The 72089-nt window shown below is 39.5% G+C and overlaps 1 protein-coding gene across 1 annotated transcript; it reads left to right on the forward strand.

Moving 5' to 3' along the window:
- The first annotated feature begins 46896 nt into the window (after nucleotides 1–46896).
- DNAJC22 (DnaJ heat shock protein family (Hsp40) member C22) lies at nucleotides 46897–58398 on the forward strand. Its single transcript, XM_053704961.1, has 2 exons — nucleotides 46897–47853; nucleotides 57147–58398. Exons 1-2 carry the CDS (start codon nucleotides 47011–47013, stop codon nucleotides 57324–57326), a joined length of 1023 nt encoding a protein of 340 aa, XP_053560936.1. The 5' UTR covers nucleotides 46897–47010; the 3' UTR covers nucleotides 57327–58398.
- The last annotated feature ends 13691 nt before the right edge of the window (nucleotides 58399–72089 follow it).

The following is a 72089-nucleotide window of genomic DNA, read 5'->3' on the forward strand; positions in this document are numbered from 1 at the left end:
GCATAGTGGAAAAGGTAGTGATTACTAATGTTTTTATTTTTTTATGGATTGTTAAGGGTGTACTAATCTAATTGTAATTTTATCTTGATGTAATTTATTAACTGTCCACTAGATGGTAATGTTTAGCTATGAACATGTTTGCTCATATTATAAAGGGCCTTCAGGTTTGACACATTTTTCTAGTGTCTTAAAGCGACATTAAACACTTTGAGATGATATTATAAAATGATAAATTGTATGTGTGTGTGTGTGTGTGTATATATATATATATATATATATTATATATATATATATATATATATATATATATATATATATATATATATATATATATATATATATATATATATATATATATATATATATATATATATATATGCATAGATATATATAAATCTTTGCAATGTACTTTTCAGTATTTATTTTGTCACCTTTTCCCGTAATTTCATTCTGAAAATTGTGAGCTCGCAGATTATTACAGAGCTAGCTGCACCCAAAGAACAATCTACCGCACCTGCCTCAAAATATATTAGTTGGACAGTAGAGGAGGACCTGCTCTCGGAGAATCCTCGGGAGGATGCGGCCGGCCCCCGAGTGGATTGTCTGGACGGCCCCCGTGACGGGCTCTCTCATGCTCTTCTTGATTACCGGAGTCTACAGAGAATCCCTTAGCAGAGGCCCAACTAGATCTGGTGACATGATTGTAACCCTCAACAGTCACGGACACGAGCCACAGCTGACAGTGTCGTTGCAGAAGCCCGTAGTTACTTACCATGAAGTTGGAACCTCAGTCTCTCCACCTAGGCTTTTTAGGGACATTGCCATACCTTCTGAAGGGACAGGACACTCTTCTTACCTTCCATCCCACACTACGCAAGTCTATTGCGGGGTAACGGTACCCACTCAACAGAACGGTCTTGGTAGAAGTGGTATGGGCTAGTGAGAAAGTCCCTCAAGACCCCAAGGAGGACTGCCTACTATTTTTCTCCTAAGGGTATTGTCTTTTAGACTCTAAGTATTATACTCTCCTATGCTAGAAAGCTATGTCTGTGCTGTTTTCTTTTTCTTTATTTTTGGTTGCTGCTGTTCACATTACGATTAACTGAATAGGTTTATGTATTATACACTGTTTGTATCCTGGGCTTGCTCGCTGGAGAGGTTTTGGCCCATAATACGGGGAATAAAGTCAGCAGAAATACACCGCTTAAGCTACACATGTTCCCAAACTGGACCTAACATTCCTCATATCAATTTAGGTATTCTCACAGGTTGCTCTTACAAATAAAAACTTGAACCCACTCAAAGGCTCAGATTCTCCCAAACTAGCAATAAGGTCCTTCACTAGTAAACTCACTCTGCAGTTAACTTTCAAGACAAAGTTCCAAATAGATTAGACCTGCCATATACCACTATACTTATGACTTTCCATTATAAGCGGAATCTATTTACTCTAACAATGAGCTCTAGCTACTATCTACACCATATCTGTTGTTGCTACTTTAGTTGCGGTAGTTGTTACCTCTTATATCGGGCTAACCTATTTAACTGTCCCTCTCTCCCTCAATCCAGAAACATACGGCTAGATTACGAGTTTTGCGTTATGAGGGGTGCGGTGCTAACTTGCACGTTATTCTCACCGCTCACTTCCCTACAGCGCTGGTTTTACAGGTTTTTATAAACCCGGCGTTAAAAGGCAAGAAGTGAGCGTAGAGCAAAATTGAGCTCCATACCGAACTCCAATATCAGCGCTGCTTAAGGCAGCGGTGAGCTGGTTTTACGTGCTCGTGCATGATTTCCCCATAGACATCAATGGGGAGAGCCGGCTGAAAAAAAACCTAACACCTGCAATAAAGCAGCATAAAGCTACGTAACGCAGCCCCATTGATTCCTATGGGGAAACTAAATTTATGTTTACACCTAACACCCTAACATGAACCCGAGTCTAAACACCCCTAATCTTACACTTATTAACCCCATAATCTGCCGTCCCCGACATCGCCGACACCTACATTATATTTATTAACCCCTAATCTGCCACTCCCGACATCGCCGCCACGTACATTATACTTATTAACCCCTAATCTGCTGCCCCCAACATCGCCAACACCTACATTATACTTATTAACCCCTAATCTCCCGCACCCAATGTCGCCGCAATCTACCTACACTTATTAAGCCCTAATCTGCCGCTCCGGACATCGCAGCCACTATAATAAACATATTAACCCCTAAAGCGCCGCACTCCCACATCGCAAACACTAGTTAAATATTATTAACCCCTAATCTGCCGCCCCTAACATCGCTGCCACCTACCTACATTTATTAACCCCTAATTTGCCGTCCCCAATGTCGCCACCACTATACTAAAATTATAACCCCCTAAACCTAAGTCTAACCCTAACCCTAACACCCCCTAACTTAAATATAATTAAAAGATATCTAAATAAAACTTATTATCATTACGACGGGCGGAGCCTAGCTACGCTGGAAGATGGCTGCAACTCCTTAGAGCTCTGAGAGCCCATGTGCTAATTAAGCCAGCTATGTGCAACTAACACAACCCTTTTAGTTTGTAAACAGTGCCTAAATATACCCCAAAGCAGACTGTAAGTGCCCTAAATAATAGAATTGCAATCCTACGCTGCAACCCGCTGACCGGGACTGAAAAGATCAACTCACCCGCTTCTGATCGCAAGGGGACAGTACCGGAGGGTGAGGAAAAATCTACTGCACTCCTGCCCTTCACCCGGTTTTGCTCCTCTGCAGGGAGCGTGGCGGAGCTGTGGGGGACAGGAAGAGAAAAAGGAGACTGCAACACTTCGCCGATCCCCAGCCGGGGCCCCGACACACCGACATGCTAAATTTGACTGCAAGGTCCCGCCACGCCTGACTACCAGCCTGACATCACCCAGCTACTTGCCTGCATTCCAGTCCAAGAACAACAAGGTCAACTACACAGGCCAGAGGCGGCAGAGAGACCGTGAAGATGAGAGCAGGCAGAGTTGTGGACCCACAGAGTGCATCCGGAATCCGCACATCACAGTGAGGTAGACTCACGGCCTCTGATAACAGAAAAGGGAGCTCCGATGCTGACCAAATAAATCGTGGCACTGTTGGGTCCCCTGGGTAGTGGGAAATAAGATTCAAAGTGTCAGTGACGCAACGGCAGTACAGGATCCCTTGAAGCGTGCCAAAGCAAAGGCTCATACCTCAGAGACAACGGGTCACTGCACATCTTCTAAACCCATGAGGCGACTCGAGTGAACAATCAGGTTCCGGAACTCACTAAACATTTTTGGAAACAGAGAACAAGCTGATAACATATATATATAATAAGGCTGAAGTAAATTTGGTACATTAACCAGGGGGAGGTCTTTTGGGACCCGCACACACAGAGCCCACACTGTCATCACAGTAGCTACCAGACACAAGGCCAGTACCACCCAAGTTGCCCACATAGCTTAAACATATCCCTAGGCCTGAAACAAGCAAGGTATTACGCACGTCGCATAGGCCTCCTCATTAAGATATAAATACCTCTCATCTAGGTATCCAAACCATACCTATATCACAATAGAGGCATACCTCCAGAAGCAAGCCCCCTAGCCACTACCATACAGGCCCTGCCACAGCCTGGCTACAAAGCTGTTAACCTACATTTGCTTGCCTGAGACTCCATAAATCAGGGAGGGAACCCTAGCAATATAACCGCATACCCTGGTATGCCAAACAAAAGAACATCAAAGCTGGCAAAGGGCTCACAATCTTCAAAGATGGAGAGCTACCTGCTTCCTCCTGAAGTAACACCGCATACTACTAAAGATCAACAAGAAGGGAGGAGACAGACAGCATCGGCACAAATCCACAACATAGATCCATCACAATCCAACTTTGTCACTAAAGAGAACATTAAGCACCTCTCCTCTAAAGAGGACATTAAAGAGGCAATGTCAGATGTCAAAAGTATGTTTGCTGAGCTAAGAAAAGATATAAGAGCTGTAGACCAGAGAGTTACCCAAATTGAAGAAAAACAGGTGAATATAAACTCAGACCTCCAACACCAAGCTAGTTTCCTGCAATCACAGGAAGTAGCAGTACAAAAAGTAGGAGGAACAACCGGAGACTGCAGGGAATACCAGAAACTGTGAACCCCTCCACCCTTCATAAATATATCCAAGATCTCTTCAGATACATAGAGAGCGCCCCAACAGCCATAGATGTCCAGATTGAACGGGCACACAGGGCGCTACGCCCAAAACCACCTAACCGGGCACCACCTAGGGACGTGATAATAAAGCTACTATCCTTAAAGGACAAAGAGGAAATCCTTAAGCACTCAAGAATGAGGCATCCACTAGTCTATGAAGGCGCAGACATCCAAGTTTTCACCGACCTTTGTCCGGCAACTCTGCAGAAGAGGAGAGAGCTGAGGTACATTACCACGGTCCTTAAAGAACAGCAAATCTCCTATAGATGGGGGTTCCCAACGAGCATCATTGCCAACAAAGATAATAACAAGGCAGTCTTCAGGAACATTATGGACCTACCCAACTTTAACCAGACCCTGGGCATAGAGATCAGGCACCCCAGGGTGATGCAGGGTGAAGGAGGTGACCAACCAGGAGCAGCCCCACCGGCGGATGCAAACTTGCCTGGCTGATAGAAACATAGGCAAAAATAACCTATGTCTTAGTCGCCTGAATGAGCCGGGCTCAAGGACTTTTGCTTGGTCAATATAAACTACATTCTGTGGAGGGCGGAGGCCTTTTCAGATAAGTTTAAAGTTACATGCTCTATACAAGTTTGTTCTGTTTGCACTATAACTATTGTTCTTTCTCTTTATTTCACTTTTCTTGTAGATACATCCAACCTCTAGGTTTTAACACATTTTGCAGGGACTAAATTGTTATCGTCTGAGAAGCTAGCCTAGGGTTTAAAGTTCAAAATAGTTATTAGAAGTAGACACCTCACTTGTCGTAGTTCCGAGGCCCCTTACCCGGGGGTCAAGCAGTTACATACGCTGACCACGGCATGGACAAAATACTCACTTTTGAATGATACGAGAAAGTTGCATCACATAGAGGGAGCAGGCCTCTCCAGAAAAGTTAAACCTAAATGCTCCACACATGTACATTCCGTTTATACTGATCACACTACACAGTCAGCTTCTAGGTTATATAATATACGGCAAAGCAAATAACTAAGTAGAAGCCTACAACAGAACTGAGCCTAGATATTAGTCACAAGAAATACATATTTTATGTAATGCGGCCCTGATGCCTCTTTCTCGAGGGGTAAGCAGACCTAAACTTTAAACTCAGGATGGCTAACACACACATTCGCTAGAAGTCATAAAGGCACTTTCCTTTTATTTAATTATTTTTTATTTTTTGTTTTCTTCTGTTTTGTTACCGCCTTAAGTTGCACAAACTCACAAATGTATATTTGATGTTTAAATATATATAAATATTAGCACAGGGTTTACTACCCCTACTTGTTTGTATTTGCATTGTTGTATTGTAAATTGCTGTATTGCAATAGAGAATTGATTATCCTGATTTTCTGAGACTATTCCTCGTCTCTCCCCCTCCTCTTAATATCTCAGAAGCAGAGTTTCTAACCTAGCCTATTTTTCCTCATTGTCTCAGGGCAGCAGAGACGCACTTACCGGTCTACACCTGCTCACCTTTCGAGACTAACTACCTTTCCCTATTAATCCCTTTCCCGCACCTTTTTCCTCCCCTTCTATCTTCTCTCTCTCTCACCCCTCCTCTTTTTTTTTTTATCTCCAACAACTCCTACACAGCCACAATGACCATGGCATCGAAGCAAAGCCGTATTAAAAACCTTACAGTAGACATCATCACCATAAACACTAAAGGGCTTAACAGCCCTGGAAAACGTGCTTTAGTTACAAAAGACTTAAACAGAATGTGGGGTGATATCATATTTCTGCAACAGACGCACTTTGCGAAACAACACGAGCCCAAATGGTCTAATCAATATTTTCCCACTGCCTATTTTGCCTCAGGCCCGACTAAAAAGAATGGAGTGGGGATTCTGAATAATGCAAAAATGCCCTTTCAATTAACACAGGTAGAACGAGATCCTGATGGCAGATTCCTAATACTTATGGGCACTCTGCACGGAAGGCCGATAAAACTGGCAAATGTATATACCCCCAACCACTCCCAATCCGACTTTTTCAAGAAAATAACCAATAGGCTGCTCGAATCTTGAACGGACATAACATTTTTAGGGGGGGACTTCAACACCCCTATGAACTCTGCCGTTGACACCTCGGGCGGCGTCTCCAGCACTCCCCTGAGGGTGATAAAGACTCTGAATAATGTGGTTAAGGACCTAGCCTTGCACAACATATGGCGTACTTTCCATCCTACAGCTAGAAAATACACATTCTATTCGCACCCACACAGGAAGTACTCCAGAATAGACTATCTTTTTACAGACACAATAGGACTTACAACTACCACCAGCTGTGCCATTGGGCCAATAACTTAGTCATGGCCCAGTAAGCTGTTCAATCCAGTGGCCTAATTCTCCAGTCACATCGTACATCTGGAAACTGGATGATACATTGCTTGATGACCCCCTTATTAAACCTGAGATACTCAAAACACTAACAGAGTACTTTGCACTAAACGTGACGGGCATTACGCCGGACTCCACCTTATGGGAGGCACATAAATGTGTCATGAGGGGTGAACTAATAAAACATAAAGCCAGAATAGTTAAACAGCATAGGGAGCACTACCAGGCGCTATTAACACAAGTCTCGGAGAGGGAAGAGGCCCACAAGCAGCACCCCAGCGATATACTATTACAAAAAGACCTACAACAGGCTAGGACTGATCTCTTGCACTTCGTACAAGAGGAGCAACAGAGACAGGCCCTAATCTTATGGTAAAGGTTTTTAGAACAGGGAGATAAGGCAGGGAAACTGCTCGCATGGGCAATAGCTTTGAAAAAGAACAGGTCAGGACTCCAGAGATTTGAAAAAACATTTTACAAGACTCACACCTAACATCAGATTTGCAAAGCCTAACATCAGACTCCAGAGATTTGAAAAAACATTTTACAAGACTCACACCTAATATCAGATTTGCAAAGCCTAACATCAGACTCCAGAGATTTGAAAAACATTTTACAAGGTAAGTCACCTGACTGGTCTCTCTCCAATAAAGACACTGAGTGCAACTATTTCTTATTTCTGTTGGGCTATCATGGAATTATTTTTAATTATCATTGTAATATTCCAATCTTTTAGTCTCCAAACTTTGTTTCCAAACATTTTTCACCCACCCTGCTGTTCTTCAAACCACTCCTCCCCCCCCTAAACATTCTCACCAGGCATGTCTACCCTCTTTCTCTTTCACAGACTCACAACTAACATCAGATTTGCAACGCCTAACATCAGACTCCAGAGATTTGCAAGCACTAGCCCTACAGTCCCTTCCCACCACCAACCCACCCTAGTGTTTACCTTAATATGTACACACACCTTCTAACAGTAATTATGTGCAGCTGTCACTAATAATCCAGGATAAAGGAACCACTTCAGACTCACAGCCTTTGTACTGACATTTTACCACATTATTTTACACTTTTCAAAATCTCCTTTACTATGTCACCATACACTTTTTTCCCTATATCATCACTCACTCTCAGTTTACCCTGCCTTATATCAGACTTATTTCCCTTCTCCCTCACCTTCTGTGTCCATTCCCTCTCCTTTAGATTGTAAGCTTGAGAGCCCCTCTACCTGTAGGCCACTTTATATTTAAAGTAGACTACTAATGATTGTGCTCAAGGGCAGGGCATTCCTCTCCTTTTGTATAACTCAAGTATTGCACCTACAACTGTTATTTACCCCTACTGTACTTGTTTGCGTATTACTGTATCCCTGTAATGTTTTTATTCTTTGTATAGCTCTGCGTAATCTGCTGGCGCTTTATAAATAAATGATAATAATAACTGATAATAATAATACGTGCACACACTAATAGATAATCAGGGACTAACTAAGGCAGATAGATAGTAAGACAATCACTAACACATTTAGGGAGTATTATAGCACTCTCTATATCCTACAGACCCCAGGGAATACTCCTGCGGACCCCCTGCTTGGTGCCAAACATGAACTAGCGATCCATCAGTATATCGCAGAAACTAACACTCAGACACTTTCCAGTGAGGAGTCTGAGTCTCTCGAGACTCCCATAACAAGAGAGGAGGTCTTGAAAGCAATTAAAGATTTGCCCAGATGGCTTCGGCCTGAAATATTATAAAACTTTCTCACATGAATTAACACCACGGTTATTAGATCTATTTCATCAGCTACCCGAATTGTGGGCTCTTCCCGAATCCATGTTAGCAGCGCACATCGTGGTCATACAAAAACCCGGCAAAACACCCGACAGACCGGAAAACTATCAACCCATATCCCTCCTTAATTCGGATGTCAAAATCTTAGCCAAGGTGCTTGCGAACCGGATAAATAAATTCTTACCCCAGTTAATATCCACTGATCAAGTAGGGTTTATCCCAGCCCCGGAGGCCCGAGACAACACGCTCAAAATCCTGCAATTGATCTCACACGCCAATGTTAATGCTATCCCTTTATCACTAGTCTCAACCAATGCAGAGAAAGCATTTGACCGGGTGAACTGGTCATTCATGCGCCAAACCTTACATAAATATGGATTTGGAACCAGATTTATTAATACCATATTCTCTCTATACTCCACGCCCACTGCCAGAGTTAGAGTAAATGGCACATTATCAGACAACTTTTCAATAAACGGCACATTATCAGACGCCTTTTCAATAAATAACGGGACGAGACAGGGATGTCCCTTATCTCCGCTCCTATTTGCTCTCACCATAGAGTTGTTGGCTTGTAGAATCCGGGATAATCCATCTATAAAAGGTATCACAGTAGGTATGACGGAGCACAAAATCGCGATGTATGCAGATGGCATCCTATTAACAATTTCCAATACTATCCCGTTACTTGCAGCAGCCCTTGAAGAGTTTACAGCTTACAGAGAGGTTTCAAGTTTTCTACTAAACCCTTCCAAAACAGAGATTTTAAACATATCAGAGCCCAAAACCACATTTGAAAGACTCAGGCAACATTGCCCAATTAAAATCGCATCTACCTCCCTTACATATCTAGGAATCACCCTTACACCACAAGTTAGGAAACTAGTAGATATTAATTACAAGACAATAAGGGACAATATAATAAGAGACCTCACGAGTTGGAGAAATAAAAGTATATCTTGGCTAGGCCGCATTAGCATGACTAAGATGAACGTCCTGTCCAGGGTCCTATATATCCTCCAGACAATCCTGATATCTACATTCCATCACTTGCTCCACCAAATACAGACGGCCATAGAAACATACATTTGGAATGGAATCAAACCCAGAATTCAGCGGAAGACATTATATCTTTCTAGGGAGGGGGGGGGAGGAGTGGGAGTCCCCCATCTGGAGACTTATCGCAAAGCCATAAACTTACAAAGGTTAATCGAGTAGTGCCACAACACTGAAAACAAAGCATGGACACAGATGGATTGTGAGATCCTGAATAGAGGCAACGTCGGGTCACTGGCGTGGGTGACTACAGCCCGTCGCCCTAGACTGATAGAGAACTACTTGCTCCTATGGGAGGTCTTCTACACATGGGATAAGTTGATACGAGATGAGACTTTAATCTCTTCGCAAAACTCGCCTCTGACCCCGATTAGGGAGAACCCAGACATAGGGCTTAATGCTGGAGTCAGGGTCCAAGACCAAACTTACCCCCTAGCAGACAACAACATAGCGCATTAGTTACAAATGTAGTCTATACCCACAGGAGGATAGAGACTGAAAGAATGCACTTGAGTAGCTGGGATGGGTATCTGTTAATACCCTGTTTAGTTCTGTCAGGTTAGGAAATGTCCAGAAGAAGACCCAAATGCTAGGGCGAACTTAAACAACACCCTTGCACTCTGAGTTTAATCGAGGACGTGACCCTACGACAACCTCCAAAAAACAAAGTACTCACGATATGGAGCAGGGTTAGCCTGTGCCAAAGTAATTCATTATATCAGCCAGATAGACTTCTGAATAAGGAACTGGTTTCAGGAAATGTCTTCCACAGTATCAGGAGAGCAGGGATAGTCCACTTATACTCAGACAGAAGAAGGGTAAAACAGGAAACAGTTAATAATGCAGGAGTAGGTCATTTGTTATCAGGCAGTCTGAAGTTAAACACTGTGTAGACAGTCTTTGCAGAGTATGCAACAGGTAATCAGGCAGTTTGAGGGTTAACACTGAGTAGACAGTCTTTGCAGAGTATGCAACAGGTAATCAGGCAGTTTGAGAGTTAACACTGTGTAGACAGTCTTTGCAGAGTATGCAACAGGTAATCAGACAGTTTGAGGGTAAACACTGTGTAGTCAGAACTTGCAGAATTAACAACATGTAATCAGGTAGTTTGAAGGTTAACACTGTGTTGTCAGAACTTGCAGAGATAGCAACAGGTAAGCTGGTAGTTTGAAGGTTAACACAGATTAATCAGTACTTGTTGAGATTGGCAACAGGATATCAAGCAGTTTGAAGGTTTACACTGAATAATTGTATTTGCAGAGTTTGGAAACAGGTAAACACGCAGATTGAAGGTTTCACAGAAATAACAGTATTTCTCCTGTTAAGTGCAGTCAGTCCACGGGTCATCCATTACTTGGGATGGGATTATAACTCCTCCCTAACAGGAAGTGCAAGAGGATCACCCAAGCAGAGCTGCTATATAGCTCCTCCCCTCTACGTCATATCCAGTTATTCTCTTGCACCTAACTAAAGATAGGACGTGTGAGAGGACTGTGGTGTGTTAAACTTAGTTTTTATTTCTTCAATCAAAAGTTTGTTATTTTAAACGGCACCGGAGTGTGTTGTTTGTTCTCAGGCAGCATTAGAAGAAGAATCTGCCTGAGTTTTCTATGATCTTAGCGGTCGTAACTAAGATCCACTTGCTGTTCTCGGCCATTCTGAGGAGTGAGGTAACTTCAGAACAGGGGATAGCATGCAGGGCCCACCTGCAAGGAGGTATGTGCAGTAAATTATTTTCTAAGGAATGGAATTGACTGAGAAAATACTGCAAATACCGATGTAATGTAAGTGCAGCCTTAAATGCAGTAAATGCAGGAGTATGTATACTCTTAGGTATTTCTGGGGAATGGAATTTCACTAAGAAAATACTGTCAATATTAAAGTAATATTTGAGCCTGCACTGCAGTGAAAGCGACTAGCAGCAGGCTTATTAATAACACTTCATAATTTTCAATTTTAAAACGTTTACTGGCATGTTAATCGTTTTTTCTGAGGTACTTGGTGATAAAACTTTATGGGCATGATTTTTACCACATGGCTGTCGTTTTTTTCTGCATAAAAACAGTTTACTGAGCTTCCCCACTGTTGTAATATGAGTGGGAGGGGCCTATTTTAGCGCTTTATTGCGTAGTAAAAATTTAGTCACAGTCTTCCTATTTCTTCCTCCATGATCCAGGACGTCTCTACAGAGCCCAGGGGTCTCCAAAACTAGTTTTGAGGGAGGTAATCAGTCACAGCAGACCTGTGACAGTGTGTTTGACTGTGATAAAAAACGTTTATTATTTCAACTGTTATCCGTTTTGGGTATTAAGGGGTTAATCATCCTTTTGCTGGTGGGTGCAATCCTCTGCTAACTTTATACATTTTCTGTTAAAATTTGGTTGTTTTAACATATTTGGTTCATTGTTAATTCAACTGTGTCACATTTTTATGTTTCTTAAAGGCGCAGTAGCGTTTTTTATATAGCTTGTAAATTTATTTAAAAGTTTTTTCCAAGCTTGCTAGTGTTATTGCTAGTCTGTTTAAACATGTCTGACACAGATGAATCTGTTTGTTCACTATGTTTAAAGGCCAATGTGGAGCCCAATAGAAATTTGTGCACTCAATGTATAGATGTTACTTTGAATAAAAGTCAAACTTTATATGTTAAAAAAATATCACCAGACAACGAGGGGGAAGTTATGCCGACTAACTCTCCTCACGTATCAGTACCTTCGCCTCCCGCTCAGGAGGTGCGTGATATTGTGGCGCCAAGTACATCAGGGCGGCCCATACAAATCACTTTGCAAGACATGGCTAATGTTATGACTGAAGTACTATCTAAATTGCCAGAATTAAGAGGTAAACGCGATCAATCTGGGGTAAGAACAGAGTGCGCTGATAATAATAGAGCCATGTCTGACACTGCGTCACAATTTGCAGAACATGAGGACGGAGAGCTTCATTCTGTGGGTGACGGATCTGATCCAAGTAAACTGGATTCAGAGATTTCAAATTTTAAATTTAAGCTTGAGAACCTCCGTGTATTACTAGGGGAGGTATTAGCGGCTCTGAATGATTGTAACACGGTTGCAATTCCAGAGAAAGTATGTAGGCTGGATAAATATTTTGCGGTACCGGCGTGTACTGACGTTTTTCCTATACCTAAAAGGCTTACAGAAATTGTTAACAAGGAGTGGGATAGACCCGGTGTGCCCTTTTCACCCCCTCCTATATTTAGAAAAATGTTTCCAATAGACGCCACCACACGGGACCTATGGCAGACGGTCCCTAAGGTGTAGGGAGCAGTTTCTACTCTGGCTAAGCGCACCACTATCCCGGTGGAGGATAGCTGTGCTTTTTCAGATCCAATGGATAAAAAGTTAGAGGGTTACCTTAAGAAAATGTTTGTTCAGCAAGGTTTTATATTACAACCCCTTGCATGCATCGCGCCTGTCACTGCTGTGGCGGCATTCTGGTTTGAGTCTCTGGAAGAGACCCTTAGCACAGCTCCATTGGATGAGATTATGAACAAGCTTAAAGCCCTTAAGCTAGCTAATTCATTTATTTCTGATGCCGTAGTACACTTAACCAAACTTACGGCTAAGAACTCCGGATTCGCCATTCAAGCGCGCAGAGCGCTGTGGCTTAAATCCTGGTCAGCTGATGTGACTTCTAAATCTAAATTGCTTAATATTCCTTTCAAAGGGCAGACATTATTCGGGCCCGGCTTGAAAGAAATTATCGCTGACATTGCTGGAGGTAAGGGCCATGCCCTGCCTCAAGACAGGGCCAAACCAAAGGCTAAACAGTCTAATTTTCGTGCCTTTCGTAACTTCAAGGCAGGAGCAGCATCAACTTCCTCCGCTCCAAGACAGGAAGGAACTGTTGCTCGCTACAGACAGGGCTGGAAACCTAACCAGTCCTGGAACAAGGGCAAGCAGGCCAGAAAACCTGCTGCTGCCCCTAAGACAGCATGAAGTGAGGGCCCCCGATCCGGAAACGGATATAGTGGGGGGCAGACTTTCTCTCTTTGCCCAGGCTTGGGCAAGAGATGTCCAGGATCCCTGGGCGTTGGAAATCATATCTCAGGGATATCTTCTGGACTTCAAAGCTTCTCCTCCACAAGGGAGATTTCATCTTTCAAGGTTATCAGCAAACCAGATAAAGAAAGAGGCGTTTCTACGCTGTGTACAAGACCTCTTACTAATGGGAGTGATCCACCCAGTTCCGCGGTCGGAACACGGGCAAGGATTCTATTCAAATCTGTTTGTGGTTCCCAAAAAAGAGGGAACCTTCAGACCAATCTTGGACTTAAAGATCCTAAACAAATTCCTAAGAGTTCCATCGTTCAAAATGGAAACTATTCGAACCATCTTACCCATGATCCAAGAGGGTCAGTACATGACCACAGTGGATTTAAAGGATGCCTACCTTCACATACCGATTCACAAGGATCATTACCGGTATCTAAGATTTGCCTTCCTAAACAGGCATTACCAGTTTGTAGCTCTTCCCTTCAGGTTAGCTACGGCTCCAAGAATCTTTACAAAGGTTCTGGGCTCTCTTCTGGCGGTACTAAGACCGCGAGGCATAGCGGTAGCTCCGTACCTAGACGACATTCTGATACAAGCGTCAAGTTTCCAAACTGCCAAGTCTCATACAGAGTTAGTTCTGGCATTTCTAAGGTCGCATGGGTGGAAGGTGAACGTAGAAAAGAGTTCTCTATTGCCACTCACAAGAGTTCCCTTTCTAGGGACTCTTATAGATTCTGTAGAAATGAAAATTTACCTGACGGAGGACAGGTTATCAAAACTTCTAAATGCTTGCCGTGTCCTTCATTCCATTCAACACCCGTCAGTGGCTCAGTGCATGGAGGTAATCGGCTTAATGGTAGCGGCAATGGACATAGTACCATTTGCGCGCCTGCATCTCAGACCGCTGCAATTGTGCATGCTAAGTCAGTGGAATGGGGATTACTCAGATTTGTCCCCTCTGCTAAATCTGGATCAAGAGACCAGAGATTCTCTTCTATGGTGGCTTTCTCGGCCACATCTGTCCAAGGGGATGCCCTTCCGCAGGCCAGATTAGACGATTGTAACAACAGACGCCAGCCTTCTAGGTTGGGGCGCAGTCTGGAATTCCCTGAAGGCTCAGGGATCATGGGCTCAGGAGGAGAGACTCCTTCCAATAAACATTCTGGAATTAAGAGCAATTTTCAATGCTCTTCTGGCTTGGCCTCAGTTAGCAACTCTGAGGTTCATCAGGTTTCAGTCGGACAACATCACGACTGTGGCTTACATCAACCATCAAGGAGGAACAAGGAGTTCCCTAGCGATGATGGAAGTCTCAAAGATAATTCGCTGGGCAGAGTCTCACTCTTGCCACCTGTCAGCGATCCACATCCCAGGCGTGGAGAACTGGGAGGCGGATTTTCTAAGTCGCCAGACCTTTCATCCGGGGGAGTGGGAACTTCATCCGGAGGTGTTTGCCCAACTGCTTCATCATTGGGGCAAACCAGATCTGGATCTCATGGCATCTCGCCAGAACGCCAAGCTTCCTTGTTAAGGATCCAGGTCCAGGGACCCGGGAGCGGTGCTGATAGATGCTCTGACAGCACCTTGGGTCTTCAACATGGCTTATGTGTTTCCACCTTTCCCGATGCTTCCTCGATTGATTGCCAGGATCAAACAGGAGAGAGCATCGGTGATTCTAATAGCGCCTGCGTGGCCACGCAGGACCTGGTATGCAGATCTAGTGGACATGTCGTCCTGTCCACCATGGTCTCTGCCTATGAGACAGGACCTTCTGATTCAGGGTCCTTTCAAACATCCAAATCTAATTTCTCTGAGGCTGACTGCATGGAGATTGAACGCTTGATTCTATCAAAGCGTGGATTCTCGGAGTCAGTGATTGATACCTTAATACAGGCTAGGAAACCTGTTACTAGGAAAATTTACCATAAAATATGGCGTAAATACTTATATTGGTGCGAATCCAAGAGTTACTCATGGAGTAAGGTTAGGATTCCTAGGATATTATCTTTTCTACAAGAGGGTTTAGAAAAGGGTTTATCTGCTAGTTCGTTAAAGGGACAGATTTCAGCTCTGTCTATCCTTTTACACAAACGTCTGGCAGAAGTTCCAGACGTTCAGGCCTTTTGTTAGGCTTTGGCCAGGATTAAGCCTGTGTTTAAGACTGTTGCTCCACCGTGGAGCTTAAACTTAGTTCTTAACGTTCTGCAAGGTGTTCCGTTTGAACCCCTTCATTCCATTGATATCAAGCTGTTATCTTGGAAAGTTCTGTTTTTAATGGCTATTTCCTCGGCTCGAAGAGTCTCTGAGTTATCGGCCTTACATTGTGATTCTCCTTATCTGATTTTTCATTCAGACAAGGTAGTTCTGCATACTAAACCTGGGTTCTTACCTAAGGTAGTCACTAACAAGAATATCAATCAAGAGATTGTTGTTCCATCATTGTGCCCTAACCCTTCTTCAAAGAAGGAACGACTTTTGCACAATCTGGACGTCGTCCGTGCCCTGAAATTTTATTTGCAGGCAACTAAAGATTTTCGTCAAACTTCTTCCCTGTTTGTCGTTTATTCTGGACAGAGGAGAGGTCAAAAAGCTTCGTCTACCTCTCTCTCTTTTTGGCTTCGTAGCATAATACGTTTAGCCTATGAGACTGCTGGACAGCAGCCTCCTGAAAGGATTACAGCTCATTCTACTAGAGCTGTGGCTTCCACTTGGGCCTTTAAGAATGAGGCCTCTGTTGAACAGATTTGCAAGGCTGCAACTTGGTCTTCACTTCACACTTTTTCAAAATTTTACAAATTTGACACTTTTGCTTCTTCGGAGGCTGTTTTTGGGAGAAAGGTTCTACAGGCAGTGGTTCCTTCCGTGTAAAGATCCTGCCTGTCCCTCCCGTCATCCGTGTACTTTTAGCTTTGGTATTGGTATCCCATAAGTAATGGATGACCCGTGGACTGACTACACTTAACAGGAGAAAATATAATTTATGTTTACCTGATAAATTCATTTCTCCTGTAGTGTAGTCAGTCCACGGCCCGCCCTGTTTTTACGGCAGGTCTAAATTTTAATTAAACTCCAGTCACCACTGCACCCTATAGTTTCTCCTTTCTCGTATGGTTTCGGTCGAATGACTGGATATGACGTAGAGGGGAGGAGCTATATAGCAGCTCTGCTTGGGTGATCCTCTTGAACTTCCTGTTAGGGAGGAGTTATAATCCCATAAGTAATGGATGACCCGTGGACTGACTACACTACAGGAGAAATGAATTTATCAGGTAAGCATAAATTATATTTTGAATAGTTTGGCAGCACACAGAGTAGTCTGAATATGCAGGGTTTGCAGCAGGTAAACAGGAAGTTTGAAAGTTTCACAAAACAAACAGTACTTGCATTGTTTGGAGACAGGTAATCAGGAGGTTGAAGGTTAATCCAGCATAGTAAATCCTTGAAGAGATTGGCAACAGAAAAGCAGCAGTTAGAGAGATTCCTCAGCGAAATCCTATCAGAAGCCAAAAAGTTAACAAACAAACTGGCACTGGAGAAACAGGAAGCCAAGAATAAAAAGCCTGGTTGACATCATCAGGAAGGGGTGGCTCAGACACCTGTCAATCAAGCACACAGAGAGGACTGCAGAGCTTCCCAGCAGCTGAGCGTGACAGTGCCCCCTCCTCAAGGACCCCTCCGGGGGACCCGACCGGGCCTGGCAGGGTATTTCTTGTGAAAACACTTGACAAGAGCTGGAGCATGAACATGAGAGGCCGGTTCCCAAGATCGTTCAGAGATAGGATAACCCTTCCAATGGACCAGGTAGTACAGCCGATTGCCCCGTAGCTTGGAATCGAGAATTTGGCTGACTTCAAACTCAGAAGTTCCCTCTACGAAAAGTGGAGGAGGTGGCTTACTCTTGATAGAGTACCGATTGTAGATGTCTGGCTTGAGTAGGGAGACATGAAACACTGGATGGATCTTGAGAGTCTTGCGTAAGGCCAGGCGGTATGCAGAAGAACAAACTCTGGAAACAATTCGAAAAGGTCCAATGTACTTAGGACCCAACTTGGTACAAGGTTGTTTTAGACGTATGAATCTGGTGGATAAAAATACTCTGTCTCCAGTACGAAGTAAAGGAGCCTTGCACCTTCTGCGATCAGCATATTTCTTTTGTCTTAAGGAAGAAGAGAGTAGATTTTGACGAATGAGTTGCCAGTGATTACTGAGATTTTTCACTATACGATCTGCTCCAGGGACTTCAGTAGAACTGGTAATAATAGGAAAGGTTCTAGGTTCAAATCCATTAGCTGCCTTAAAGGGAGAGGTCTGTAATGAGGCGTTATAACGTGAGTTGTGAGCTAATTCCGCCAAAGGCAATAACTGAGACCAGTTGGAGTGGTGATGGTCTACATAATGTCTTAGAAAAGATTCCAAGGCTTGATTTACATGCTCAGTCTGTCCGTTGGATTGAGGATGGTGTGCAGTATAAAGTGATATGTTGATTCCGAAGTGTTTACAAAAAGACCTCCAAAATTTGGAAACAAATTGGACTCCACGATCTGAGACTATGTCAGTGGGAAAACCATGTAAACGAGATATATGTAGAACAAAGAGTTCAGAAAGTCTTTGAGCTGAAGGCAAGCCTGGAAGAGGTATGAAGTGAGCAGACTTGGAGAACCGATCCACCACTACCCAAATGGTCGTATTTCCAGCAGAAACAGGAAGATCTGTAACAAAGTCCATGGATAAGTGAGACCAAGGGTAATGAGGAATAGGAAGAGGGTGTAATAGACCAAACTGTCGATGAGAAGATTGTTTGTTCGAAGCACAAGAACTACAAGCAGCAATATAATCCTTAACATCCCTCCTCATAGTGGACCACCAAACATGCTGCTTCAGTTTCCACAATGTATTGGTTATTCCCGGATGACCTGCTGAAATGTTGTTATGAGCCCAACGTAGAAGCTTAAGACGTAATCCTTTGGGTACATACAGGATACCAGAAGGTAGTTTGCAAGAAGATGGTACCCGGACTTGAGCAGCATGTAAAGCCTGTACTGGAAAAGAGGATACTTGAGCCAAAACTTTGACTGGACGTAGTATAGGTTCTGAATCCAATGGAGAAGGTTCAGAAGATTGGAACTGCCTAGATAAAGCATCTGCCTTGGAATTTTTTGAACCAGGAACATAGGAAAGTACAAAATTAAACCTGGAGAAGAACAAGGCCCACCGAGCCTGACGAGGATTGAGACGTGTAGCTGTTTGGAGGTATAAAAGATTCTTGTGATCTGTCAGAATGAAAAAAGGTTGACTGGTACCCTCTAACCAATGCCTCCATTCATCCAAAGCTAATTTTATAGCCAAAAGCTCCTTATTGCCCACATCATAATTTAACTCGGCAGGATTGAATTTTTTCGAAAAGAACGCCACAGGATGTATCTTGCTGGTAGTCGGATCACGTTGGGAGAGAACAGCTCCAGCTGCTATAGAGGAAGCATCAACCTCCAAAATAAACTGGAAATCAGGAATTGGATGACTGAGAAGAGGTGCAGAAGAAAATGCTGATTTTAGCGTTTCAAAAGCCTGTACTGCCGAAGAGGACCAGTTCTTACAATTTTGCCCTTTCTTAGTTAGAGAAGTGAGTGGAGACGTGATGTCAGCAAAGTTCTTTATAAACTTTCTATAGTAATTGGCAAAGCCAAGAAACCTCTGCAGGGATTTGAGAGTAGTTGGTCTGGGCCAGTCCTTGATAGCCGACAGTTTAGCAGGATCCATCTCAAAACCTGATTCAGAAATGATATACCCCAAAAAGGGGATGGAACTCTGATGAAAAGAGCATTTCTCCAATTTAGCGAACAGGGAATTGTCTCGTAACCTCTGAAGAACCAGTCTTACATGATGTACATGTTCCTGTAATGTTTTCGAATAGATTAGAATGTCATTGAGGTAAATGATAACAAATTGATTTAGATAATCTCTGAAGATTTCGTTGACAAAGTGCTGAAATACTGCTGGTGCATTGCACAATCCAAATGGCATTACTAGATACTCGTAGTGACCAAATCTAGTGTTAAATGCCGTCTTCCATTCGTCTCCTTTACGGATTCTGACCAGATTGTAGGCCCCACGGAGATCTAACTTGGAAAAAATAGAAGCACCTTGAAGACGATCGAATAACTCAGAAATGAGCGGCAGAGGATAGCTGTTTTTGACAGTAATCTGATTCAAGGCTCGATAATCAATACAGGGACGAAGACCTCCATCTTTTTTCCCAATGAAGAAAAAACCTGCACCCACAGGTGAAGAGGAAGGACGAATGAATCCTCTGGCTAAGTTGTCCTTTATGTATTCCTCAAGAGAGACATTTTCTTGACGAGAGAGGGGATAGGTCCTTCCTTTAGGTAGAGGAGCCCCTGAATACAATTCGATAGGACAGTCAAATATCCGGTGTGGAGGTAACGTCTCAGCCTCTTTTTTAGAAAACACATCACAAAAGGCATGAAAGTAATTGGGCAATGATTCAGGAACTTCCACCATAGCTACGACAGGACAGGATGGTTTAGAGGGATTTTGCAGGCAATGTTTGAAACAGGTAGTTCCCCAGGAAATAATTTCTCCTTTAGACCATGAGAAAACTGGATCATGAAGCTGCAACCAAGGTAACCCCAGAATCAATGGTATGTGGGGAGAAGAAATTACATCAAAACGAATAATTTCAGAATGAAGTATGCCCACAGTCAAAAGAAGAGGAATGGTAGAATGTTGTATGATACCAGTACCTAGAGGCTGTCCAATGACAGTAGTTACCTTAATTAACTGTTTCTTGGCTTGAAGAGGAATCCTGAGAGAGTCAGCAAAGTTTGAATCAATGAATACTCCAGCAGCTCCAGAATCGATGAGAGCTTGAGCTCGAAACTTGGTGTTTCCAAAAGAGATAGTTACAGGAACAAAAAGTTTAGAATTGAGAGAAGACATGGGATTCTGGCTTAACTCTGTCCCTCTATCAAAAGTTAAGCCTTGGCTTTTACTGGCCGGATAGGACAGTCCTTCAGTAAATGTCCTTTGGTACCACAATACAGACATAACCCAAGAGTATGCCTTCTATGGCGTTCAGCTTCTGACAATTTAATAGCTCCTACTTCCATGGGTTCCACAGACTCAGGAGATTGGGAATTATTATTAGAAAGACTTGAGGTTCGAATAGGAGGACGAAAAGATTTAACAAAGGATCTCCGATTCCTATCTCTCTCCTGAAGACGTTCAGCATGCCGGGCGTCAAGAGTAATACATAAATTGATAAAACCCTCCAATGAATCAGGGAGGTCCCGAAAAATACAAGTTCATCCTTAAGGCGTTCACAAAGTCCTTTGCGAAAGGCTGCCCGTAAGGCTCAAGGGTTCCAATCAGTTTCTGCGGCTAAAGTCCTGAATTCAATAGCATATTGAGCTACCGAAAGGGATCCCTGTCTCAGATTCAACAATCCTGCCTCAGCAGCTGCAGACCGCCCAGGTTTGTCAAAAACAGAAGAAAAAATGGACACAAATAATTCCACATCCTGTAGTAATGGATCATTCTTCTCTAAAAGAGGGGACACCCAGGCTAGAGCCTTACCCTTCAAGAGAGAAATAATAAAGGTGATTTTGGAAGTAGAATTGGAAAAAACTTGAGGATTGTTTCTGAAGTGTAAACGACACTGATTAAGGAATCCACGGCATTCTTCAGGATTACCGTCATATTTATCTGGAAGTGGGATTCGTGGTATATTCTGTCCAACAGTTTGAGGTGGATTAAAGACAGCATTGGTGCTAGTAGCAGTGGCAGCAGGAGTCACCGTCGCTTGAGAAGGAGCGGAGAGGTTATGTAGCAGAGCAGTAATCTGGTCAAGCTTGGAATCCAAAGATTGCAAATGAGCAGAATGATTTCCTAGAAGTTGCCCCTGTAGAGCCACAGCCCTGGATAACTTGTCAGGGTCCATATTATGACCAGTTTGTACTGTCAGGTTAGGAAATGTCCAGAAGAAGACCCAAATGCTAGGGCGAACTTAAACAACACCCTTGCACTCTGAGTTTAATCCAGGACGTGACCCCACGACAACCTCCAAAAAACAAAGTACTCACGATATGGAGCAGGGTTAGCCTGTGCCAAAGTAATTCATGATATCAGCCAGATAGACTTCTGAATAAGGAACTGGTTTCAGGAAATGTCTTCCACAGTATCAGGAGAGCAGGGATAGTCCACTTATACTCAGACAGAAGAAGGGTAAAACAGGAAACAGTTAATAATGCAGGAGTAGGTCATTTGTTATCAGGCAGTCTGACGTTAAACACTGTGTAGACAGTCTTTGCAGAGTATGCAACAGGTAATCAGGCAGTTTCAGGGTTAACACTGAGTAGACAGTCTTTGCAGAGTATGCAACAGGTAATCAGGCAGTTTGAGAGTTAACATTGTGTAGACAGTCTTTGCAGAGTATGCAACAGGTAATCAGACAGTTTGAGGGTAAACACTGTGTAGTCAGAACTTGCAGAATTAACAACATGTAATCAGGTAGTTTGAAGGTTAACACTGTGTTGTCAGAACTTGCAGAGATAGCAACAGGTAAGCTGGTAGTTTGAAGGTTAACACAGATTAATCAGTACTTGTTGAGATTGGCAACAGGATATCAAGCAGTTTGAAGGTTTACACTGAATAATTGTATTTGCAGAGTTTGGAAACAGGTAAACACGCAGATTGAAGGTTTCACAGAAATAACAGTATTTGAATAGTTTGGCAGTACACAGAGTAGTCTGAATATGCAGGGTTTGCAGCAAGTAAACAGGAAGTTTGAAAGTTTCACAAAACAAACAGTACTTGCATTGTTTGGAGACAGGTAATCAGGAGGTTGAAGGTTAATCCAGCATAGTAAATCCTTGAAGAGATTGGCAACAGAAAAGCAGCAGTTAGAGAGATTCCTCAGCGAAATCCTATCAGAAGCCAAAAAGTTAGCAAACAAACTGGCACTGAAGAAACAGGAAGCCAAGAATAAAAAGCCTGGTTGACATCATCAGGAAGGGGTGGCTCAGATACCTTTCAATCAAGCACACAGAGAGGACTGCAGAGCTTCCCAGCAGCTGAGCGTGACAAGTTCTTTTTAATGGCATAACAAACTCAAATTAGTTTACTGATATAGTGGCAACTTGGTTAATTTTAAGGACCATACTAGTATCTTAAGTATTATCTCAAATTGATAGTGGCATATGTCAAGGGCGAGTTACTTGATAATGTTAAAAAGCTATAACGGCTTGTCGCTCACATTGGCTGCTTCAGCCATTGCATTGGCAATATTACTATGTATATTTGACCGTTAAAACGTCTAGTTGCAGGCATATGTATTTGTGTGGGCTGTTAGAAGATATAAATAGAGCACTTGAAAGATATTTACAAACTATATTTTTTATTTAAAAGCATTGCTATACGCAATCTGGAGCAAACTACTGGGCTAAATACCTATAACAGTGCTTCTCATATATTAAAACTGAACGCCGTATATTTTAGAGGCTAGTTAGTGGGGTGGAGCATACTTGACAGCGGTGAGTTTGTCTCACATAAGCTATCTTAATCATTACACCTGAAACACCATAATATAAGAGGTGACAGCCACAACTTAAAGCAGTTTACTAATATCTGTAATCTGTGGGCGACTACAAATGTAACAGTATTATTAAACCACCGTGCAGCCTGATAACATGTCACAAATTGTAATCCTCTCAGTTACAATAGTAATTATCCATCAGTGTTAATTTAGATCATAATCACTGGAGTTCAAAACCGGTGAAACATGAATACCACTATTGATTATAACACAAACTCTTATTCTTTTAAGATAAGTTGTGTCAAAGTACATCAAGCACCGCTGCATGTTATACAACAATTAAATCCACAAATAATATATGTTACAACAACAGTCAAATTATACTTTACACATATGTGCATATATTTAGGTAATTCTATCATTACAAATTCCATTAAACAATAAAATAGAATAATGAATATGTATTATTTACTCCATATGTGTTCAAATAGTATAATTTACTGTAACATGAGTGATCAGAAATAAGAATTGAGATTAATCCGTATTTAGAACCTATAACTATCTGGGACTCAGTATTCCACTTGAAGGAGTGAATGGCTCATATCTAGAGAAGTCTACCTCCTTTGGCATTGCCCAAAATAAGTGCAATTCAATACAGTATTCAGGATTATTCTACAGAGATATAAGTCCCTATACTAATAATTTTCAACTATTGCGGTATAGTTTTAATATCTAAGGGAAGAATAACAAGGGACAGAAACCAATATCCCCCCATCAGATATATTCTCCCAAACAATCCCTTTACTTAACTAATACGCATTCTATATACGGTTTCTCAATCCCATATGTTAATAGTTGCATGAGGGAATTTTGAATCCCTTGTTGGTGCGCAATTTTGATGGATACGAGTATATTATTTATTTGACAGATTTACAATACTTAATACTTGCATACCCTAGCAGTATTTTAGGTCCGAGGTAATTTACCTACAAGATATTTCAAGCCATCCCCATTATTGGTCGAGTTGTTATGTGTTTTTAAAGTGCACACATTCACACATTATATTTTTTATCTAGTGTAGTGTTAATAAAAGTTATGTTTTAATTTCCCCCATCAACCCTCTGGTTTCGAGTGGTAATTATTGAAGTTTTCATTCAAATTATAACCTTTTCTTCGGGAACAGAAGTGCTACTCAAGTGCATTCTTTCAGTCTCTATCCTCCTGTGGGTATAGACTACATTTGTAACTAGTGTGGTTTCATGCACAAGCACTCAAGCTCACAAGGTATATACACATATACCCATTAAAAATATATGTCTGTATATAATTAAAAAATATATGTTGGTATCCAAATACATTCATATAGAGGGATACATTGATCCTAAATAATTTGAATTTTTACATATTCAGACACTAAATTGAGCGTTCCTTTCTTATCAGTGTAGTGCTCTTGCTATTTTGTGCTAAAAGCTTACAATGTGGTAAGCTGAAATCTCAGGCTGAACTACAACAGTGGGACAGTCAGACGTTCTCTTCTTGGTTCTGTATGGCACAGCTGGTGCATTTCTACTCCACACGTAAAAGCAAGACACACTACAGCAGACAAAAAACTTCCTTTGAAATTCTATGTACAACATGCCAACCCTCAAAACATCTCATCTCAAAATTATACAAAATGCTTCTTTCAGGGGGAGAGCCTAGCCTTCCTTCATTTACACACGCATGGCACAGGGAGTTAGGGCATACAATAGAAACCGAGGACTGGTATAAAATATTCAAGAAAAACAAAAAGGCATCAGTGTCCGCCAGGATACAGGAAATGCATTACAAATTCTTGAGCCACTGGTATCTTACTCCACAAATGCTCAGAAAAATCTATGCAACATTGAATGGGGAGTGCTGGAGGGGCTGTGGGGAGGAGGGTACTCTGACACACGTGTGGTGGTCCTGCCCTGGAATCCGGCCCTTTTGGGATGAGGTATTTATCAAAATGGGCAGAGTCCTTCAGCTAACTATCACGCCTAACATAAACAATCTACTATACCACAAACGGACGGGGAAGCAAAACATCACTTATTACTTCTGAGGCTTGGAGCAGCCAAGGGGCTCATACCTAAGCTTTGGAAGATGACACGTGCACCTACTCTGCAGGAGTGGAAGATCAGAGTTGGTGACTTGCTCCGACTGGAACGCTTCCACTACAGGAAAATCGGGAAGATTATAACTCACAAACTCATGCAACTCACATGGGAGGGCGGGGGTCTTTGACCCTGTAGACTAACTCCTAGGGTCTAATGCACTGCAGTTCCCAACTCCCCTATGACCATTCCCCCTCATCACAGGGGTGTGGGTATGGGTGTTTTTTTTTGGGGGGGGGGGGTTTCTCTCCTTCCCTCTCTCGGCCCTTTCTTCATTTTTCCCCCTCTCCTATCCTTCCACTTACTCCCCTTCTTTACTTTACCTCTTTTCGCTATGGCAATACCAGTATTATGTTGGTGAAAAAAAAATGAAAAAATTGCTATATAACAAGCTCAAGTAGGTGGGCCTTATCACCCCGCCTTAAAATTAATTCTCCTTTATATTTATGGACTGTGATTCTCCATACCCATCAAGAACTTCAGGCGTATAATGCGGCAGGGATACTACTTAGACTATGCGGTTTGTTAAAATGATTATTATGCACTTCTCTGCCTTGTTGTATCGCACTAACTCTCACAATAAAGCTTGTGTAAAAAAAAAAAAAAATACTATCATTACCAAAATAATTCCTATTTAAAACTAAATACTTACCTGTAAAATAAACCCTAAGCTAGCTACAATATAACTAATAGTTACATTGTAGCTAGCTTAGGTTTTATTTTTATTTCACAGCTAAGTTTGTATTTATTTTAACTAGGTAGAATAGTTACTAAATAGTTATTAACTATAGTTAAAATAAATACAAATGTACCTGTAAAATAAAACCTATCCTTACACTACAATTAAAAAAATTAAATTAATTAAATACAATTACCTAAATTACACAAAAAAACACTAAATTACACAAAATAAAAAAAGAAATTATCAGATATTTAAACTAATTACACCTAATCTAATAGCCCTTTCAAAATAAAAAAGCCCCCCCAAAATAAAAAAAAAAACCCTAGCCTACAATAAACTACCAATAGCCCTCAAAAGGGCCTTTTGCGGGGCATTGCCCCAAAGAAATCAGCTCTTTTACCTGTAAAAAAATACAAACACCCCCCCAACAGTAAAACCCACCACCCACACAACCAAACCCCCCATATAAAAACCTAACTAAAAAAAACCTAAGCTCCCCATTGCCCTGAAAAGGGCATTTGGATGGGCATTGCCCTTAAAAGGGCATTTAGCTATTTTTCAATTGCCCAAACCCTAATCTAAAACTAAAACCTACCCAATAAACCCTTAAAAAAACCTAACACTAACTCCTGAAGATACACTTACAGTTTTGAAGAGCCGACATCCATCCTTAACGAAGCCAGGAGAAGTCCTCAGCGAAGCGGCAAGAAGTCCTCAACGAAGCCGGGAGAAGTCTTCATCCAAGCCAGCAGAAGTGGTCCTCCAGACAGGCAGAAGTCTTCATCCAGACGGTATCTTCTATCTTCATTCATCCGGCGTGGAGTGGATCCATCTTCAAGACATCCGGCGCGGAGCATCCTCTTCTTCCGACGACTAAAGACGAATGAAGGTTCCTTTAAACGACGTCATGCAAGATGGCGTCCCTTTAATTCCGATCGGAATTCAAGGTGAAAAAATCCTATTGGCTGATGCAATCAGCCAATAGGATTGAGCTTCAATCCTATTGGCTGATCCGCTGATTGGAACAGCCAATAGAATGCGAGCTCAATCCTATTGGCTGATTGAAGCTCAATCCTGATTGAAGCTCAATCCTATTGGCTGATTGCATCAGCCAATAGGATTTTTTCACCTGTAATTCCGATTGGCTGATAGAATTCTATCAGCCAATCAGAATTAAAGGGATGCCATCTTGGATGACGTCATTTAAAGGAACCTTCATTCATCTTTAGTCGTCGGAAGAAGAGGATGCTCCGCGCCGGATGTCATAACTACTGACTTTAGAATGCGTTACGAATCTTGCGGGATAGGCTGTACCGCTCACTTTTTGGCCTCCCAGAAAAAGCTTGTAATATCGACGCTATGGAAGTCCTATTGAAAAAAGACTTTACGCAAATTGCGTAAGTTAATTTGCGTTAAGGCCAAAAAAGTTTGCGGTTCAGCTGTACCTACAAGACTCGTAATAGCAGCGGTAGTGAAAAAGCAGTGTTATAACCCATAACGCTGCTTTTTTACTCATAACGCAAAATTCGTAATCTAGCCTATAGTTTGGTAACCCAAGTCCTGCGCCTTATTTTTGTAGAGTACTATTATTAGGTATAACAAGCACGGAGAGATCTGATCATATAGCTTAAAGATGGAACTGTACCCCACGCAAGCACCTAGTGTGATTGGTAGAAGTTGTTAATCTACCAAACTGCAGCTCAGAGCAACTATGAATATGGGACAGGCTAGCCCAGTACGACCAAATTCCTTATTAAAGTGATGTTCTCCTGCTCTCACAACCTTCTTATATAGCACTATTACTTGGAAATTGTTAGTTTGCTAGCTTGTTGTGTATTCTAATCCCAGCAGATCTAGCTCATGAGTATAAACCACAGCGGCAATAAGCTAGACCCCTATATGGGAATCATTCCTTCCTGTTGAGATATGATTCATTGTTCATATGCTAAACACCCTTCCCCTAACTTAAAGCAGCTCTTGCCTGCTGATTGACCCCAACCCTGAGTTTACTTTAGAACTCATTCACAATATATTTAAAAATGAGGTTCCTGAGCCACTTATCACACGTCGCTATTGACATATAAGTGAGGTATAACATTTCAGGGTCCCTTATATTGTATAATCCAATGATAGACCACTGTTTGTCTACATCACTTAAAGTTATAACCTTACTCTGGTTCTGACAATGAACTCAGTTACACAGTCGACTCCAAGCTTACCCCTTGTCCCTGATATATACCTACTATGTTTATCCAGAGCATAGGACGTTCGGCCCTTATCAATGTCTAAAGCGGTATTCTATTGTATAGATACTGTCATGTAGCCAACCATATGTTTGATTGTTATATAGGCGCCTATTTATTATGTGTCCAACATGATCTGATCAGAGGATCATGTCCGACAGACATTGCTGAATGTGGAGAGCAATACGCTCTCCGCATTCTGCATTGCACCAGCAGCTCTTGTTAACTGCTGGTGCAACGCTGCCCCCTGCAGATTTGCGTTCAGATTTTAGCAGGGGGTGTCAATCAATCCGATTCATAACTGGTGCCTCAAGGCTTTCAAGAAACGCGCGCCTATAGGGGCCTATTTATGAAAGGCCTGTCGGGCACAATCCGACAGTGCGGATCAGGTCCGACAGACCTTGCTGAATGCGGAGAGCAATACACTCTCCGCATTCACCATTGCACCAGCAGCTCTTGTGAACTGCTGGTGCAACATTGCCCCCTGCAGATTCGCGGCCAATCGGTCGCTAGCAGGGGGTGTCAATCAACCCTGAGGAGGCCGACAGACAGATGTCTGTCCGCCTCCTCAGAGCAGGTGGACAAGTTATGGAGCAGCGGCATTTAGACCACTGCTCCATAACTTATGTTTCTGGCGAGTCTGAAGGTTCGCCAGAAACACCGGCCCTCAAGCTCCATACGGAACTTGATAGATAGGCCCCATAGTGTGATACTCAATGCATGCTCAACGGCATATTCTGAAATGTCATTTAGAGTTTATCTTGAATCTTGATTCATGCTGTAGCTGTTGTCGTACTGCATGCTGTAAATTTTACAAAACCTCAATAAAAAACTAATTTAAAAAAAAATAATCTGTACATTATTCTCTTTGAAATCATCATTCTAACTAGCATTTATTTAGAGTTTGATGTCCCTTTAAAAGGACATAAAAAATAAATTGTTTCATGTTTTAGATAGAGCATGCAATTTTAAACAACTTTCTAATTTACCTCTAGTATCATTTTTTTGTTCTCTTGGTATCTTTTGTTGACAAGCAGGGATATAAACTTAGGAGTGTGCACCTGTCTGGAGCACGATATGGCAGCAGTTTTGTTATTCAATGTGGTTTTTTTTGTGTGCCATGTAAATATGTCCTAATCTCACACCTCATCATATTTGGGAAACAATCTCTTCTTCCATGGCACTAATTAAATACCTCATGACCAATAACCATTTCTATTCTTATTTAAAAAAAAACTTTTGTCTGGTGGCAACATATTTAGCACAGATAATGCTATATGCACACATTGTTTAGCACAGATAATGCTATATGCACACATTGTTTAGCACAGATAATGCTATATGCACACATTGTTTAGCACAGATAATGCTATATGCACACATTGTTTAGCACAGATAATGCTATATGCACACATTGTTTAGCACAGATAATGCTATATGCACACATTGTTTAGCACAGATAATGCTATATGCACACATTGTTTAGCACAGATAATGCTATATGCACACATTGTTTAGCACAGATAATGTTATATGCACACATTGTTTAGCACAGATAATGTTATATGCACACATTGTTTAGCACAGATAATGTTATATGCACACATTGTTTAGCACAGATAATGCTATATGCACACATTGTTTAGCACAGATAATACTATATGCACACATTGTTTAGCAGAGCTAATGCTATATGCACACATTGTTTAGCACAGATAATGCTATATGCACACATTGTTTAGCACAGATAATGCTATATGCACACATTGTTTAGCCCAGATAATGTTATATGCACACATTGTTTAGCACAGATAATGCTATATGCACACATTGTTTAGCACAGATAATGCTATATGCACACATTGTTTAGCACAGATAATGCTATATGCACACATTGTTTAGCACAGATAATGCTATATGCACACATTGTTTAGCACAGATAATGCTATATGCACACATTGTTTAACACAGATAATACTATATGCACACATTGTTTAGCACAGATAATGCTATATGCACACATTGTTTAGCAGAGCTAATGCTATATGCACACATTGTTTAGCACAGATAATGCTATATGCACACATTGTTTAGCACAGATAATGCTATATGCACACATTGTTTAGCACAGATAATGTTATATGCACACATTGTTTAGAACAGATAATGCTATATGCACACATTGTTTAGCACAGATAATGCTATATGCACACATTGTTTAGCACAGATAATGCTATATGCACACATTGTTTAGCACAGATAATGCTATATGCACACATTGTTTAGCAGAGCTAATGCTATATGCACACATTGTTTAGCACAGATAATGTTATATGCACACATTGTTTAGCACAGATAATGCTATATGCACACAGTGTTTAGCACAGATAATGCTATATGCACACAGTGTTTAGCACAGATAATGCTATATGCACACATTGTTTAGCACAGATAATGCTATATGCACACATTGCTTAGCACAGATAATGCTATATGCACACATTGTTTAGCACAGATAATGCTATATGCACACATTGTTTAACACAGATAATGCTATATGCACACATTGCTTAGCACAGATAATGCTATATGCACACATTGTTTAGCACAGATAATGCTATATGCACACATTGTTTAGCACAGATAATGTTATATGCACACATTGTTTAGCACAGATAATGCTATATGCACACATTGTTTAGCACAGATAATGCTATATGCACACATTGTTTAGCACAGATAATGCTATATGCACACATTGTTTAGCACAGATAATGCTATATGCACACATTGTTTAGCAGAGCTAATGCTATATGCACACATTGTTTAGCACAGATAATGCTATATGCACACATTGTTTAGCACAGATAATGCTATATGCACACATTGTTTAGCACAGATAATGCTATATGCACACATTGTTTAGCACAGATAATGCTATATGCACACATTGTTTAGCACAGATAATGATATATGCACACATTGTTTAGCACAGATAATGCTATATGCACACATTGTTTAGCACAGATAATGTTATATGCACACATTGTTTAGCACAGATAATGTTATATGCACACATTGTTTAGCACAGATAATGCTATATGCACACATTGTTTAGCACAGATAATACTATATGCACACATTGTTTAGCAGAGCTAATGCTATATGCACACATTGTTTAGCACAGATAATGCTATATGCACACATTGTTTAGCACAGATAATGCTATATGCACACATTGTTTAGCACAGATAAAGCTATATGCACACATTGTTTAGCACAGATAATGTTATATGCACACATTGTTTAGCACAGATAATGTTATATGCACACATTGTTTAGCACAGATAATGCTATATGCACACATTGTTTAGCACAGATAATGCTATATGCACGCATTGTTTAGCACAGATAATGCTATATGCACGCATTGTTAAGCACAGATAATGCTATATGCACACATTGTTTAGCACAGATAATGCTATATGCACACATTGTTTAGCACAGATAATGCTATATGCACACATTGTTTAGCACAGATAATGCTATATGCACACATTGTTTAGCCCAGATAATGCTATATGCACACATTGTTTAGCCCAGATAATGTTATATGCACACATTGTTTAGCACAGATAATGCTATATGCACACATTGTTTAGCACAGATAATGCTATATGCACACATTGTTTAGCACAGATAATGCTATATGCACACATTGTTTAGCAGAGCTAATGCTATATGCACACATTGTTTAACCCAGATAATGTTATATGCACACATTGTTTAGCACAGATAATGCTATATGTACACATTGTTTAGCACAGATAATGTTATATGCAAACATTGTTTAACACAGATAATGTTATATGCACACATTGTTTAGCACAGATAATGCTATATGCACACATTATTTAGCACAGATAATGTTATATGCACACGTTGTTTAACACAGATAATGCTATATGCACACATTGTTTAGCACAGATAATGCTATATGCACACATTGTTTAGCACAGATAATGCTATATGCACACATTGTTTAGCCCAGATAATGCTATATGCACACATTGTTTAGCACAGATAATGCTATATGCACACATTGTTTAGCACAGATAATGTTATATGCACACATTGTTTAGCACAGATAATGTTATATGCACACATTGTTTAGCACAGATAATGCTATATGCACACATTGTTTAGCACAGATAATGTTATATGCACACATTGTTTAGCACAGATAATGCTATATGCACACATTGTTTAGCAGAGCTAATGCTATATGCACACATTGTTTAGCCCAGATAATTATATATGCACACATTGTTTAGCACAGATAATGCTATATGCACACATTGTTTAGCACAGATAATGCTATATGCACACATTGTTTAGCACAGATAATGCTATATACACACATTGTTTAGCACAGATAATGTTATATGCACACATTGTTTAGCACAGATAATGCTATATGCACACATTGTTTAGCACAGATAATGCTATATGCACACATTGTTTTGCACAGATAATGCTATATGCACACATTGTTTAGCACAGATAATGCTATATGCACACATTGTTTAGCACAGATAATGTTATATGCACACATTGTTTAACACAGATAATGTTATATGCACACATTGTTTAGCAGAGCTAATGCTATATGCACACATTGTTTAGCACAGATAATGCTATATGCACACATTGTTTAGCACAGATAATGCTATATGCACACATTGTTTAGCACAGATAATGCTATATGTACACATTGTTTAGCACAGATAATGTTATATGCAAACATTGTTTAACACAGATAATGTTATATGCACACATTGTTTAGCACAGATAATGCTATATGCACACATTATTTAGCACAGATAATGTTATATGCACACGTTGTTTAACACAGATAATGCTATATGCACACATTGTTTAGCACAGATAATGCTATATGCACACATTGTTTAGCACAGATAATGCTATATGCACACATTGCTTAGCACAGATAATGTTATATGCACACATTGTTTAGCACAGATAATGCTATATGCACACATTGTTTAGCACAGATAATGCTATATGCACACATTGTTTAGCAGAGCTAATGCTATATGCACACATTGTTTAGCCCAGATAATGTTATATGCACACATTGTTTAGCACAGATAATGCTATATGCACACATTGTTTAGCACAGATAATGCTATATGCACACATTGTTTAGCACATATAATGCTATATGCACACATTGTTTAGCACAGATAATGCTATATGCACACATTGTTTAGCACAGATAATGCTATATGCACACATTGTTTAGCACAGATAATGTTATATGCACACATTGTTTAGCACAGATAATGCTATATGCACACATTGTTTAGCACAGATAATGCTATATGCACACAATGTTTAGCCCAGATAATGCTATATGCACACATTGTTTAGCCCAGATAATGTTATATGCACACATTGTTAAGCATAGATAATGCTATATGCACACATTCTTTAGCACAGATAATGCTATATGCATACATTGTTTAGCACAGACAATGCTATATGCACACATTGTTTAGCACAGATAATGCTATATGCACACATTGTTTAGCAGAGATAATGCTATATGCACACATTGTTTAGCCCAGATAATGCTATATGCACACATTGTTTAGCACAGATAATGTTATATGCACACATTGTTTAGCACAGATAATGCTATATGCACACATTGTTTAGCACAGATAATGCTATATGCACGCATTGTTAAGCACAGATAATGCTATATGCACACATTGTTTAGCACAGATAATGCTATATGCACACATTGTTTAGCACAGATAATGCTATATGCACACATTGTTTAGCCCAGATAATGCTATATGCACACATTGTTTAGCCCAGATAATGCTATATGCACAATTTGTTTAGCCCAGATAATGTTATATGCACACATTGTTTAGCACAGATAATGCTATATGCACACATTGTTTAGCCCAGATAATGCTATATGCACACATTGTTTAGCACAGATAATGCTATATGCACACATTGTTTAGCACAGATAATGCTATATGCACACATTGTTTAGCACAGATAATGCTATATGCACACATTGTTTAGCACAGATAATGCTATATGCACACATTGTTTAGCAGAGCTAATGCTATATGCACACATTGTTTAGCACAGATAATGCTATATGCACACATTGTTTAGCACAGATAATGCTATATGCACACATTGTTTAGCACAGATAATGCTATATGTACACATTGTTTAGCACAGATAATGTTATATGCAAACATTGTTTAACACAGATAATGTTATATGCACACATTGTTTAGCACAGATAATGCTATATGCACACATTATTTAGCACAGATATTGTTATATGCACACGTTGTTTAACACAGATAATGCTATATGCACACATTGTTTAGCACAGATAATGCTATATGCACACATTGTTTAGCACAGATAATGCTATATGCACACATTGTTTAGCTCAGATAATGTTATATGCACACATTGTTTAGCACAGATAATGCTATATGTACACATTGTTTAGCACAGATAATGCTATATGCACACATTGTTTAGCACAGATAATGCTATATGCACACATTGTTTAGCACAGATAATGTTATATGCACACATTGTTTAGCACAGATAATGTTATATGCACACATTGTTTAGCACAGATAATGCTATATGCACACATTGTTTAGCACAGATAATGTTATATGCACACATTGTTTAGCACAGATAATGTTATATGCACACATTGTTTAGCACAGATAATGCTATATGCACACATTGTTTACCAGAGCTAATGCTATATGCACACATTGTTTAGCCCAGATAATTTTATATGCACACATTGTTTAGCACAGATAATGCTATATGCACACATTGTTAAGCACAGATAATGCTATATGCACACATTGTTTAGCACAGATAATGCTATATACACACATTGTTTAGCACAGATAATGTTATATGCACACATTGTTTAGCACAGATAATGCTATATGCACACATAATTTAGCACAGATAATGCTATATGCACACATTGTTTTGCACAGATAATGCTATATGCACACATTGTTTAGCACAGATAATGCTATATGCACACATTGTTTAGCACAGATAATGCTATATGCACACATTGTTTAGCAAGCTAATGCTATATGCACACATTGTTTAGCACAGATAATGCTATATGCACACATTGTTTAGCACAGATAATGCTATATGCACACATTGTTTAGCACAGATAATGCTATATGCACACATTGTTTAGCACAGATAATGTTATATGCAAACATTGTTTAACACAGATAATGTTATATGCACACATTGTTTAGCACAGATAATGCTATATGCACACATTATTTAGCACAGATAATGTTATATGCACACGTTGTTTAACACAGATAATGCTATATGCACACATTGTTTAGCACAGATAATGCTATATGCACACATTGTTTAGCACAGATAATGCTATATGCACACATTGTTTAGCTCAGATAATGTTATATGCACACATTGTTTAGCACAGATAATGCTATATGTACACATTGTTTAGCACAGATAATGCTATATGCACACATTGTTTAGCACAGATAATGCTATATGCACACATTGTTTAGCACAGATAATGTTATATGCACACATTGTTTAGCACAGATAATGTTATATGCACACATTGTTTAGCACAGATAATGCTATATGCACACATTGTTTAGCACAGATAATGTTATATGCACACATTGTTTAGCACAGATAATGTTATATGCACACATTGTTTAGCACAGATAATGCTATATGCACACATTGTTTACCAGAGCTAATGCTATATGCACACATTGTTTAGCCCAGATAATTTTATATGCACACATTGTTTAGCACAGATAATGCTATATGCACACATTGTTTAGCACAGATAATGCTATATGCACACATTGTTTAGCACAGATAATGCTATATACACACATTGTTTAGCACAGATAATGTTATATGCACACATTGTTTAGCACAGATAATGCTATATGCACACATAATTTAGCACAGATAATGCTATATGCACACATTGTTTTGCACAGATAATGCTATATGCACACATTGTTTAGCACAGATAATGCTATATGCACACATTGTTTAGCACATATAATGTTATATGCACACATTGTTTAACACAGATAATGTTATATGCACACATTGTTTAGCACAGATAATGCTATATGCACACATTGTTTAGCAGAGCTAATGCTATATGCACACATTGTTTAGCACAGATAATGCTATATGCACACATTGTTTAGCACAGATAATGCTATATGCACACATTATTTAGCACAGATAATGTTATATGCACACGTTGTTTAACACAGATAATGCTATATGCACACATTGTTTAGCACAGATAATGCTATATGCACACATTGTTTAGCACAGATAATGCTATATGCACACATTGTTTAGCACAGATAATGTTATATGCACACATTGTTTAGCACAGATAATGCTATATGCACACATTGTTTAGCACAGATAATGCTATATGCACACATTGTTTAGCAGAGCTAATGCTATATGCACACATTGTTTAGCCCAGATAATGTTATATGCACACATTGTTTAGCACAGATAATGCTATATGCACACATTGTTTAGCACAGATAATGCTATATGCACACATTGTTTAGCACAGATAATGCTATATGCACACATTGTTTAGCACAGATAATGCTATATGCAAACATTGTTTAGCACAGATAATGCTATATGCACACATTGTTTAGCACAGATAATGCTATATGCGCACATTGTTTAGCACAGATAATGTTATATGCACACATTGTTTAGCACAGATAATGCTATATGCACACATTGTTTAGCACAGATAATGCTATATGCACACATTGTTTAGCACAGATAATGCTATATGCACACATTGTTTAGCCCAGATAATGTTATATGCACACATTGTTTAGCACAGATAATGCTATATGCACACATTGTTTAGCACAGATAATGCTATATGCATACATTGTTTAGCACAGACAATGCTATATGCACACATTGTTTAGCACAGATAATGCTATATGCACACATTGTTTAGCACAGATAATGCTATATGCACACATTGTTTAGCACAGATAATGCTATATGCACACGTTGTTTAGCAGAGCTAATGCTATATGCACACATTGTTTAGCCCAGATAATGTTATATGCACACATTCTTTAGCACAGATAATGCTATATGTACACATTGTTTAGCACAGATAATGCTATATGCACACATTGTTTAGCACAGATAATGCTATATGCACACATTGTTTAGCACAGATAATGCTATATGCACACATTGTTTAGCACAGATAATGTTATATGCACACATTGTTTAGCACCGATAATGCTATATGCACACATTGTTTAGCACAGATAATGCTATATGCACACATTGTTTAGCAGAGCTAATGCTATATGCACACATTGTTTAGCCCAGATAATGTTATATGCACACATTGTTTAGCACAGATAATGCTATATGCACACATTGTTTAGCACAGATAATGCTATATGCACACATTGTTTAGCACAGATAATGCTATATACACACATTGTTTAGCACAGATAGTGTTATATGCACACATTGTTTAGCACAGATAATGCTATATGCACACATTGTTTAGCACAGATAATGCTATATGCACACATTGTTTTGCACAGATAATGCTATAAGCACACATTGTTTAGCACAGATAATGCTATATGCACACATTGTTTAGCACAGATAATGTTATATGCACACATTGTTTAACACAGATAATGTTATATGCACACATTGTTTAGCAGAGCTAATGCTATATGCACACATTGTTTAGCACAGATAATGCTATATGCACACATTGTTTAGCACAGATAATGCTATATGCACACATTGTTTAGCACAGATAATGCTATATGTACACATTGTTTAGCACAGATAATGTTATATGCACACATTGTTTAACACAGATAATGTTATATGCACACATTGTTTAGCACAGATAATGCTATATGCACACATTGTTTAGCACAGATAATGTTATATGCACACGTTGTTTAACACAGATAATGCTATATGCACACATTGTTTAGCACAAGTAATGCTATATGCACACATTGTTTAGATGAGCTAATGCTATATGCACACATTGTTTAGCCCAGATAATGTTATATGCACACATTGTTTAGCACAGATAATGCTATATGCACACATTGTTTAGCACAGATAATGCTATATGCACACATTGTTTAGCACAGATAATGTTATATGCATACATTGTTTAGCGCAAATAATGCTATATGCACACATTGTTTAGCACAAATAATGCTATATGCACACATTGTTTAGCACAGATAATGCTATATGCACACATTGTTTAGCACAGATAATGCTATATGCATACATTGTTTAGCACAGATAATGCTATATGCACACATTGTTTAGCCCAGATAATGCTATATGCACACATTGTTTAGCACAGATAATGCTATATGCACACATTGTTTAACACAGATAATGCTATATGCACACATTGTTTAGCACAGATAATGTTATATGCACACATTGTTTTGCACAGATAATGCTATATGCACACATTGTTTAGCCCAGATAATGTTATATGCACACATTGTTTAGCACAGATAATGCTATATGCACACATTGTTTAGCACAGATAATGCTATATGCACACATTGTTTAGCACAGATAATGCTATATGCACACATTGTTTAGCACAGATAATGCTATATGCAAACATTGTTTAGCACAGATAATGCTATATGCACACATTGTTTAGCACAGATAATGCTATATGCACACATTGTTTAGCACAGATAATGTTATATGCACACATTGTTTAGCACAGATAATGCTATATGCACACATTGTTTAGCACAGATAATGCTATATGCACACATTGTTTAGCACAGATAATGCTATATGCACACATTGTTTAGCCCAGATAATGTTATATGCACACATTGTTTAGCACAGATAATGCTATATGCACACATTGTTTAGCACAGATAATGCTATATGCATACATTGTTTAGCACAGACAATGCTATATGCACACATTGTTTAGCACAGATAATGCTATATGCACACATTGTTTAGCACAGATAATGCTATATGCACACATTGTTTAGCACAGATAATGCTATATGCACACGTTGTTTAGCAGAGCTAATGCTATATGCACACATTGTTTAGCCCAGATAATGTTATATGCACACATTCTTTAGCACAGATAATGCTATATGTACACATTGTTTAGCACAGATAATGCTATATGCACACATTGTTTAGCACAGATAATGCTATATGCACACATTGTTTAGCACAGATAATGTTATATGCACACATTGTTTAGCACCGATAATGCTATATGCACACATTGTTTAGCACAGATAATGCTATATGCACACATTGTTTAGCAGAGCTAATGCTATATGCACACATTGTTTAGCCCAGATAATGTTATATGCACACATTGTTTAGCACAGATAATGCTATATGCACACATTGTTTAGCACAGATAATGCTATATGCACACATTGTTTAGCACAGATAATGCTATATACACACATTGTTTAGCACAGATAGTGTTATATGCACACATTGTTTAGCACAGATAATGCTATATGCACACATTGTTTAGCACAGATAATGCTATATGCACACATTGTTTTGCACAGATAATGCTATAAGCACACATTGTTTAGCACAGATAATGCTATATGCACACATTGTTTAGCACAGATAATGTTATATGCACACATTGTTTAACACAGATAATGTTATATGCACACATTGTTTAGCAGAGCTAATGCTATATGCACACATTGTTTAGCACAGATAATGCTATATGCACACATTGTTTAGCACAGACAATGCTATATGCACACATTGTTTAGCACAGATAATGCTATATGTACACATTGTTTAGCACAGATAATGTTATATGCACACATTGTTTAACACAGATAATGTTATATGCACACATTGTTTAGCACAGATAATGCTATATGCACACATTGTTTAGCACAGATAATGTTATATGCACACGTTGTTTAACACAGATAATGCTATATGCACACATTGTTTAGCACAGATAATGCTATATGCACACATTGTTTAGATGAGCTAATGCTATATGCACACATTGTTTAGCCCAGATAATGTTATATGCACACATTGTTTAGCACAGATAATGCTATATGCACACATTGTTTAGCACAGATAATGCTATATGCACACATTGTTTAGCACAGATAATGTTATATGCATACATTGTTTAGCACAAATAATGCTATATGCACACATTGTTTAGCACAAATAATGCTATATGCACACATTGTTTAGCACAGATAATGCTATATGCACACATTGTTTAGCACAGATAATGCTATATGCATACATTGTTTAGCACAGATAATGCTATATGCACACATTGTTTAGCCCAGATAATGCTATATGCACACATTGTTTAGCACAGATAATGCTATATGCACACATTGTTTAGCACAGATAATGTTATATGCACACATTGTTTTGCACAGATAATGCTATATGCACACATTGTTTAGCACAGATAATGCTATATGCACACATTGTTTAGCACAGATAATGCTATATGCACACATTGTTTAGCAGAGCTAATGCTATATGCACACATTGTTTAGCACAGATAATGCTATATGCACACATTGTTTAGCACAGATAATGCTATATGCACACATTGTTTAGCACAGATAATGCTATATGCACACATTGTTTAGCCCAGATAATGCTATATGCACACATTGTTTAGCACAGATAATGCTATATGCACACATTGTTTAGCACAGATAATGCTATATGCACACATTGTTTAGCACAGATAATGCTATATGCACACATTGTTTAGCACAGATAATGCTATATGCACACATTGTTTAGCACAGATAATTTTATATGCACACATTGTTTAGCACAGATAATGCTATATGCACACATTGTTTAGCACAGATAATGCTATATGCACACATTGTTTAGCACAGATAATGCTATATGCACACATTGTTTAGCACAGATAATGCTATATGCACACATTGTTTAGCACAGATAATGCTATATGCACACATTGTTTAGCACAGATAATGTTATATGCACACATTGTTTAGCACAGATAATGCTATATGCACACATTTTTAGCACAGATAATGCTATATGCACACATTGTTTAGCACAGATAATGCTATATGCACACATTTTTAGCACAGATAATGCTATATGCACACATTGTTTAGCACAGATAATGCTATATGCACACATTTTTAGCACAGATAATGCTATATGCACACATTGTTTAGCACAGATAATGCTATATGCACACATTGTTTAGCACAGATAATGTTATATGCACACATTGTTTAGCACAGATAATGCTATATGCACACATTGTTTAGCACAGATAATGCTATATGCACACATTGTTTAGCACAGATAATGCTATATGCACACATTGTTTAGCACAGATAATGCTATATGCACACATTGTTTAGCACAGATAATGTTATATGCACACATTGTTTAGCACAGATAATGCTATATGCACACATTGTTTAACACAGATAATACTATATGCACACATTGTTTAGCACAGATAATGCTATATGCACACATTGTTTAGCACAGATAATGCATATTGCACACATTGTTTAGCACAGATAATGCTATATGCACACATTTTTAGCACAGATAATGCTATATGCACACATTGTTTAGCACAGATAATGCTATATGCACACATTTTTAGCACAGATAATGCTATATGCACACATTGTTTAGCACAGATAATGCTATATGCACACATTTTTAGCACAGATAATGCTATATGCACACATTGTTTAGCACAGATAATGCTATATGCACACATTGTTTAGCACAGATAATGCTATATGCACACATTGTTTAGCACAGATAATGTTATATGCACACATTGTTTAGCACAGATAATGCTATATGCACACATTGTTTAGCACAGATAATGCTATATGCACACATTGTTTAGCACAGATAATGCTATATGCACACATTGTTTAGCCCAGATAATGTTATATGCACACATTGTTTAGCACAGATAATGCTATATGCACACATTGTTTAGCACAGATAATGCTATATGCATACATTGTTTAGCACAGACAATGCTATATGCACACATTGTTTAGCACAGATAATGCTATATGCACACATTGTTTAGCACAGATAATGTTATATGCAAACATTGTTTAGCACAGATAATGCTATATGCACACATTGTTTAGCACAGATAATGCTATATGCACACATTGTTTAGCACAGATAATGCTATATGCACACGTTGTTTAGCAGAGCTAATGCTATATGCACACATTGTTTAGCCCAGATAATGTTATATGCACACATTGTTTAGCACAGATAATGCTATATGTACACATTGTTTAGCACAGATAATGCTATATGCACACATTGTTTAGCACAGATAATGCTATATGCACACATTGTTTAGCACAGATAATGCTATATGCACACATTGTTTAGCACAGATAATGTTATATGCACACATTGTTTAGCACCGATAATGCTATATGCACACATTGTTTACCACAGATAATGCTATATGCACACATTGTTTAGCAGAGCTTATGCTATATGCACACATTGTTTAGCCCAGATAATGTTATATGCACACATTGTTTAGCACAGATAATGCTATATGCACACATTGTTTAGCACAGATAATGCTATATGCACACATTGTTTAGCACAGATAATGCTATATACACACATTGTTTAGCACAGATAGTGTTATATGCACACATTGTTTAGCACAGATAATGCTATATGCACACATTGTTTAGCACAGATAATGCTATATGCACACATTGTTTTGCACAGATAATGCTATATGCACACATTGTTTAGCACAGATAATGCTATATGCACACATTGTTTAGCACAGATAATGTTATATGCACACATTGTTTAACACAGATAATGTTATATGCACACATTGTTTAGCAGAGCTAGTGCTATATGCACACATTGTTTAGCACAGATAATGCTATATGCACACATTGTTTAGCACAGATAATGCTATATGCACACATTGTTTAGCACAGATAATGCTATATGTACACATTGTTTAGCACAGATAATGTTATATGCACACATTGTTTAACACAGATAATGTTATATGCACACATTGTTTAGCACAGATAATGCTATATGCACACATTGTTTAGCACAGATAATGTTATATGCACACGTTGTTTAACACAGATAATGCTATATGCACACATTGTTTAGCACAGATAATGCTATATGCACACATTGTTTAGATGAGCTAATGCTATATGCACACATTGTTTAGCCCAGATAATGTTATATGCACACATTGTTTAGCACAGATAATGCTATATGCACACATTGTTTAGCACAGATAATGCTATATGTACACATTGTTTAGCACAGATAATGTTATATGCATACATTGTTTAGCACAAATAATGCTATATGCACACATTGTTTAGCACAAATAATGCTATATGCACACATTGTTTAGCACAGATAATGTTATATGCACACATTGTTTTGCACAGATAATGCTATATGCACACATTGTTTAGCACAGATAATGCTATATGCACACATTGTTTAGCACAGATAATGCTATATGCACACATTGTTTAGCAGAGCTAATGCTATATGCACACATTGTTTAGCACAGATAATGCTATATGCACACATTGTTTAGCACAGATAATGCTATATGCACACATTGTTTAGCACAGATAATGCTATATGCACACATTGTTTAGCACAGATAATGCTATATGCACACATTGTTTAGCACAGATAATGCTATATGCACACATTGTTTAGCACAGATAATGCTATATGCACACATTGTTTAGCACAGATAATGCTATATGCACACATTGTTTAGCACAGATAATGTTATATGCACACATTGTTTAGCACAGATAATGCTATATGCACACATTGTTTAGCACAGATAATGCTATATGCACACATTGTTTAGCACAGATAATGCTATATGCACACATTGTTTAGCACAGATAATGTTATATGCACACATTGTTTAGCACAGATAATGCTATATGCACACATTGTTTAGCACAGATAATGTTATATGCACACATTGTTTAGCACAGATAATGCTATATGCACACATTTTTAGCACAGATAATGCTATATGCACACATTGTTTAGCACAGATAATGCTATATGCACACATTTTTAGCACAGATAATGCTATATGCACACATTGTTTAGCACAGATAATGCTATATGCACACATTTTTAGCACAGATAATGCTATATGCACACATTGTTTAGCACAGATAATGCTATATGCACACATTGTTTAGCACAGATAATGTTATATGCACACATTGTTTAGCACAGATAATGCTATATGCACACATTGTTTAGCACAGATAATGCTATATGCACACATTGTTTAGCACAGATAATGCTATATGCACACATTGTTTAGCACAGATAATGCTATATGCACACATTGTTTAGCACAGATAATGTTATATGCACACATTGTTTAGCACAGATAATGCTATATGCACACATTGTTTAACACAGATAATACTATATGCACACATTGTTTAGCACAGATAATGCTATATGCACACATTGTTTAGCACAGATAATGTTATATGCACACATTGTTTAGCACAGATAATGCTATATGCACACATTGTTTAGCACAGATAATGCTATATGCACACATTGTTTAGCACAGATAATGCTATATGCACACATTTTTAGCACAGATAATGCTATATGCACACATTGTTTAGCACAGATAATGCTATATGCACACATTTTTAGCACAGATAATGCTATATGCACACATTGTTTAGCACAGATAATGCTATATGCACACATTTTTAGCACAGATAATGCTATATGCACACATTGTTTAGCACAGATAATGCTATATGCACACATTGTTTAGCACAGATAATGTTATATGCACACATTGTTTAGCACAGATAATGCTATATGCACACATTGTTTAGCACAGATAATGCTATATGCACACATTGTTTAGCACAGATAATGCTATATGCACACATTGTTTAGCACAGATAATGCTATATGCACACATTGTTTAGCACAGATAATGTTATATGCACACATTGTTTAGCACAGATAATGCTATATGCACACATGTTTAGCACAGTTTACAATTTTACTGATTTTGGATGAATACAGATATTGCTAAGATTTTGTTTTGAAATGTTAAACAATCAAATGTGATATCTGTTCTTATAATGTTGTTTGTTTTAAAAATACAATACTGAAAACAAGCATTCATATCAGTCATTGCATTATAAGGAGTCTTTAAATGAGGTTTAGTGACTTGCCCTACTGTGTATGTTGCAGGCTCGGGTAAATGGCCCCATTATTAAGAACGATGGAGACACTCTCATTTCTCTAGGTGGAAAAGGCACTCCTTTCTGAAGTATTTTACAATGAAAACAGGCAAAATAAATTATTATACTACATTGCAATGTTGTTTTACTTTCCTCAATTAATAATTCATATTGAGATTATTCAATGTTCAGTTTAATGCCACTTCAAGAATTTAAAAAAATGTACTTTTCAATATAAAAATAAAGTGAAACAATAAGCCTAACCTACAACAAAAACACACAATCTTTATATTTTGCATGCAGATTGATTTTATTGTCTAGTAGGGGCCTTTTTTGCTTGGTGAAAAGATGAGCAACGGATGCTCAAATTTATAGTAGCCTTATTTTGATATATTTAGAAGCAAACAAATCACATATACTACATACACACTATACAAACACTTGGCACACACATTAAACAAACACTTTACACCACACACACACTACAAAAACATTAGACAAACACTACATACATTACACATCAGAAAAACACTGTTCACACACAGCACATTAATCCCACTACATATACACACACATAGAATTAACAAATACTATATATACCAAACACTACACAAAACCCTGCATTACACTCACGTACACACAAACTACATGCAACACAAATGCTACACTACACTTGCACATACTTCACATGCACATTTAAAGGCAAGAACTTACATTATTACTAGGGTTTTAAGTTCCCCAATCATATGTTGAGAAACATGGAAATTCTGAAATTAAAGTCCTCCACCCCAAATAAATGAATAGTATAATATATTATTAGATTAAAGGGACATGAAACCCACATTTTTTCTTTCATGATTTAGAAAGAGCTTGCATTTTTAAACAACCTTCTAATTTACTTCTATTATCTAATTTGCTTAACTTTCCTGTTATCCTTTGCTGGAAAGCATATCTAGATAGGCTTAGTAGCTGCTGATTCGTGGCTGCACACAGATGCCTTCTGTCATTGGCTCACCCATGTGCATTACTATTTCTTCTAAAAAGGATATCTAAAGAATGAAGCAAATTAGATCATAGTAAATTGGAATGTTGTTTAAAATTGTTTTCTCTATCTCAATAGTGACAGAATTTTTTCGGGTTTAGTGTCCCTTTAAGGAGTTTATTTATGAAACTTCCATATTTAAAAATGAAAAAGCATTTGTTAAGGCTTCTAAAGTATGTAATGTGGATTTTCAGAGATCAAGGTCTGTTTTGTGACCTTTGGAGCAATTACTGCCATTAGGAAACCAGTACTGTAAGAGCAAAGTCTGCTCACTACTAAAAACTGAAGGGGGAAGTGCAGCACAAGCCATTTTAGGTAACTTTGAATGAAAGCACTGGCAGCTTTGTCTACCTTCCTCAGTCAAATAAGTAAAATGTTTAATTATTTCCATCTGATTTTGTCGACCATTCCCTTGTGACTTTACAGAATGGGGAAAAGTCTCATAGTAGCTTATGGACTTTGGGCACTAGGGGGTCCATTAGGACTTCATCATATATACCTGGGACGTGACAGCCATGCTTTGCTTTGGATGCTGACTTTGGGTGGTTTTGGCATTGGCTGGATGTGGGAGTTTTGGAAAATCCCTGCGCTTGTATTCCATGTCAACAAGCAAGAAAAAAAAAAGAATTTGACTAGAGATGGAGAGCCACCTGCCAGCCCCATTCGTTTCATGGGGCAAGTGGCTATTGGAATATATTTTGGATTAGCAGCAGCCATTGGGTTGTCCTCACTCAGTAGTTTCTATTTTGTAGCTCTTCCACTTGCTGTTGGCCTTGGGGTGCATCTTGTGGCTAGTGTAGGCGAACAGACCTCAAACCTAAAAAATACCCTAATAGCTGCTTTTCTGACTTCCCCAATCTTCTATGGTCGTGCTGTCTCCATGATACCAATCAGTCTTACAGCTAGCATGACAGCACAACAACACAGGCGGTATAGGCACAACCAAAATACAAATGAAAATCTCAGTCTCCGTCTGTATCGTATTGGACTAGCCTATCTGGCCTTTACAGGACCACTAGCCTACAGTGCTTTGCTTAACACCAGTCGCACAGTGAGCTATGTAGCTGGAAGCATTGGAGCTATGCTAGACATACTAAGTTTTTTCCCTGCTGTTAGTGCACTGACAGAGCGTGCTCTGCTATTGCCTTATCGGGCATGGATGCTATTCTCAGGAGGGGGGCCATTACGGGACCAGTACTTCCATGAATGGGAGAAAATCTATGAATTTGTAGCCAGCTTTCAAAATGAGAAGGAAGAGATGGCCTGCAAGGTAGGAAATTAACCATTTTTTGCATGTTTTATTTTTAACATAATTATTCTTCCTCATTTTTTTAATAGTAATTCATCAGTGAGGCTTAGGGGCCGATTTATCATGCCCTGTATGCACCTGTTTCCCCCGAGCCTTCAGGCTCGCCAGAAACAGGAGTTAAGAAGCAGCGGTCTTAAGACTGCTGCTCTTTAACTCGTCCGCCACCTTTGAGGCAGCGGACAACAATCCACCCGATATGATCGGGTTGATTGACACCCCCTGCTACCAGCCGACTGGCCGCAAATGTGCAGGGGGCGGCATTGGGAAATGCTTGTGCAATGATAAATGCCGACAGCGTATGCTGTCGGCATTTATCGATGTGTGGCGGACATGTGGATCATGTCCACCCGCACATTGTTAAATTGGCCCCATAGTGTGTCTATGTACATGAACTCAAAAGTTCCTGTGTCCATTTGGAAGCCAGACAATAATTCTGCTGTATAAAAAAAATTCCATCTCTAATATCCCTGGCAGCCAACTCCCATTAGTTAGACCCCCATTTAAAGTTTTTTTTGTTTTTTTTTTACTTTAAAAAATAGGACATTTTTTAAACAGATATTCCACTTCTCAAAAAATCCTTTTTATTTGTATGCTTGTGTGACATGTCAGCATGTAAGTTGTATTTATTAGCCACTGAGCAATCTATCCCTAAGGATGAGTTGTGCACAAATATGGATTACTTGCTAGTTTAAAAATAAAATAGCTTTAAATTAAAGGGACATTCTAGTGTAAAAGTAAAATGTTTTCTTAATGCATATTCTAAAAAAGAAGTCCTTTAATATGTGTTTTAATTATCTAAATAAAAAGCAGGTCTTCATTTTTTTTCTCCTAAACTCTAAGTCTTAGATCCTATGGGATAAGCTACTGATGGTGACTGTTGCACAACATTGTTGCACAAGTATTGCTGCCAGTAGCGCCTCATGAGTCATCTTACTTGAGCCAATCATAATCAAGTATAATAGAAGCTTTCAAGTAATGTGAGCCACTATAATATAAAAAGTATTCGGCAGGCACAACTGCTTTAGCATCAGTACATCTGGTTTTAGATACAACGCAATGCAGAGGATCAAACTGAAATGATTGTGACCTTAGCATTGAATTAAACGGCCATGAAACCCAAAACTTTTCCTTCATGATTTAGATCCACGTTTGGAGCACTATATGGTAGCAGTTTTGCAAGGATGTTATACATTAGCCACTAGGTGGCAGCACTTTTTCCTGTCATGTAGTCCTTCAGGTACCTACCTAGGTATCTCTTCAAAAAACAATACCATGGGAACGAAGCAAAATTGTTAATATAGGTAAATTGGAAACTTTTTTTAAAATTGTATGCTCTGTCTAAATAACAAAATAAATGTTTTTACTTTCATATCCCTTAAATGCTCCAATACACTAAACCCCTACATTTCACTGCCCCTAGCCCCTCTAAAATAAAACTCTATCATTTACATTATGCCTGTCTAAGAGCTGCAATTAACCTTAACTGTTCTTTCTCATCTCTACCACTAAAGAACCATGAAACCCAATTATTTTTCTTGATTCATATAGTGAATACATTTTTAAGCAACTTTCCAATTTACTTCTATTATCTAATTTGCTTCATTCTCTTTGTATCCTTTGTTGAAAAAACAACAATGCACTACTTGGAGATAGTTAATGCATTGGGTGAGCCAATAACATGAGGCATATATGTGTAGCCGCCAATCAGAAGCTCCTGAGCCTACCTAGGTATCATTTTCAACAAGGGATACAAAGAGAACAAAACAAATTTAGTAAGTAAATTAAAACGTTGTTAAAAACCACATGCTCTATCTCAGTGTTTTTCAACCAGTGTGCCGTGGCACACTAGTGTGCCGTGAGAGATCCTCAGGTGTGCCGTGGCAGATTGACAACAGTGCAGGTGTGTCCCTCTTTCAAATTTTTAAATATTGGTAGGTATGTGACAGGCTCCTCAGGCATCATTTACAACCATGACATTGACATTCATTCACAGACAATCATTATGATTATGTGTGTGTGTGTGTGTGTATGTGTATATATATATATATATATCCTGTATTAGGCTACAATGTGTCATTTTGTAAAATTTTGGGATGGTGGTGTGCCGCAGGATTTTTTAATGTAAAAAAGTGTGCCACGGCAAAAAAAAGGTTGCAAATCACTGCTCTATCTGAATCATGAAAATAACAAAATTGGGTTTCATATCCCTTTAATTAACTGTTACCAACAACCTTCACTGCAAACCCCACTTAAAACTAATACCTTTATGCTTTTGCCCCTCTATGTGATTCTTCATGCACTTCTGCACACTGGATTAGTTCCACCCAATGTGCTTTGCTATGTTAATGATATCAAGTAGTCAGCAGAAGAGTGTGCAGCATCAACTTTAACAGCTTTAGAAGAAGGATCTGGCGATTTGGGCAAAAGAGCCTAAAAACTTCAGAATAGGATAAAATCTGTTTTTAATTTATAGTCAAGTTTTTTTTTTTTTTTAAAAACATAAAAGTTTATTAGGCCTTGGTGTGGTTTACCAGTGATGGAGGAGATCATGCACAAGAGGGCATTTGCAGGCATATAGGGGTTTAACTTTAGCAGTGGGGTCTTAGTTAGAATTAAATGAGTTGGGGGGTTATTGGGACAGTGCTTTAAAGTTGTGGTTAGCTTTGAGTGCTATGGGGAATGATGTAACATTAAACACAACGTTAACTGTCCCTTTAAAGGGACACTGAACCCACATTTTTTCTTTCATGATTCAGATAGAGTATGCAATTTTAAGCAACTTTCTAATTTACTCCTATTATCAATTTTTCTTCGTTATCTTGCTATCTTTATTTGAAAAAGAATGCATCTAAGCTAAGGAGCCAGCCAATTGTTGGTTCAGTACACTGGACAGCATTTGTTTATTGGTGGGTGAATGTATCCACAAATCAACAAGAACAACCCAGGTTGTTCACCAAAAATGGGGCGGCATCTAAACTTACATTCTTGCTTTTCAAATAAAGATACCAAGAGAATGAAGACAATTTGATAATAGAAGTAAATAAAAGTTGCCTAAAATTGCATGCTCTACCTGAATCACGAAAGAAAACATTTGGGTTCAGTGTCCCTTTAAGGTTTAGATGTATAACGAGGAGGTGTTGCAATAGGATTTATTTGAAGTGTGGGGTGTTTATAAAGTCAATCGTCCTTTCACCTTATAACCAAACTTTATACCCAGGGCAATTGTAAGTATGAACAGCAAGCCCCCTTCTTTCCGTTTAACCCTGGCAAGTTTACACAAACTATAACAGCACTCAAATCAGAATAAATAGAGCACAGTTAATTGCTCACCCTTGTTTTGGAAGGGGCTGTGTGTGTATGCCAGTCCTCTTCATGGGGAAACTTGACATTACAGGCTGTCCCAAGTGACGCCCGTCACTGTACAGCCTCAACCTGCTGCCAGTCCATACATGTTTCCAAACCAACCCTTGGGTGACGTCACAACCATGTGGTGTAGTATGCACTGCAGGTGGTCAGGGCAGCTGTAAAGCTGAGCATAGATGGGTAAGACAGTATGAGACCACTGCAAAATTATCAGTTTCTCTAGGTTTACTAAAAATTAAAATTTTTGTTTTATTCTTTAAACTACTGACAACATTTCTCTCAAATAAAAATATTGTCATTTAGAGCATTAACCCTTTCATGTCGGGTCTAATTTGTCTACATTGGAACAATGTTCTGATTTAAACAAAGTGAAATCACGTGAGCGTGCATACGATCAGAAAATTTTAATGATGGGATTGGGTCAGGGGGGCGTCCCTATGAAGCTAGGCATGCCCTCCATGCTGTGATCCCATTCTGGAAGCGCAGTGCATATGCTCGCAAGATTTCAATGATGGGATCGGGTCAGGGGGGCGTCCCTATGAAGCTAGGCACGCTCTCCAGGCCACGATCCCATTCTGGAAGCGCTGTGCATACGCTCACAACAAGATTTCAATGATAGGATCAGGTCAGGGGGGTATCCCTATGAAGCTAGGCACGCCCTCCAAGCCGCGATCCCATTCTGGAAGCGCCATTGGCTTCATTACAGCCAAACAGGAAGGACATTCCATGCCGACATAATGGCGCTAAAGCCCAAAGCAGTTAGGACGACATGGAACGTCGGGAAGGAGTTAATTTGCAGAAAATTACAACAGGTCAAAATAACAAAAAAGATGCATTGTTTTCAGACCTTGAATAATGCAAAGAAAACATGTTCATATTAATTTGTAAACAACACAATACTGATATTTTATCAATCACAGCTTTCATGTGTCTTGGCATACTCTCCACCAGTTTTTTACATTGCTGTTGGTTGATTGTATGCCACTCCTCGTGCTAAAATTCAAGCAGCTGGAATTTTGGTTGATGACTTGTGACCATACATATTCCTCTTGATCACGTTCCAGAGGTTTTTTATGGGGTTCAGGGGCTCCATTACATATGCTGCGTTGCCCGCAAAAGCCGGCGCCGCCTGCAAAAGCCGTCGCCGTCGGTTTTTACGTAATTTTGGTATTACATGTACGGCGTAGCATACAAGTTACACGCGTATATTTCACCCGTCGGCCGTATTTTTTTCTCCCATTGATTAACATAGAACAGCCGCGCAATTTGGTATCTAATATACAGCGTAAGGACGCACGCAGAATTCAGAAAATCTACTCCATTCTCATCTCGCCAAACATTGCAGGTGCAGCAACCCTTGCACTGACTAAAAAAGCAACGTAACTCCCTGGAAGCCTTAACAAACACATACATTTAAGCAGCATCTCAAATAGTTAAAGGGACAGTTTACTATGAGATTTGTTTTTTTAAGCTTTCTTTGTGTATTTGAAATAGCTGATTTTCGGCTAGATTTAGAGTTTTGTCGGTAAAGACCCGCGTAGCTAATGCAGCTTTTTTTCCCAACGCACCCTTAAGACAACGCTGGTATTTAGAATTGTCTAAAGGGCTGCGTTAGGCTCCAAAAAGGGTGCGTTAAGCCGAATTTACCGCCACTTCAACCCTCAATACCAGCGTTGCTTACGGTAGCGGTAAGCTGGCAAAAACGTGCTTGTGCACGATTCCCCCATAGGAAACAATGGGGCAGTTTGTGATGAAAAAAACCTAACACCTGCAAAAAAGCAGCGTTAAGCTCCCAACGCAGCCCCATTGTTTCCTATGGGGAAACACTTTCTAAGTCTGCACCTAACACCCTAACATGAACCCCGAGTCTAAACACCCCTAACCTTACACTTATTAACCCCTAATCTGCCGCCCCCGCTATCGCTGACACCTGCATTATATTATTAACCCCTAATCTGCTGCTCCGTACACCGCCGCAACCTACATTATCCCTATAAACCCCTAATCTGCTGCCCCTAACACCACCGACGCCTACATAATATTTATTAACCCCTAATCTGCCCCTCCCAACGTCGCCGCTACCTAACTACACTTATTAACCCCTAATCTGCCAACCGGACCTTGCCGCCACTATAATAAATGTATTAACCCCTAAACCGCCGCACTCCCGTCTCACAAACACTATAATAAATAGTATTAACCCCTAATCTGCCCCTAACCCTTAACATCGCCGCCACCTAACTTCAAGTATTAACCCCTAATCTGCCGACTGGACCTCGCCGCTACTATAATAAATGTATTAACCCCTAAAGCTAAGTCTAACCCTAAAGCTAAGTCTAACCCTAACACCCCCCTAAATTAAATATAATTTTAATCTAACAAAATAAATTAAATTTTATTAACTAAAGTATTCCTATTTAAAGCTAAATACTTGCCTGTAAAATAAACCCTTAACTAGCTACAATATAACGAATAATTATATTGTAGCTATTTTAGGATTTATATTTATTTTACAGGCAACTTTGTATTTATTTTAACTAGGTACAATAGCTATTAAATAGTTATTTACTATTTAATAGCTACCTAGTTAAAATAATTGCAAAATTACCTGTAAAATAAATCCTAACCTAAGTTACAATTAAACCTAACACTACACTATCAATAAATTAATTAAATAAATTACCTACAATTACATACAATTAAATAAACTAAACTAAATTACAAAAAAAAAACTCCACTAAATTACAAAAAATAAAAAAAGATTACAAGAATATTAGGCTAATTACACCTACTCTAAGCCCTCTAATAAAATAAAAAAGCCCCCAAAATAATAAAGGTCCCTACCCTATTCTAAATTAAAAAGTAATCAGCTCTTTTACCAGCTGGATCAGCAATTTCATTTTGATCTATTAAATAACTGAAGGACACAGTAATATTTCAGTAGTGAAATGAGGTTTATTGGATTAACAGAAAATGTGCAATATGCATCCAAATGAAATTACACAGGTGCATAAATTTGGGCACCCTTGTCATTTTGTTAATTTGAATACCTGTAACTACCTAGCACTGATTAATTGGAACACACAATTGGTTTGGTGAGCCCATTAAGTCTTGAACTTTATAGACGGGTGCATCCAATCATGAGTAAAGGTATTTAAGGTGGCCAATTGCAAGTTGTTGTTCTTTTTGACTCTCCTCTGAAGAGTGGCAACATGGGGGCCTCAAAACAACTTTCAAATTACCTGAAAACAAAGATTGTTCAACATTATGGTTTAGGGGAAGGCTACAAAAAGCTAACGCAGAGATTTAGCTGTCAGTGTCCACTGTGAGTAACATAGTGAGGAAATGGAAGACCACAGGCACAGTTCTTGTTAATGCCAGAAGTGGCAGGCCAAGTAAAATATCGGAGAGGCAAAGGCAAAGGATGGTGAGAACTATCAAAAACAGCCCACAGACCACCTCCAAAGACCTACAACATCATCTTTAGCACTGCGGAATCTGTTGGCGCTCTACAAATAACCGATAATAATGATATTAATAATAATAATCTTGCTGCAGATGGTGTCACTGTGCATTGTTTAATTCAGCGCACTTTGCACAAGGAAAAGCTGTATGGGAGAGTGATGCGGAATAAGCCTTTTCTGCGCACACGGCACAAACAGAGTCACTTGAGGTATGCAAACGCACATTTGGACAAGCCAGTTTAATTTTGGAAGAAGGTGCTGTGGACCGATGAAACAAAGATTGAGTTATTTGGTCATAACAAGGTGCGTTATGCATGGCGGTAAAAAATCACAGCGTTCCAAGACAAACACTTGCTACCCACAGTAAAATTTGGTGGATGTTCCATCATGCTGTGGGGTTGTGTGGCCAGTGCCGGTATTGGGAATCTTGTTAAAGTTGAGGGTCGCATGGATTCCACTCAATGAGGCCTATTTATCAAGCTCCGAATGGAGCTTGTGGGTCCGTGTTTCTGGCGAGTCTTCAGACTCACTAGAAACAGCAGTTATGAAGCAGCGGACTAAAGACCGCTGCTCCATAACCCTGTCCGTCTGCTCTGAGTTCAAATATGATTGGGTTGATTGACACCTCCCTGCTGGTGGCCCATTGGCTGCGAGTCTGCAGGGGGCGGAGTTGCACCAGCAGCTCTTGTGAGCTGCTGGTGCAATGCTGAATACGGAGAGCGTATTGCTCTCCACATTCAGCGAGGTCTTGCGGACCTGATCCGCACTGTCGGATCAGATCCGCAAGACCTATGATAAATAGGCCTCATTATCAGCAGATACTTGAGAATAATGTTGAGGAATCAGTCACAAAGTTGAAGTTACGCTGGGCTGGATATTTCAACAAGACAACGACCCAAAACAATGCTCAAAATCTACTCTGGCATTTATGTAGAGGAACAAGTACAATGCTCTGGAATGGCCATCCCAGTCCCCAGACCTGAATATCATTGAAAATCTGTGGGGTGATTTGAAGCGGGCTGTCCATGCTCGGCAACCATCAAACCTAACTGAACTGGAGATGTTTTGCAAGGAGGAATGGTCCAAAATACCTTTATCCAGAATCCAGACACTCATTACAGGCTATAGGAAGCGCCTAGAGGCTGTTTTTTTCTGCTAAAGGAGGCTCTACTAAATATTGATGTGATATTTCTGTTGGGGTGCCCAAATTTATGCACCTGTCTAATTTAATTTTGATGCATATTGCACATTTTCTGTTTATCCAATAAACCTCATTTCACTACTGAAATATTACTGTGTCCTTCAGTTCTTTGATAGATCAAAATGAAATTGCTGATCCAAACACCTAATTATTTATAAATGAAAATCATGGAAATTGTCAGGGATGCCTAAACTTTTGCATACAATTGTATATATGTGTATGTATATATATATATATATATATATATATATATATATATATATATATATATATATATATATATATATATATATATATATATATATATATATATATATGAAAGTTGTTAATTTGCTTAAAGGGACAGTCTAGTCAAAATTAAACTTTCATGATTCAGATTGGGCATGCAATTTTAAATAACTTTCCAATTTACTTTTAGCATTGAATTTGCTTTGTTCTCTTGGTATTCTTAGTTGAAAGCTAAACTTACGTAGGCTCATATGCTAATTTCTAAGCCCTTCAAGGCCACCTCTTATCTCAGTTCATTTTTTTTAAAAGCAAGACAGCCCTAGTTCATGTGTGCCATATAGATAACATTGTGATCACTCCAGTGAAATTACTTATGAGTCAGCACTAATTGGCTAAAATGCAAGTCTGTCAAGATAGCTGAAAAAAGGGGGCAATCTGCAGAGGCTTAGATACAAGTTAATAACAGAGGTAAAAAGTATATTATTATAAAGGTGTTGGTTGTGCAAAACTGGGAAAATGGGTAATAAAGGGGTTATCTATCTATTTAAACAATACAAAATCTGGAGTAGACTTTCCCTTTAATTAGCTTTGTTGAAGAAACAGCAATGAACATGGGTGAGCCAATAAATGTGCAATGACCAATCAGCATGCTCTGAATCATGAAAGAAAACATTTGGGTTTCATGTCCATTTAAGTCTCTCTTACAACATGTTTTTATGTACGATGAGAAACTTCTATCACTAAATTTAAAAATATGTTTACCACAATATTAGTTCATCCTCCAATCACCTGTAGCCCCCACTACTAGTCCACAAAATTCAGCTGCTGTGGCCAAGCTACTCACCATTTGGTAGGTTTCAGCTGTAATCCAGCACTGAGTACAGAAACAGATACAGATTTCCCAGAGCATAAAACATCTTAGAATGCTGCAACAAATATAAAAAACACTAACTGCCGGTATAACATTTCTGATACCTAACTGTATATCTTTACTATAGGTTTTAGGAGTTGATTCTAAAGCTACATTGGATGAAATCAACCAACATTATCGAGAACTGGTCAAAATTTGGCACCCAGATCATAACCGACATCGTCCCGAAGAGGCTGAGCAGCATTTTCTTGAGATCCAAGCAGCTTATGAGGCACTTACAAAAATATGGAAGAACAGGAAATTGTGACTTGGTTTTAGTAGTGGCATGAGTTAACATTACGTGGTTTTTTTCTGGTTCATCTGGCTTATAAACAGTTTTTCTTGCTAGAACTTTAAATACATTTTCTAAAGAATATCTTCATTAGGTACAATATAATATGAAATGTAAAAAATAAATATGTTGCAAATTGTACCTTATATCTACTTATAAAATGGTTAACTGTAATGAGAACAGAAACAGAGGCGCCACATGTGTACCAGGGAATCCCAGCCAGCTGGTTTGCTGTTAAATACCAGCCTGCCTCTACAGGCACAAGAGAGTGCCTTCACGTTTGTGAGTATCCTGTATCTTGTATCGCTTGGATATTGTCAGCTTTGATTGATCTACACATGTGGCCCCTCTGTTTCTGTTCTCATTACAGTTAACCATTTTAGAAGCTACACCATCGTTTGGGTGAAGACCGAGAGCTGCCTGTTCTATTTCTGGACTTTGTTGGATACCATGAGAACTCATCTATTGCCAGATTGGTCACGTGCTACGTCTGTATATACACATATTTTTAACAATTTTAATTTCTTTACTTTATGTATATGGTGTGACAAGTTGCACACTGATTTTAGCAATTTTTACCATTGGTTACTAGCGCCTCCAATAGGGGACCTGTGGTATTCTCTATCACAAATATCCCTGTATTTATATCATATCTACTTATGAAAGTCTCCCTAGCTTGGAGATAATCAAATATTTAGCATATGAGACATTTGTATATGTTAATGTTTCATATTCTTATATCAGACATGAGTGGTCGGGCTAAGGTTCATCTTTCAAAAAAGGTTAGAAAAAATTAATCGAAAACAAAACTGTATTTTATGTAATTCATCCATTCTAAAAAATGTTTGCATTAAGGCAGAAGATTGTTAATTGAATCGATACCAGGATACTTTACACATGATCATAGCTTTGGCCTTATCGGCTGTAACCGCAGTTAACATTGCAATTTGTCCGTATACTCGACTAGTGGCCCCTCACATTTGTAGCATAATTTAGAATACTTTTAATATTCATGTGACAGTTGGTTAAAGTTTATTTCACTATGATACCTGAAGGACTCCATTAACCCAATATAGTTATATATGAAAAATAATAAAAAGTGTGTCTGTGCGTGTAAAGTAATATCTAAGGAAGGATGTTATGGGAGCTGTTTGTACTCAGATAGTGGGAACTAATAAAGGGCTCTGTCTATTGTAAGAGTGTTTAAAAGTAGTTTGTGAATGTTTTTTTAATTTTTTTCTATTTTTTTACTTTGCACTGTTCAAACAATGCATCTCGGCTCCGCCGCCAGATTGTGGCTGTTATCAATGTAGAATTCAAATAGCAGTGACAAGGTAGGAAATGTTGCTCACTAATATGCCACACAATGGATAACAGCCATTTTTGGGTAGTGGATCTGGGACGTTTTAAAGATTTATACCTTAGTTTTTCCTTTCCCAGCTTTGAACCACCTTTAAACACAAACTCTCCATACAAAATCTCCTTATAAAAATAACAACAGACACAGTTATTGGCAGTTAAACCAGATTCATTGCCTTTATGGCAGAATTATGAGGGGTCATCATCAAATTGTCAAATCATAACCAAATTAAGAGCACATCAATAATAACAATGCACCAGCATTTTCAAGAAATCAGTCGGCCTCATGTGACCAACAGTGTGACCGTGCGCTACTCAGGGGTGTCAGTGGTAAATGACAGGATGAAAAATCTGCACACTAGCAGGGCATATGAGGTTGACCGACAGACCACCACTCTATGACCCTGTACCCCACAGACTCCCCCCCCCCCACCAGCATTACCTCAACTACATGCCAGGCCGCATATATTGCAGCCAACCGAAATGAAAAAAGGATACTACTTTTTATCTGCCCACCTCAACAAAACAAAACGGTGACCCTTTCTTCCCTGGTTAAAACTCTGCACCATCTCCATGAAGATATCATACCCTTCCTCAGAAAGGTGGATCCTGTCTCTTTGGTATATAGGTGCTCGCTCCTTGCTACAATTAGGGGATGCTCTAATACTTGACACCCAAACTCCTTCATAACTTTACTGCCTTTTTTTTACTGTTTTTTTTTCTGTTCCTATACCCCCCTTTCTGCATAACATACTCCCTCTAATAAAGCCTTGAAATTTAGGCTAGACCAGACCAAACTTGTCTCTGGCCATGCTACCTTGAACAATTTAAAACATCCCTAATCTGCTCTTGGAGCTCAATGGTAGTCATTGCTCCAATATCATTACCTCCCAGGTGCACAATCAATACATCTGCTTTACCGACATTCTTCTGGCTATCTGAGCTGCCTCCCTCAGCCCACTCTAACTCATCGCCTTTTCCCTATACTTCTAACTCCTACCTCCCTAGAACTAAAACCCAAGTACACTTCTTGCTTGAAAACTGCAGTGTGTACTGCTGCCCAATGCACATAGGAGTGTCCAAAGATCCACAACCGCAACGCTCTACCTGTAAGGGACCAGTAAACAGGTTAACATCATAGCAAACAAAAAAAATCAACCAACACACTGGGTCAATCAACTAAACAGTGACCGAGATGAAAAAGAAAACACACCACCCCATTTTTTGTATTTAAAGTCTCAACTAATGGCCCCCTGATTTCCATCTGTCCAACCTTGTTAATCTGCTCACTTGATATTCTTAACGCAGCCGTGCTTGTAGCCACACCTATTCTAAAGGAATCATCTGCCAGCTTGACCTGTCTGGACCACAATACGCCGAATAGGCAGAGGGACAGGCGACCTAGAAACAGGGGCAGCAAGAGGAGAAAGAACAGAGCTGGAAGCAGGCACAGGTACCTAATTAACGGCAGCAAGGACCATTTGGCCTACCATTTTAGTATTAGATACTCCCCACTGCTGCAATTGTTCAGCCTCCTCAGGCCTATATTTAACAAGGTCTGGCGGACCTTGCGGATCAGGTCCGCCAGACCTCGCTGAATACGGAGCGCAATACACTCTCCATATTCAGCATTGCACCATTGCAACGCCGCCCCCTGCTGACTCACGTCCAATCAGCCGCCAGCAGGGAGCTGTCAATCAACCCGATCATACTCGATCAGGTTGAATTGCGGCGATGTCTGTCTGCCTGCTCAGAGCAGGCGGACAGGGTTATGGAGCAGCGGTCTTTAGACTGCTGCTTCATAACTGGTGTTTCTGGCGAGTCTGAAGGCTCGCCAGAAACACGGGCCCACAAGCTCCCTACGGAGCTTGTAAAATGGGCCCCACATCCTCTTCTTTTTGCACACTTCTCATTAACAGTACTACCACTCCATATGTTCTCTCCATCCAGGTATTTCTTTGGTATCCATCTATTTCTCGAGGCCATCCTTACAAAATTAATCAGCTCCACTGAAACACCTGAATCACAAAGAACAAAGGGTAATTTTTCTGCCCACTTCCTGTGTGCACCTTGTTTTATAGCTTTCTAACATCAACCACCTGTAACACAATACCTGCTTATCTCAACTATACCTATTCAGCAGCTACAATAACTCATTCACAGACTTACTTACACCCCTTTAAGCTTCCCATTACAACAAGGTTAAATCCTTAAAGTGTCATAAAACATGTTGAGATCTGTGAATATCCTAAAAGGGCTAATTAAGTAAAAATAGTTTGCATAAAAATTGTTTAAAAATTGCTGGAAAGTATTTTAAAATAATTTTCAAAAATAAGCTAAATTAGTTACATAGCCTTGCTGTCTGGAGACATCTGATCCACCCCTCCTTATCAGTGCTTAGCATCAGAAACACAGGTATTGTTTATCTAACTGAGTTCACAGCAGTTTATTTGCTTCTAGGCATGCTAGATGCTAGAGTGTTAAAGTCTTGCATTCTACCAAGAAGGAAATGTGTGGGGGCAGTTAAAACTGTACAATTCAGAAACTTAAAAGAAAGGGTTAATGGTGAGGCACTGCAGTAAACATTTGCAGGTAAAGTAATTAAAGTATATCCTATTATATAAAAGGCCAAGTGTGTTTGTCCGAAGCTGTCATGCGCAGTAGAGACAGCACGAGGACAAACACACCTGGCCTTTGAGTCCTACTCCCTAGCTGATCTGTGGCAGAAGTGGGCGTGGCCGGCCATGAGCGGGCGTGACCGGCGTGAAGGGGGCATGACCGGTGTGAAGGGGGCATGACCGAGCATGAATGGTCGTGAAGGGGCGTGGCCGGGTGTGAAGGGGCGTGGCCGGGTCGCGAGATAGAGAGGGGAGAGAGATAGAGAGGAGAGGGGAGAGGGGGAGAGAGAGGAGAGGGGAGAGAGAGAGAGGAGGGGGAGAGAGAGCTCAAAAGAGAGGGGGAGAGAGAGCGCAAAAGAGAGGGGGAGAGAGAGCGCAAAAGAGATGGGGAGAGAGCTCAAAAGAGAGGGGGAGAGAGAGCGCAAAAGAGATGGGGGAGATAGAGCAAAAGAGAGGGGGAGAGAGCGCGAAGAGAGGGGGAGAGAGCGCAAAAGAGAGGGGGAGAGAGAGAGCGCAAAAAAGAGGGGGAGAGAGTGCAAAAGAGAGGGGGGAGAGAGAGAGCACAAAAGAGAGGGGGGAGAGAGAGATAGGGGAAAGAGAGAGGAGAGGGGGAGAGAGTGAGGGGGGAGAGAGCTCAAAAGAGAGGGGGAGAGAGCACAAAAGAGAGGGGGAGAGAGCACAAAAGAGATGGGGGAGAGAGAGAGCTCAAAAGAGAGGGGGAGAGAAAGCGCAAAAGAGATGGGGGAGAGAGCTCAAAAGAGAGGGGGAGAAAGAGCAAAAGAGAGGGGGAGAGAGAGCGCAAAAGAGAGGGGGGAGAGAGCACAAAAGAGAGGGGGGAGAGAGCGCAAAAGAGGGGGGAGAGAGTGCAAAAGAGATGGGGGAGAGAGCTCAAAATAGAGGGGGAGAGAGAGCGCAAAAGAGATGGGGGAGAGAGAGAGCTCAAAAGAGAGGGGGAGAGAGAGCGCAAAATAGATGGGGGAGAGAGAGCAAAAGAGAGGGGGAGAGAGAGTGCAAAAGAGAGGGGGGAGAGAGCGCAAAAGAGAGGGGGAGAGAGAGAGAGCGCAAAAGAGGGGGGAGAGAGAGAGCGCAAAAGAGAGGGGGAAAGAGAGCGTGCAAAAGAGGGGGGAGAGAGAGCACGCAAAAGAGAGGGGGGAGAGAGAGCAAAAGAGAGGGGGGAGAGAGAGCAAAAGAGAGGGGGGAGAGATAGAGAGCAAAAGAGGGGGGAGAGAGAGAGAGTGCAAAAGAGAGGGGGAGAGAGAGCGCAAAAGAGAGGGGGAGAGAGAGTGCAAAAGAAAGGGGGAGAGCACAAAGAGAGGGGTGGAGAGAGAGCACAAAAGAGGGGGGAGAGAGAGAGCACAAAAGAGAGGGGGGAGAGAGAGAGCTCAAAAGAGAGGGGGGGAGAGAGAGCTCAAAAGAGAGGGGGAGAGAGAGAGCAAAAGAGAGGAGGGAGAGATAGAGAGCAAAAGAGTGGGGGAGGGAGAGAGCGCAAGGGGTGGGACCGCTGTACTGCAAAAATTGGCCCGTGTGAACGGGCTTTAGGACTAGTATTATTATAGTTTGTCTCTATCCCAACTTTTTTTTTATGCCCCTTTAAGCTGTTCCCTTCCTATTCAGTCAGTACACTATACAAAAGGTCCAACATGCAAGTGCAGCAGCTGTGAAGGGTTGCAGCTGTGAGACCTAAACACTAAGACAATACAATAGATGCATGAGAGCTGCCTCAAGTTGTCTCTGGGAAGCATCCGATGAACATTAATTTTCCTCATGCACTCTAGAAGGACCTAAAATTTAGGGCTTTGACAAGACAGTTTTGAATTTTTAAGTGGAATCCTTTCCATACTGTGTAGACAACGTATGCTATGGACTACTGGAGCTGCATTGAACTATACATTCATTTTGTGGATCTGTTCACATTGACAATTACATACGCGCTTGATGTTGATTATTTAGCATTCTTGGTGTAGCAATTTTTTCATTTGTCCACAATTTTTACATTTTTCTAATAAAACTCTAATGTTGAAGTCAATGTGTGGTAGTGGTTCCAAGTCACAGACAATCCATGTCCACTATCTGTGAAGAGTAGTACTGGTTTAAGGGCCATTTTCTATTTTAGTAGGTTTTTTAAGAGTATCCATATTTGTTTTAGTGAATTCTCTGCAACTCACAATTTTTTTTATTATATATATATATATACATACAGTGGATATAAGAAGTCTACACACCCCTGTTAAAATGTCAGGTTTCTGTGATGTAAAAAAAATGAGACAAAGCTAAATCATTTCAGAACTTTTTCCACCTTTAATGTGATCTATAAACTGTACAACTCAATTGAAAAACAAACTGAAATCTTTTAGGTAAAGGGAAATAAACATAAAAAAACTAAAATAATATGGTTGCATAAGTGTGAACACCCTTAAACTAATACTTTATTGAAGCACCTTTTGATTATATTACAGCACTCAGTCTTTTTGGGTATGAGTTTTTCAGCATGGCACATCTTGACTTGGCAAGATTTGCCCACTCTTCTTTGCAAAAACACTCTAAATCTGTCAGAATGCGAGGGCATCTCCTGTACACAGCCCTCTTCAGATCACCCCACAGATTTTGAATTGGATTCAGGTCTGGGCTCTGGCTGGGCCATCCCAAAACTTTAATCTTCTTCTGGTGAAGCCATTCCTTTGATGATTTGGATGTATGCTTTGGGTCGTTGTCATGCTGAAAGACGAAGTTCCTCTTCATGTTCAGCTTTCTAGCAGAAGCCTGAAGGTTTTGTGACAATATTTTCTGGTATTTGGAACTGTTCATTATTCCCTCTACCTTGACTAAGGCCCCAGTTCCAGCTGAAGAAAAATAGCCCCAAAGCATGATGCTGACACCACCATGCTTCACTGTGAGTATGGTGTTCTTTTGGTGATATGCAGTGTTGTTTTTGCGCCAAACATATCTTTTGGAATTATGTCCAAAAAATTCAACTTTGGTTTCATCAGACCAGAACACCTTTTGCAACATGCTTTTGGGAAACTTCAGATGTGTTTTTGCAAAATTTAGCCGGGCTTGGATGTTTTTGTTTGTAAGAAAAGGCTTCCGTCTTGCCACTCTAACCCGTAGCCCAGACAAATGAAGAATACGGGTGAATGTTGTCACATGTACCACACAGCCAGTACTTGCCAGATATTCCTACAGCTCCTTTAATGTTGCTGTAGGCCTCTTGGCAGCCTCCCAGACCAGTTTTCTTCTCGTCTTTTCATCAATTTTGGAGGGACATCGAGTTCTTGGTAATGTCACTGTTGCACCATATTTTCTTCACTTGATGATGACTGTCTTCACATTGTTCCATGGTATATCTAATGCCTTGGAAATTATTTTGTACCCTTCTCCTGACTGATACCTTTTAACACTGAGATCCCTCTGATGCTTTAGACGCTCTCTGCGGGACCATGGCTTTTGCTGTAGGATGCGACTAAGAAAATGTCAGGAAAGACCTACTAGAACAGCTGAACTTTATTTGGGGTTAATCAGAGGCACTTTAAATGATGACAGGTATGTACTGACTCCTATTGAACATGATTTTGAATGTGATTGCTTCATTCTGAACACAGCTACATCCCCAGTTATAAAAGGGTGTTCACACTTATGCAACCATATTATTTTATTTTTTTATTTTTATTTCCCTTTACCTAAAAGATTACAGTTTGTTTTTCAATTGAGTTGTACAGTTTATAGGTCACATTAAAGGTGGAAAAAGTTCTGAAATGATTTATCTTTGTCTCATTTTTTTAAATCACAGAAACCTGACATTTTAACAGGGGTGTGTAGACTTTTTATATCCACTGTATACACATACATAGTCATGTGAAAAAGAAAGTACACCCTTTATGGTTAGACTTATCAGGACATAATACAAATCATTTGGTCCTCAGCAGGTATTAAAATTAGGTAAATACAACTTCAGATGAACAACAACACATGACATATTATACTGTGTCATTATTTATTTAACAAAAATAAAGTCAAAAGTATCTATATATATCCAGATGGAGTGCCTCTTACAATCAACTGCCAGGGTGCTAGAAAATATGTAACACAATAAACAGCAGCAGGCTTGCACTCTCTGGACTTTCAAAGTGACTTTAATGTGATGTGACGTTCAGGGATACAGCTCCCATTCCTCACACCATATATATATATATATATATATATATATATATATATATATATATATATATATATAAGACACACACGCCTAGATTTAGAGTTTTGCGTTAGAAGGGGTGCGTTAGCTACGCGTGCTTTTTTTTGGCTGCACCTTTTAAATACCGCTGGTATTTAGAGTTCACAGAAGGGCTGCGTTAGGCTCCAAAAAAGGAGCGTATAGCATATTTACCGCAACTGCAACTCTCAATACCAGCGGTGCTTACGGACGCAGCCAGCTTCAAAAACGTGCTCGTGCACGATTCCCCCATAGGAAACAATGGGACAGTTTGAGCTGAAAAAAAACCTAACACCTGCAAAAAAGCAGCGTTCAGCTCCTAACGCAGCCCCATTGTTTCCTATGGGGAAACACTTCCTAAGTCTGCACCTAACACCCTAACATGTACCCTGAGTCTAAACACCCCTAACCTTACACTTATTAACCCCTAATCTGCCGTCGCCGCTATCGCTGACCCCTGCATTTTATTATTAACCCCTAATCTGCCGCTCCGTACACCGCCGCAACCTACGTTATCCCTATGTACCCCTAATCTGCTGCCCCTAACACCGCCGACCCCTATATTATATTTATTAACCTCTAATCTGCCCCCCACAACGTCGCCGCCAGCTACCTACAATAATTAACCCCTAATCTGCCGATCACACCTCACCGCTACTATAATAAAGTTATTAACCCCTAATCCGCCTCACTCCCACCTCAATAACCCTATAAGAAATAGTATTAACCCCTAATCTGCCCTCCCTAACATCGCCGACACCTAACTTCAGTTATTAACCCCTAATCTGCCGACCGGATCTCGCCGCTACTCTAATAAATGGATTAACCCCTAAAGCTAAGTCTAACCCTAACACTAACACCCCCCTAAGTTAAATATAATTTAAATCTAACGAAATAAATTAACTCTTATTAAATAAATTATTCCTATTTAAAGCTAAATACTTACCTGTAAAATAAACCCTAATATAGCTACAATATAACGAATAATTATATTGTAGCTATTTTAGGATTAATATTTATTTTACAGGCAACTTTGTATTTATTTTAACCAGGTACAATAGCTATTAAATAGTTAAGAACTATTTAATAGCTAAAATAGTTAAAATAATTACAAAATTACCTGTAAAATAAATCCTAACCTAAGTTACAATTAAACCTAACACTACACTATCAATAAATTAATTAAATAAACTACCTACAAATAACTACAATTAAATAAACTAACTAAAGTACAAAAAATAAAAAAGAACTAAGTTACAAAAAATAAAAAAATATTTACAAACATTAGAAAAATATTACAACAATTTTAAACTAATTACACCTACTCTAAGCCCCCAAATAAAATAACAAAGACCCCCAAAATAAAAAAATGCCCTACCCTATTCTAAATTAAAAAAAGTTCAAAGCTCTTTTACCTTACCAGCCCTGAAAAGGGCCATTTGGGGGCATGCCCCAAATAATTCAGCTCTTTTGCCTGTAAAAAAAACCATACAATATCCCCCCCAACATTACAACCCACCACCCACATACCCCTATTCTAACCCAAACCCTCCTTAAATAAACCTAACACTAAGCCCCTGAAGATCATCCTACCTTATCTTCACCATGCCAGGTTAACCGATCCGTCCTCGGAAGTCTTGATCCAAGCCTCCGAAGTCTTCATCCAAGCCCAAGCGGGGGCTGGGGATCCATAATCCGGCTGAAGTCTTCTATCAAGCGGCGGCTGAAGAGGTCCAGAAGAGGCTCCAAAGTCTTCATCCTATCCGGGAAGAAGAGGAGATCCGGACCGGCAACCATCTTGATCCAAGAGGCATCTTCTATCTTCATCCGATGACGAACGGCTCCATCTTGAAGACCTCCAGCGCGGATCCATCCTCTTCTTCCAACTGAAGAATGAAGGTTCCTTTAAGGGACATCATCCAAGATGGCGTCCCTCGAATTCCGATTGGCTGATAGGATTCTATCAGCCAATCGGAATTAAGGTAGGAAAATTCTGATTGGCTGATGGAATCAGCCAATCAGATTCAAGTTCAATCCGATTGGCTGATTGGATCAGCCAATCAGATTGAGCTCGCATTCTATTGGCTGTTCCGATCAGCCAATAGAATGTGAGCTCAATCTGATTGGCTGATCCAATCAGCCAATCGGATTGAACTTGAATCTGATTGGCTGATTCCATCAGCCAATCAGAATTGTCCTACCTTAATTCCAATTGGCTGATAGAATCCTATCAGCCAATCGGAATTCGAGGGACGCCATCTTGGATGACGTCCCTTAAAGGAACCTTCATTCTTCAGTTGGACGTCGGAAGAAGAGGATGGATCCGCGCTGGAGGTCTTCAAGATGGAGCCGTTCGTCATCAGATGAAGATAGAAGATGCCGCTTGGATTAAGATGGTTGCCGGTCCAGATCTCCTCTTCTTACCGGATAGGATGAAGACTTTGGAGCCTCTTCTGGACCTCTTCAGCCGCCGCTTGATAGAAGACTTCAGCCGGATTATGGATCGCCAGCCCCCGCTTGGGCTTGGATGAAGACTTCGGAGGCTTGGATCAAGACTTCGGAGGACGGATTGGTGAACCTGGCATGGTGAAGATAAGGTAGGATGATCTTCAGGGGCTTAGTGTTAGGTTTATTTAAGGGGGGTTTGGGTTTTATTAGGGGTATGTGGGTGGTGGGTTGTAATGTTGGGGGGGTATTGAATTTTTTTTTACAGGCAAAAGAGCCAAATTATTTGGGGCATGCCCCGCAAATGGCCCTTTTCAGGGCTCATAAGGTAAAAGAGCTTTGAACTTTTTTAATTTAGAATAGGGTAGGGCATTTTTTTTATTTTGGGGGTCTTTGTTATTTTATTAGGGGGCTTAGAGTAGGTGTAATTAGTTTAAAATTGTAATATTTTTCTAATGTTTGTAAATATTTTTTTATTTTTTGTAACTTAGTTCTTTTTTATTTTTTGTACTTTAGTTAGTTTATTTAATTGTAGTTATTTGTAGGTATTGTATTTAATTAATTTATTGATAGTGTAGTGTTAGGTTTAATTGTAACTTAGGTTAGGATTTATTTTACAGGTAATTTTGTAATTATTTTAACTATTTTAGCTATTAAATAGTTCTTAACTATTTAATAGCTATTGTACCTGGTTAAAATAAATACAAAGTTGCCTGTAAAATAAATATTAATCCTAAAATAGCTACAATATAATTATTCGTTATATTGTAGCTATATTAGGGTTTATTTTACAAGTAAGTATTTAGCTTTAAATAGGAATAATTTATTTAATAAGAGTTAATTTATTTCGTTAGATTTAAATTATATTTAACTTAGGGGGGTGTTAGTGTTAGGGTTAGACTTAGCTTTAGGGGTTAATCCATTTATTAGAGTAGCGGCGAGATCCGGTCGGCAGATTAGGGGTTAATAATTGAAGTTAGGTGTCGGCGATGTTAGGGAGGGCAGATTAGGGGTTAATACTATTTATTATAGTGTTATTGAGGCGGGAGTGAGGCGGATTAGGGGTTAATAACTTTGTTATAGTAGCGGTGAGGTGCGGTCAGCAGATTAGGGGTTAATTATTGTAGGTAGCTGGCAGCGACGTTGTGGGGGGCAGATTAGGGGTTAATAAATATAATATAGGGGTCGGCGGTGTTAGGGGCAGCAGATTAGGGGTTCATAGGGATAACGTAGGTGGCGGCGGTGTGCGGTCGGCAGATTAGGGCTTAAAAAAATTTAATACAGTGGCGGCGATGTGGGGGGACCTCGGTTTAGGGGTACATAGGTAGTTTATGGGTGTTAGTGTACTTTAGAGCACAGTAGTTAAGAGCATTATGAACCGGCGTTAGCCCAAAAACTACTAACTTTTTTCTGCGGCTGGAGTCTTGTCGGTAGAGGGTCTAACGCTCACTCCAGCCAAGACTCTAAATACCGGCGTTAGAAAGATCCCATTGAAAACATAGGATACGCAAATGGCGTAGGGGGATCTGCGGTATGGAAAAGTCGCGGCTGCAAAGTGAGCGTTAGACCCTTTCCTGACTGACTCCAAATACCAGCGTTAGGAGCCTTTAACGCTGGTTTTGACGGCTAACGCAGAACTCTAAATCTAGGCCACATTTAATTATAAAATTTGATAGGTTCTCGTGCCATGAGCCTATGGAAGTGTGCTCTCATGAGCACAAAGCTTCCGTGCAATACGAACGTGAAGTCTCGTTCACATTGCACTTAACTTGTAATACCAGCGCACAAGTGGAGCACAAATATCGTTCCAGCGTCTGTTTGTTTGCTAAATGAATGTAGAATAGGAGGTGTGAGTGTAACACACAAATATCTGGATTTATTCACATCATTGTGTGTTTCACCATCACACAAAACAACTGGCTGCTACCCGTAGCCATATTCGGCATACGTTTACTAAACAAACAGCCAAACGCACGTCTATTGATCACTAGAAATATGATAAAAAAATAAATGACATATTGAACTTATAAAAACATTTTTAAATACTATATATTACTTTCCAATGATGTATAAAGATATATTTGAATACATTTACAGTGAATATTTTTGAAAAAAAGACTTGCTAAAACATATTTTTTTACAGCAATCGTTAAAAAATAAAATACATTCTAACTTTTCTTTGTATAATTATTTCAGTGTAAACACAGTCGGCTAGATTTGGAGTTCGGCGGTAGATGGCCTGCTAACGCCACGCGTGTTTTATGTCTAACGCATGGCATTGTTTGACTCCGGTATTTAGAGTTCAAATAAGACCATCTAACGATGCTCCTAACGCGTGTATGTCACACGCGTAATCCTGGCCGCGTTAGACAGTCTCCCATAGAGATCAATGGGAAAGCAAAAAAATAGCTTTTTTCACCTAACACTCGATCTCACGAGAATACGCACGGCTCGGTCATATGACGCATACCACATCATGCACAACAATAACACGCCGCAAATGTCACAACAACAATCAATCAACAAAGCACACAAGCATTACACATTCACAAGCGGGGGGATTTTTAATAAAATTTAATACGAGGAATACGCATATACTTTAAGATGCGGAAATTCGCAAAATAACAACAAGGAAAAAAACATATATACATACACTAGAAAAATAATCGCATTCAATATCACTATATATTAGGACAAACATACATATACAACACTTCAATAATACCACACCATTGCAAATTCACATTTAAAAAGAATACTATTGGACAATGTTAGAGAAAACGACCACTATGACATCATCGCATTCTACACATTACACAAATAATAACTCAAAATAAGCATGCGTAAATTCACACACCTAATACACATTGCACTAATACTAATTGCTAATAAAGCACACCTGAACACAATTTACAACGCTAATCGGTACATCATTAAACATTTACACAGGGTATATAAGCACCATACAAGCAGGGCTTCTTTGACTGTGTTGCTGGTGGGTCTTTGGAGATTGGAGGTTTAAGATTAGAGAGTTGGTGCATTATTGTGAGTGAGTGAGTGAGTGAGTGAGTGAGTTAGTGTTAGCGTGAGAGAGTCAGTTGTTAGTGTTATCGTGAATTAGTGGGAGTGGGAGAGAGTCTGTTAGTGGGAGCGTGAGTGAGTTAGTGGGAGTGGGAGTTGTTAGTGAGAGTTGTTAGTGGGAGCGTCAGTTAGTGGTAGTTAGTGAGAGTTAGTGGGAGTGTTTGTTAGTGAGAATTAGTAGTAGTGTGTTAGTGAGAATTAGTTGTAGTGTGAGTTAGTGAGCGAGTGATTTTTCTGTACACGTAACACATTTACACGCAAACACATTCAATACATACATACACTTAACAATAACACTACATACACTCCATACCCCCTATCCCCTCATACTACACTCCATACCCCATTCCCTGTAGTCCCATTCCCTTTCATCCCATTTACTCTTATCCCATACCCCATACCCATCCCATACCCATCCCCTAGTTACATTTAGTTTACATATCCTCCTTTTAGTCTTCTTCTTCTTTTGGTTTATTTAAATACTCCTTACCCTCTTTGTTTTTTTACATCCCTCTCACACTTTCAGCACTTTTTTTGTCTTTTTAGTTCTTTATTTTGACCCCCTTTCATTTCATCACACTCACTTTTTGTTTGATTATTTGGGGTTTAGTTTAGGGAACAGATGGAGGCCAGGCAGGGGACAGGTAGAGGGGGGAGGAGAGGGAGGGGGAGAGGAACAGGGCAGGAAGGGGAGCAGGAAGGGGGGCAGGAAGCGGGGGTGGAAGCGGTGGGTGGACCCAGCCACTTGGTTCAAGATGAACAAGTGGCTGGGCCCAGTGGCGGTCAGAGTAGGGCTTCACAGTCCGGGAAACAGAGGGCATCGTCACAGGGGAAGGCCAAGGCGACTAGGGAGGCGAGGTTTTCGATGGAGGAGAAGGAGGCCCTCGTAGAGGCCTATATGGCCAGGCATAGGAGGCTGCAGCACCAGAAGACAACCCCGAATGACAAGAGGAGGCTCTGGAATGAGATAAGAAATGCAGTCAATGCAGTGGGTGGCCGGAACAGAGATCTGGATTCGATAAAACA

Source organism: Bombina bombina, chromosome 3 (assembly GCF_027579735.1).
Source record: "Bombina bombina isolate aBomBom1 chromosome 3, aBomBom1.pri, whole genome shotgun sequence".
Lineage (NCBI taxonomy): Eukaryota > Metazoa > Chordata > Amphibia > Anura > Bombinatoridae > Bombina > Bombina bombina.

Coding starts and splice junctions, on each gene's coding strand:
- DNAJC22 (XM_053704961.1), top strand. CDS start 47,011: ATGGGGAAAAGTCTCATAGTAGCTTATGGACTTTGGGCACTAGGGGGT. Junction 47,854..57,146: donor AGGAAGAGATGGCCTGCAAG/GTAGGAAATTAA, acceptor TCTTTACTATAG/GTTTTAGGAGTTGATTCTAA.